Source organism: Oncorhynchus gorbuscha, linkage group LG20 (assembly GCF_021184085.1).
Source record: "Oncorhynchus gorbuscha isolate QuinsamMale2020 ecotype Even-year linkage group LG20, OgorEven_v1.0, whole genome shotgun sequence".
Taxonomy (NCBI): domain Eukaryota; kingdom Metazoa; phylum Chordata; class Actinopteri; order Salmoniformes; family Salmonidae; genus Oncorhynchus; species Oncorhynchus gorbuscha.
In genome coordinates, this window is record NC_060192.1 from 26,900,806 (window position 1) to 26,971,498 (window position 70,693).

At 41.5% G+C, this 70,693-nt stretch overlaps 9 protein-coding genes and 1 pseudogene across 9 annotated transcripts; all 10 read right to left on the minus strand.

Moving 5' to 3' along the window:
• Positions 1-23,927: 23,927 nt before the first annotated feature.
• Positions 23,928-24,994, minus strand: LOC124006870 (transcription factor HES-7.1-like). The gene is made up of 3 exons (XM_046317060.1): positions 24,950-24,994; positions 24,557-24,652; positions 23,928-24,440 (listed from the first exon to the last, which is right to left on the minus strand). Exons 1-3 carry the CDS (start codon positions 24,992-24,994, stop codon positions 23,928-23,930), a joined length of 654 nt encoding a protein of 217 aa, XP_046173016.1.
• A 2,555-nt stretch (positions 24,995-27,549) lies between these two features.
• Positions 27,550-28,613, minus strand: LOC124006871 (annotated as a pseudogene).
• A 1,924-nt stretch (positions 28,614-30,537) lies between these two features.
• Positions 30,538-34,305, minus strand: LOC124006872 (transcription factor HES-7.1-A-like). Its single transcript, XM_046317062.1, has 3 exons — positions 34,168-34,305; positions 31,167-31,262; positions 30,538-31,050 (listed from the first exon to the last, which is right to left on the minus strand). Exons 1-3 carry the CDS (start codon positions 34,303-34,305, stop codon positions 30,538-30,540), a joined length of 747 nt encoding a protein of 248 aa, XP_046173018.1.
• Positions 34,306-34,366: 61 nt separating this feature from the next.
• On the minus strand, positions 34,367-35,067 carry LOC124006873 (transcription factor HES-7.1-like). Its single transcript, XM_046317063.1, is given in 4 exon segments — positions 34,367-34,667; positions 34,669-34,712; positions 34,829-34,924; positions 35,062-35,067. Coding segments are annotated over 4 exon segments (447 nt in total).
• Positions 35,068-44,608: 9,541 nt separating this feature from the next.
• On the minus strand, positions 44,609-45,309 carry LOC124006874 (transcription factor HES-7.1-like). Its single transcript, XM_046317065.1, is given in 4 exon segments — positions 44,609-44,909; positions 44,911-44,954; positions 45,071-45,166; positions 45,304-45,309. Coding segments are annotated over 4 exon segments (447 nt in total).
• Positions 45,310-48,033: 2,724 nt separating this feature from the next.
• On the minus strand, positions 48,034-50,398 carry LOC124006875 (transcription factor HES-7.1-A-like; the record flags this gene model as incomplete). The annotated part of the gene is made up of 3 exons (XM_046317066.1): positions 48,034-48,546; positions 48,663-48,758; positions 50,390-50,398. Coding segments are annotated over 3 exons (618 nt in total), but the record flags the coding sequence as incomplete, so codon positions are not given.
• Positions 50,399-51,593: 1,195 nt separating this feature from the next.
• Positions 51,594-52,691, minus strand: LOC124006876 (transcription factor HES-7.1-like). Its single transcript, XM_046317067.1, has 4 exons — positions 52,647-52,691; positions 52,255-52,350; positions 51,883-52,138; positions 51,594-51,742 (listed from the first exon to the last, which is right to left on the minus strand). The coding sequence occupies exons 1-4, from the start codon at positions 52,689-52,691 to the stop codon at positions 51,594-51,596; spliced, it is 546 nt and encodes a 181-aa protein (XP_046173023.1).
• A 2,524-nt stretch (positions 52,692-55,215) lies between these two features.
• Positions 55,216-56,281, minus strand: LOC124006877 (transcription factor HES-7.1-like). The gene is made up of 3 exons (XM_046317068.1): positions 56,237-56,281; positions 55,845-55,940; positions 55,216-55,728 (listed from the first exon to the last, which is right to left on the minus strand). The coding sequence occupies exons 1-3, from the start codon at positions 56,279-56,281 to the stop codon at positions 55,216-55,218; spliced, it is 654 nt and encodes a 217-aa protein (XP_046173024.1).
• Positions 56,282-58,719: 2,438 nt separating this feature from the next.
• On the minus strand, positions 58,720-59,801 carry LOC124006878 (transcription factor HES-7.1-like). Its single transcript, XM_046317069.1, has 3 exons — positions 59,757-59,801; positions 59,349-59,444; positions 58,720-59,232 (listed from the first exon to the last, which is right to left on the minus strand). The coding sequence occupies exons 1-3, from the start codon at positions 59,799-59,801 to the stop codon at positions 58,720-58,722; spliced, it is 654 nt and encodes a 217-aa protein (XP_046173025.1).
• A 2,634-nt stretch (positions 59,802-62,435) lies between these two features.
• Positions 62,436-63,493, minus strand: LOC124006879 (transcription factor HES-7.1-like). The gene is made up of 3 exons (XM_046317070.1): positions 63,449-63,493; positions 63,065-63,160; positions 62,436-62,948 (listed from the first exon to the last, which is right to left on the minus strand). The coding sequence occupies exons 1-3, from the start codon at positions 63,491-63,493 to the stop codon at positions 62,436-62,438; spliced, it is 654 nt and encodes a 217-aa protein (XP_046173026.1).
• Between the last annotated feature and the right edge of the window lie 7,200 nt (positions 63,494-70,693).

Sequence of the window (70,693 nt, forward strand, 5' to 3'; positions counted from 1 at the left end):
GGAGATCGGGGAGGTGGGAAGGACTGCTGAGACCGGGTATTTGCAAGAGAGGGTGGCAGGTTGTATTTGAATGGATGGGAGGACTATTTTCCTCACATAATAAAGACTCTTCTATCTTTAGGTTGGAGTGGAGCTTTGTGTTTCCGCCATGGCCAGTTAGATGGATGGGTTGGTTAGATATCACTGAAACCCTTGATCATCTTTTAGCTCTCAGTGGAATGCTTTACACAGATAATACAGTGTTGGCTCACTCCCCTCTTCCTCATAGGATCCATGCCGGAGGCAGAATGACTGCGTTTACACAGGCAGACAAATTCTGATCTTTTTCACACTAATTGGTCTTTTGACCAATCAGAACAGCTCTAAAAAAGATCTGATGTGAAAAGAACTGATGTGATTGGTCAAAAGACCAAGTAGTGGAAAAAAGATCAGAATTGGGCTGCCTATGTAAAAGCAGCCTATTAGACCTAGATGGAAGTGTGATGTAGAAGTCAGGAAACCAACATATTGTCACGCCTGCTCCCGCTTCCGCTTTCTGGCGCTCGAGGGCGCCAAGCTGCCCTTCGCTACGAATACCTGTCGCCATCATTATATGCAGCTGCGCAATATTGGACTCACCTGGGCTCCATTACTTTGCTGATTGCCCTTCTATATCGGTCTGTTCTTCATTTTGTTCCCCCTGTCCAGACGCTGTTGTTGTTTTGGTTTGATGTCCGTTCTCCAGTAAATGTTCACTCCCTGTACTTGCTTCTCGTCTCCAGCATCGATCCTTACACATATACAGTATTTATAATTGTAATCTGGGTGGTTCAAGCCCTGAATGCTGATTGGCTGAACAGCCATGGTGTAACAGACAGTATACCATTGGTATGACTACACAATTATTTTTACTGCTCTAATTATGTTGGTAACCAGTTTATAATAGCAATAAGACACCTCTGGAGTTTGTGTTATATGGCCAATATACCACAGCTCAGGGCTGTATCCAGGCACTCTGTGCTGCACCTTGCCTAAGAACAGCTCTTAGCCGTGGTATATTGGCCATATACCACAAACTCCAGAGGTGTCTTATTGCTATTATAAACTGGTTACCAACATAATTAGAGCAGTAAAAATAATTGTTTAGTCATACCAATGGTATACGGTCTGCCGAAATTAGCCGAAATCCAGATAACTTTTGAAAAATTGGGCCCTGGCAATTATAGGGTCAATCGAGTGGGACAGGAAAATTCATACATTAAACGGTGTGATTTGACTCAATGTTTCACTGGTCTAACCCATGATGAGTATATGGGTGGTTTGGTGACAGCAATATGACATTCAGCTCCATCTCACAACCATTTTGGAGTTAATCATAGAGACACAACTGATAAAGGTACTTCTCCACTCACCCAAATATAAAGCTGACCGTAGCACAGATCTGAGAGGGGAGGTGGTTGGTGGGGTGGGAGAAAGACTGAATGTGAAATGTTTGGATCTATTCAATTGGTGTAGAAACTACAGTATAATAACTATAACAAAATGACTATAATAACTAAATATAAATAGTATTGACTATATCAATAATGGACATACTCTATATACAATCTACTCTATATACACACTGTATGCTATATCTAGAAGCTGTACTTTACAGGCCAGCTGGTCTGAGGGATGTGGTCAGTGGCAGTCAGTGCTGGAGCCATAAGTCTATAGTCTATACAGTGGATTATGGGGGATAACATTTTAGTATTTTGTCTTTAAAGCTTTAGCACTCTATTTTAACACTACATATTAAATCACCAAACTGTGGTCTGGGTTTACCCATCTACAGTAACAGACAATGTTGTCACGCTGACATGTGACTGATACCCATGCTGCAGCCATGGTCACTAGCAGGGAGACCAAAATATCCTCTGTCAGTGTGTATGGGTATTGAAGAGATTACACACAAAGCATCAAATGAGGTCAGCGGGCCTCTGTCTCAGACACTCAATGACACATATACAGTGCTTCAGAAAGTATTTCAACATTTTGCTGTGATAGAGCCTGAATTCAAATAGGATTAAATGTATTGTTTTTCTCACCCATCTACACACAATACCCCATAGTGAATGTGAAAACGTGTTTGTGGAAATGTATGCTAATTTCTTGAAAATGAAATACATAAATATTTCATTTACATAAGTAGTCACACCCCTGAGTCAATAGATATTAGAATCACCTTTGGCAGTGATTACAACTGTGAGTCTTTCTGGGTAAGTCCCTAAGAGCTTTGCACATCTGGGTTGTTCAATATTTGCACATTATTATTTTTAAAATTCTTCACACTCTGTCAAGTTGGTTGTTGATCATTGCAAGAGAGGCATTTTCAAGTCTTGTCCTAGATTTTCAAGTCGATATAAATCAAAACAGTAACTAGGCCACTCAGGAACATTTAGTGCCGTCTTGGTAAGCAACTCCAGTGTATATTTGGCCTTGTGTTTTGAAAAACTGAAAAACTCCCCAATCCTTAAAGATTACAAGCATACCCATAACATGATGTAGCCACCACTATGCTTAAAAATATATGTAGAGTCAGTAATCTGTTGTATTGGATTGGCCACAAACATAATACTTTGAATTCAGGACAAAAAGTCTGAAAATGTTTTTGCAGTATTAATTTAGTGCCTTGTTGAAAACAAGATGCATTTTCTGGAATACAGTGCAGTCGGATAGTATTCAGACCCCTTCACATTTTCTAAATGTTGTTATGTTACAGCCTAATTCTAAACTTGATTAAAGAAAGAAATCCTCATCAATCTACACACAATACCACATAATGACAAAGCAAAAGCAGGCACTTTTGCAAAAGTATATTAAAAAAACTGAAATATATTCAGACCCTTTGCTATGAGGCTCAAAAATGAGCTCAGGTGCATCCTATCTCCATTGATCATCCTTGAGATGTTTCTACAACTTGATTGGAGTTCACCTTTGGTAAATTCAATTGATTGGATATGATTTGGAAAGGCACACACCTGTCTATATAAGGTCCCACAGTTGACAGTCAGGGAGGAGACCATGAACCCGATCGTCACTCTGACAGAGCTCCAGAGTTCCTCTGTGGAGATTTTTTATTTTTTATTTTACCTTTATTTAACTAGGCACGTCAGTTAAGAACAAATTCTTATTTTCAATTTCGGCCTAGGAACAGTGGGTTAACTGCCTGTTCATGGGCAGAATGGCAGATTTGTACCATGTCAGCTCGGGGGTTTGAACTCCATCAATCAGGCCTTTATGGTATAGTGGCCAGATGGAAGCCACTCCTCAGTAAAAAGGCAACTAACAGCCCGCGTGGAGTTTGCCAAAATGCACCTAAAGGACTCTCAGACCATGAGAAATCAAATGAAACCAAGATGGGCTGAATGCCAAGTGTAACATCTGGAGGAAACCTAGCACCATCCCTATGGTGAAGCATGGCAGTGGCAGCATCATGCTGTGGGGATGTTTTGCAGGGGCAGGGACTGGGAGACTAGTCAGGATCGAGGGAAAGATGAACGGAGCAAAGTACAGAGGGATCCTTGATGAAAACCTGCTCCAGAGCACTCAGGACCTCAGAATGCGGCCAAGGTTCACCTTCCAACAGGACAGTGACGCTAATCACATAGCAAAGACAACGCAGGAGTGGCTTTGAGACAAGTCTCTGAGTGTCCTTGAGTGGCCAAACCAGAACACGGATTTGAACCCGATCGAACATCTCTGGAGAGACCTGAAAATAGCTGTGCAGCGACGCTCCCCATCCAACCTCACAGAGCTTGAGAGGATCTGCAGAGAAGAATGGGAGAAACTCCCCTAATAAAGGTGTGCCAAGCTTGTAGCGTCATACCCAAGAAAACTCAAGGCTGTAATCGCTGCCAAAGGTGTTTCAATAAACTACTGAGTAAAGGGTCTGAATAAGTATGTAAATGTGATCTTTCATTTGATTTATTTTTATAAATTTGAAGAAGAAAACATTAGAAACCTGTTTTCACTTGTCATTAAGGGGTATTGTGTGTAGATTGATGAGAAAAAAACATAACTTAATCCATTTCAGAATACGGGCTGTAAAGTAACAAAAAAAAAGGCCTGAATACTTTCAGGATGCACTGTATCTTTATTCTGTACAGGCTTCCTTATTTTCTATCTGCCATTTATGTTAGTATTTGATTAGGTTAGTATTGTGGAGTAAGTCAAATGTTGTTGATCCATCCTCAGTTTTCTCCTATTACAGCCATTAAACGCTTTCATTGTTTTAAACTCTTCATTGGCCCTTTTGTGAAATCCCTGAGCAGTTACCTTCATCACTGGCAATAGAGTTAAGAAAGGTGTCTGAGTCTTTGTGTCACGTTCTGACCTTAGTTGTTTTATTATGTCTTTGTTTTAGTATGGTCAGGGCGTGAGTTGGGTGGGTTGTCTATGTTCTTTTTTCTATTGATTTGGGATTGCTGTGTTCGGCCTGGTATGGTTCTCAATCAGAGGCAGCTGTCAATCGTTGTCCCTGATTGAGAATCATACTTAGGGAGCCTAGTTTCCACCACAGACGACCGCTACACTTTGTAGTGACTGGGTGTATTGATTCACCATCTAAAGCGTAATTAATAACTTCACCATGCTCAAAGGGATATTCAGTGTCTGCTTCATTTTTCTTTACCCATTTACCATTAGGTGCCCTTCTTGCGAAGCAATGGCAAACCGCCCTGGTCTTTGTGGTTGAATCTGTGTTTGAAATTCACTGCTCGACTGATGGACCTTACAGATAATTGTATGTGTGGGATACAGAGATGAGGTAGTCATTCAAAAATCCATGTTACACGCTATTATTGCACACAGAGTGAGTCCATGTAACTTATTATGTGACTTGTTAAGCCAATTTTAGTCCTGAACTTATGTAGGTTTCCCATACAAAGGGGTTATATACTTATTGACTCAAGACATTTCAACATTTCATTTTAAATTAATTTAAAGAAAATCTAAAAACATTATTCCACTTTGACATTGTGTCACGTCTGCTTCCGCTCTTCCCTCGCCCTGGCGCTTGAGGGCGCCAGGTTGCCCTGCATCACGCACTCCTGCCATCCATTACTAACACCTGCCTTCCCTCGCCCTGGCGCTTGAGGGCGCCAGGTTGCCCTGCATCATGCACTCCTGCCATCCATTACTCACACCTGCCTTCCCTCGTCACGCGCATCAGCGTTATTGGACTCACCTGGACTCACTCATCACCTGTTTATTTCCTCCCCTATATTTGTCAGATCCCTGCTCTGATCCCCACTGCTGTATTGTATTGTTTTTGTCTTTAGTATTCGTTTACTGACTCTGTTCCCGTCTCGTTCCATATCCGTTATTACATTAAATGTTTGACTCCCCGTACCTGCTTCGTCTCTCCAGTATCATTCCATGTGACAGAATGCAGCAGCCAACATACGAAGCATCGGGGAGTACTGGCGTTCCGGTTGGTATGGAGACACCGGCTCTGGGTCATCACCGATAGTCAGCTCGTCGGGCTTCCACACCCTAACTGGCTCGAGGTTTCCTTGCCCCAGATGACTACCATCCCACATCGGGCCTCAGCCAGATCGTCAGTTCTTGTTCACCCAGCCGGTCCAGGAGTTTTGTTTTTTTGTTTTGTTGGTGACGTCAGGGTGGATTCTGCCGCCGGGGGTGCCTAAGTCAGCCCGTTGAGCTTCCACACCCTGCCAGGCTCGAGAGGTTCCGTTGCCTCGGGTGGCTCGGTGGCTTCCCATCCCACGTCACACTCTACCGGATCATCGGGCTCCCTCTCTGCAGCGGGATCGACAGGCGTCTTGCCTCAGCCTGATCATCAGGGTTCCACGCCCCAACTGGCTTGCCCAGCGCCCATGTCTCGGGCCGGTTCGCCCAGGTGGCGCACCAAGGGGGGATAATGTCACATCTGCTCTTCCCTGGCGCTTGAGGGCGCCAGGTTGCCATCCATTACTCACACCTGCCATCCCTCGTCACGCGCATCAGCGTTATTGGACTCACCTGGACTCACTCATCACCTGTTTATTTCCTCCCCTATATTTGTCAGATCCCTGCTCTGATCCCCACTGCTGTATTGTATTGTTTTTGTCTTTAGTATTCGTTTACTGACGCTGTTCCCGTCTCGTTCCATGTCCGTTATTACATTAAATGTTTGACTCCCCGTACCTGCTTCGTCTCTCCAGCGTCATTCCTTGTGACATTATGGGGTATTGTGTGTGTAGGCCAGTGACACAACATCTCAATGTAATCCATTTTATATTCAGGCTGTAACACAACAAAATGTGGAAAAGGTCAAGGGGTGTGAATCCTTTCTGAAAGCACTGTCATCCCGAAATGATCCATAAACTATGTAATATTCTTTCTATATGGAAAACACCCACATTAAAGTGCACAAACTGAAAGGAATACATCTCATCTTCAATAGAGAACCTGATACTTCATAAGTTTTTAATTCACTTGGAGCTTCTACATCTGCATTGCTTGGTATTCTGAGTTTTGGGCTAAGTTTCTGTATAAGCACTTTGTGACATCTGCTGATGTAAAAAGGGCTTTATAAATACATTTGATTGATATATCCGAAGGCCTTTTGGAGTAATGTTTCACACAAGTTACTTTCATTAACTATTCACAACTGCAGAAAAACCCTTCCAAATGTGTATCCTCTCTTCCCACTTTGCATGTCTTACTCTCTCTGGGCAACAGGTGAGACCTTTACACGTGGGCAAAACCAGGCCTTTAGACATACAGTCAGAATATCTGAATAAAGGCGTAAGCTCAACAATATGGAGCAAAATGACATCTTAATGAGAGAGAAAATGGCTCCAGTTAATGAAGCACAGCCTTAGGCAATCTCCTACACAGAGTAGGCTGGAAGAGACAAACGTATCTGTGGGGAATGTCATGTGTGTGTTCTGTTCTCACACATCACATTATGTATCAACTGTATTGGTCTAGAGGAGCAGAGAACCCTGGAGCCTTGGATCTTCATCTTCATCACCAGGACTTCGAAAACACCACATAGCTACACTGGTCCTTTATTACTCCGAGTTAAAGTCGGATGTTTACATACACTTAGGTTGGAGTCAATTGAACTAGTTTTTCAACCACTCCACAAATAACTTGTGCACAAACTATAGTTTTGGCAAGTCAGTTAGGACATCTACTTTGTGCATGACACAAGTGATTTTTCCATTAATTGTTTACATAAAGATTACATTAAGATTATATTAAGTTCAAATAAGTGTTCATTCAGTATTGTTGTAATTGTCGTTATTACAAATAAACGTTTTTTTTTTATTAAATCGGTATCTGTTTTTTTTTGTGTCCTCCAATAAATCGGTATCGGCGTTGAAAAATCATAATCGATCGACCTCTAATCCTAACTGACCTAAGACATTGACTTTTTACTAGGATTAAATGTCAGAAATGGTGAAAAACTGAGTTTAAATGTATTTGGCTAAGGTGTATGTAAACTTCCGACTTCAACTGTACGTGTGCCTACAATGAGGCCTAGAGACTAGGAGAGGGATGAGCTTCTCCTGCATGGTCCTGGAGTTTAGTGATGGAGATAGCACCTGCTCTTCACAAGGCTGCACGCTGTGATGCCTGAATAATGCAGCCAGCCCAACGTTACCAGAGTCAACAGAGCTGTCCTTCTGCCTTCCGCACCAGGCCCTGGGGACTCACACCACCAGTCCTCTGTTCTGTCTTTTATGGAAGGCATAGAGGAGAATGCTAACTACAGCCTAGGCAGGACGCCTCATACGATTTTCCCCCAATTCTAATGTACCCTGGTCACTCGTTGCTGTTCCCTCTACTTGCGAAGGAAATTCTCAAGCCATAACTCTAGGCAATCGTCAACATCATAATCCACCTTGCAAACTGAATTCAGTGTAAATCCAGCTTTCGACTGAGACAATGTTTCTCATAAAACAATGGGGACCTTTAAATTTCATGTCATTCTATTCAAGGGGAATATTTCTTGAAAGGCCTTTGGTGACATAAGTAGACAAGATTCTAGTGCATATTACCTTTTCAAAGTCTAGCCAGGCAGCTTTGAACGTAGTATGTTGTCAGTAACAGACAAAGTCTACTGCATCAGCCAGAGCAGACACCAGTCAAGCCTAGTACCACACAATGTATTAGAAATGGATCACTTTTGTGGTGGGTAGCTGCATGTCCTACTGCAATATGGTTCGTTCAACAAGGAGATCTCAAGTGCTGCTCAGAGGGAGGTTATGAAACGCATCTTTGAATGTAAAGAGTTGGGGGAGTTGTTGAGTGGACACTTGGGACCCGGGGGGTGGGGTGTGTATGTATCTGTGTGTGAGTGTGTGTGTATGTATGTATGTGAGAGAGAGACAGAGAGAGAGAGAGAGAGAGAGAGAGAGAGAGAGAGAGAGAGAGAGAGAGAGAGAGAGAGAGAGAGAGAGAGAGAGAGAGAGAGAGAGAGAGAGAGAGAGAGAGAGGGACAGAGAGAGAGAGAGAGAGAGAGAGACAGAGAGAGACAGAGAGAGACAGAGAGAGACAGAGAGAGAGAGAGCGAGCACTATGTCACGTCAACACCATGTGGCATTATGAGAAGAACTGCAAACTGAAATCCCCTCTGACAAGTATGTGATTGGACATCCATCTCTAACAGAAAACATGAACTGCTTCTTGATCTGCTCTCTTGTACATCTGATTTCTATAGATGAAATACCCTCCAAACTGATTCAAATAAGATGGTTGAAAACATCCATTTTCATAATCCAGCTGCAGAATTACTGTTTAGAGAGACATTCTCCATACATATTAAACAGATGTTTAGGATTTGTCTGGCATTGTGACAGCAAACAAAATAGACAGTAATATAGACCAACTAAAAACAATTATCTCTGTCAAAAGACTATTGAGCACATATGCCACAATCGGACTGCTTAAATACAGTAGATGTATTACCTAGTATTTGACTGCACCACTATCATTATAGCATCCATAGTTTACATATTCAACAACTGAAATCAAACTATGTCAAAATACATTCTACTGGACCTCCAGAGTGGCGCAGTGGACTAACGCAATGCATCTCAATGCTTGAGACCACACTACAGACCCAGGTATGATCCCAGGCTGTGCCACAACTGGGAGTCCCAAAGGGCAGCGCATAATTAGCCCAATGCTGTCTGGGTTAGGTTTACTTGGCTCATTGTGCTCTAGTGACTCCTTGTGGTGGGCCGGGCGCCTGCAGGCTGACTTCAGTTGTCAGTTGAACAGTGTTTCCTCTGACACATTTGGGCAGTGGACTTCCGGGTTAAGCGGGCGGGTGTTAAGAGGTGTGGTTTGGTGGGTCATGTTTCGGAGGACACATGACTTGACCTTTACCTCTAATGAGCCCATTGTTGTAGTGATGAGGCAAGATTGTAATTGGATATCACAAAATTGGGGAAATACAACAAATGTATAATAATAAGAAAAATACATTCTACTGAAGAGCAAGTATGAATAATCTGTGAAATAAGTGTGATATTTTTGTTGTTGTTGCTGTGTTAATTTCTCTACTCTGAAAATGTAATATACTTTGGAGATACAGCGCCTTTGGAAAGTATTCAGACCCTTTGACTTCTTCCACATTGTGTTACATCACAGCCTTATGGTTTAATGGATTTTCAAAAATCCTCATCAATCTACACATAATACCCCATAATGACAAAAAAAAACAGGTTTGTAGACATTTTGCAAATTTATGAAAACACCAAAACAGAAATACATTATTTACATAAGTATTCAGCCCCTTTGCTATGAGACTCAAACTTGAGCTCAGGTGTATCCTGTTTCCATTGATCATCCTTGAAATGTTTCTACAACTTGATTGGAGTCCATCTTTCGTAAATTCAATTGATTGGACATGATTTTGAAAGGCACACACCTATCTATATAAATAAGGACCCACAGTTGACAGTGCATGTCAGGACAAAAACCAAGCCATGAGGTCGTAGGAATTGTCCTTTGAGCTCAGAGACAGGATTGTGTCGGGGCACAGATCTGGGGAAGGGTACCAAAACATTTCTGTGGCATTGAAGGTCCCCAAGAACACGGTGGCCTCCATCATTCTTAAATGGAAGAAGTTTGGAACCACCAAGACTCTTCCTAGAGCTGGCCGACTTGCAAAACTGAGCAATCGGAGGAGAAGGGCCTTGGTCAGGGAGGTGACCAAGAACCCGATGGTCACTCTGACAGAGTTCTAGAGTTCCTCTGTAGAGATGGGAGAACCTTCCAGAAGGACAACCATCTCTGCAGCACTCCCCCAATCAGGCCTCTATGGTAGAGTGGCCAGACGGAGAGTGGCCAGACGGAAGCCACTCCTCAGTAAAGGGAACATGACAGTTTGCCAAAAGGCCCCTAAAGACTCTCAGGCCATGAGAAACAAGATTCTCTGGTGTGATGAAACCAAGATTGAACTATTTGTCCTGAATGCCAAGCGTCACATCTGTAGGAAACCTGTTACCATCCCTACGGTGAAGCATGGTGGTGGCAGCATCAAGCTGTGGGGATGTTTTTCAGCAGCAGGGACTGGAAGACTAGTCAGGATCGAGGGAAAGATGAACAGAGTAAAATACAGAGAGATCCTTGATGAAAACCTGCTACAGAGCGCTCAGGACCTCAGACTGGAGCAAAAGATCACCTTCCAACAGGACAATGGCCCTAAGCACCCAGCCAAGAGGAGTGGCTTCGGGACAAATCTCGGAATGTCCATGAGTGGCCCAACCAGAGCCTGGACTTGAACCCGATCAAACATCTCTGGAGAGTCCTTAAAATAGCTGTGCAGCGACGCTCCTAATCCAACCTCCCCAAATACAGGTGTGCCAAGCATGTAGCGTCATACCCAAGAAGACTGAAGGCTGTAATCGCTGCCAAAGGTGTTTCAACAAAGTACTGAGTAAAGGGTCTGAATACTTATGTAAGTGTTATATTTCCTTTTTTATATAGAAATTAGCAACAATTTCTAGAAACCATGTTTTGCTTCGTCATTATGGGTATTGTGTGTCCTCCAACGAACCATCAAACAGGCAAAGCGTCAACACAGGACTAAGATTGAATCGTACTACACTGGCTCTGACGCTCGTCGGATGTGGCAGGGCTTGCAAACTATTACAGACTACAAAGGGAAGCACAGCCGAGAGCTGCCCAGTGACACGAGCCTACCAGATGAGCTAAATTACTTCTTTGCTCGCGTCGAGTTAAGTAACACTCAAACATGCATGAGAGCATCGGCAGTTCCGGACGACGCTCTCCGTGTGATCACACTCTCCGCAGCCGATGTGTTTAAGACCTTTAAACAGGTTAACATTCACAAGGCCGCCTGGCCAGATGAATTACCGGGATGTGTACTCTGAGCATAAGCTGACCAACTGGCAAGTGTCTTCACTGACATTTTCAACCTCTCCCTGTCTGAGTCTGTAATACCAACATGTTTCAAGCAGACCAAAATAGTCCCTGTGCCCAAGAACACTAAGGTAACCTGCCTAAATGACTACCGACCTGTAGCACTCTCGTCTGTAGCCATGAAGTGCTTTCAAAGGCTGGTTATGGCTCACATCAACACCATTATCCCAGAAACCTATTCCCCCTCAGGAGACTGAAAAGATTTGGCATCGGTCCTCAGATCCTCAAAAGGTTCTACAACTGCACCATCGAGAGCATCCTGACGGGTTGCATCACTGCCTGGCACTACAAGGGGAATGCATACGGCCCAGTAAATCACTGGAGCCAAGCTTCCTGCCATCCAGGACCTCTATACCAGGCAGTGTCAGAGGATGTCCATAGAATTTGTCAACGACTCCAGCCACCCTAGGCATAGACTGATCTCTCTGCTCCCGCACAGCAAGTAGTACCGGAGCGCCAAGTCTCGGTCCAAGAGGCTTCTAAACAGCTTCCGCCCCCAAGCCATAAGACTCCTGAACATCTAATCAAATGGCTACCCTGACTATTTGCATGGCTCCTCCCCTCCACCTCTACGCAGATGACACCATTCTGTATACATCTGGCCCTTCTTTGGACACATCTTGAAACTAGGGGGCACTATTTTCATTTTTGGAAAAATAACGCTCCCAAAGTAACCGGCTATTTCTCAGGATCAGATGCTAGAATATGCATATAATTGACAGCTTAGGATAGAATACACTCTAAAGTTTCCAAACTGTAAAAATATTGTCTGTGAGTATAACTGAACTGATATTGCAGGCGAAAGCCTGAGAAAAATCCAATCAGGAAGTGACTCTTATTTTGAAACCCCTGTATTCCTATGCATCCCTATTGCCCATTGAAAGGGATATCAACCAGATTCCTTTTTCTATGGCTTCCCTAATGTGTCTATAGCCACTAGACATAGTTTCAGGCCTTTATTTTTAAAAATGAGCGTGAACGATAACATTGCATCAGTGGTCAGGTGGTGGCTCTCAGAATGATTTGTGCGTAATAGACAAAGGCGGCCATTGTTCCTCTCGCTCTTACTGAAAAGCCAATTGTCCCGGTTGATATATTATCGAATAGATATTTGAAAAACACCTTGAGAATTGATTATAAAAAACTTTTGCCATGTTTCTGTCGATATTATGGATCTAATTTGGAGTTTTTTTCGGCGTTGTGGTGACCGCAATTTCTGGTGGATTTCTCAACAAAACGTGGACAAGAAACGGAGGTATTTCGGCTATAAAAATAATCTTTATGGAACAAAAGGAACATTTGCTGTCTAACTGGGAGTCTTGTGAGTGAAAACATCCGAAGCTCATCAAAGGTAAACGATTTAATTTGATTGCTTTTCTGATTTTCGTGACCAAGCTTCCTGCTGCTAGCTGGACATAATGTTATGCTAGGCTATCGATAAACTTACGCAAACGCTTGTCTTGCTTTGGCTGTAAAGCATAATTTCAAAATCTGAGATGACATTGTGATTAACAAAAGGCTAAGCTATGTTTCACTATATTTCACTTGTGATTTCATGAATATGAATATTTTCTAGAAATATTTTTTGACCGTTGCGCTATTCTAATTAGTGTAGTTGACGATAAATCTCCCGGATCCGGGATGGGTAGTTCTAAGAGGTTCAAACCTCCAAACGAGCTTCAACAACACTCCTTCCGTGGCCTCCAACTGCTCTTAAATACTAGTAAAACTAAATGCATGCTCTGCCAGCAACCCGCCCACCCGACTAGCATCACTACTCTGGACGGTTCTCACAAAGAATATGTGGACAACTCCAAATATCTAGGTGTCTGGCTAGACTTTAAACTCTCCTTCCAGACTCATATTAACCATCTCCGATCCAAAGTTCAATCTAGAATCGGTGTCCTATTTCGCAGCAAAGCCTCCTTCACTCATGCTGCCAAACATACCCTTGTAAAACTGACTATCCTACCGATCCTTGACTTCGGCGATGCCATTTACAAAATAGCCTCCAACACTCTACTCAACAAATTGGATGCAGTCCATCACAGTGCCATCCGTTTTGTCACCAAAGCCCCATATACTACCCACCACTGCGACCTGTATGCTCTCGTTGGCTGTTCCTCCCTACATATTCGTCGCCAAACCCACTGGTTCCAGGTCATCTATAAGTCTTTTCTCAGTAAAGCTCCGCCTTAGCTCAGCTCACTGGTCACCATAGCAACGCCCACCCTTAGCACGCGCTCCAGCAGGTATATTTCACTGGTCATCCCCAAAGCCAACACCTACTTTGGCCGTCTTTCTTTCCAGTTCTCTGCTGCCAATGACTGAAACGAATTGCAAAAATCACTGAAGTTGGAGCCTCATATCTCCCTCACTAACTTGATTCGTCAGCTGTCAGAGCAGCTTACCGATCGCTGCAGCTGTACACAGCCCATCTGTAAATAACCAACTACCTACCTCAATCCCATATTTGTTTTTGTTTTTCTGCTCTTTTGCACACCAGTATTTCTACTTGCACATCCTCATCTGCACATATTTCACTCCAGTGTAAATGGCTAAATGGTAATTTCTTTGCCACTATTGGCCTATGTATTGCCTTACCCCCTTACTTCATTTGCACACACTGTATACAGATTTTTCTATTGTGTTATAGACTGTACGTATGTTTATCCCATAATTATTTGTTACTTTCATTTCTTTTTTTCTTAAAACTGCATTTTTCTTAAAACTGCATTGTTGGTTTAAGGGCTTGTAAGTAAGCATTTCATTTTAAGCATTACACCTGATATGATTTGATTGATGATTTTCTTTTTTAAATGTAATCCATTTCAAAATAAGGCTGTAACCTAGCAAAATGTGGAAAAAGTCAAGGGGTCTGAATACTTTCCGAAGGTACTGTAGATGTCCAATACATAGGCCTATGCCATTATTTCATTACATCAGCAAACAGTACCATATCTCTAGAGGCAGTAACTATGAGAGGAGAGACATTCATCTCCTCATATTACAAACTCTCCTGAGTTGAAGACTAGACTTAAGAATGAAATACTACACTATAAGATGCTCCTCCCTGCCTCTTTTCTCAAGCCTTCATTTATGTGTTGAATGTACCCAGCTGCACCCCTCCACCCCACTGCTCACTTGCCTGCCCACAATCAAGCCGGGTGTCAATATTAATCAGCCCGTGGTGTACCTGCTAGGATAGAGGTGCATAAATTCATAGGGCGCACCTATCAGCACACAGGGCCCAACACCAAGGCCCTATCCATGATGGATCTGGCTTAAGGAAGCCCCTCCCCTTGACAGCTGGCCTATTGTGTGATGTCACTGAAGCTGCCTTGTTTCCTTAGGGTAAGCCAGTTCAATAACTAACTCTCAATGCATAAGCTGCTCGCCATAGAGCTGTGCATGAGTACAATAACAAGTTCACTGGTTCCATCTGGTCTAGAGGCCTGCTTAAACCAATACACAGGAGCTCCCTATGACAACGTACATCATCTAGATTGGTCATGATCTGTCATAATTCATTATAATTTATTCTAACATAATATATTTATATTTGTCTCTCAAGCACAATCCAACAGAACAGCATACAGAAAAACAAAAAATGTAGTCTAATGTTGTGCAGATTTTGTGTTGACACGTTCAAATCTTTTTTCCAAACAGCAAAAGCATGAGGACTCATAACACAGCACATAAGCTTGGGGAAGTTCAAAGTGAGACAGTGACAGAGTGTGACCAACATCCCCAATCAGAGGCTGATCAACAGAGGGGTGATTAATGTTGCCAGCTGGGACCTTTCTCTCAGAGAAGCTCTCTCTCTGCCGCACCTGCTGGAACACTGCCCTCACAGAGACGCTCTCTCTCTGCCGCACCTGCTGGAGCACTGCCCTCACAGAGACGCTCTCTCTCTGCCGCACCTGCTGGAACACTGCCCTCACAGAGACGCTCTCTCTCTGCCGCACCTGCTGGAACACTGCCCTCACAGAGACGCTCTCTCTCTGCCACACCTGCTGGAGCACTGCCCTCACAGAGACGCTCTCTCTCTGCCGCACCTGCTGGAACACTGCCCTCACAGAGACGCTCTCTCTCTGCCACACCTGCTGGAGCACTGCCCTCACAGAGACGCTCTCTCTCTGCCACACCTGCTGGAGCACTGCCCTCACAGAGACGCTCTCTCTCTGCCACACCTGCTGGAACACTGCCCTCACAGAGACGCTCTCTCTCTGCCACACCTGCTGGAGCACTGCCCTCACAGAGACGCTCTCTCTCTGCCACACCTGCTGGAGCACTGCCCTCACAGAGACGCTCTCTCTCTGCCGCACCTGCTGGAACACTGCCCTCACAGAGACGCTCTCTCTCTGCCGCACCTGCTGGAACACTGCCCTCACAGAGACGCTCTCTCTCTGCCACACCTGCTGGAGCACTGCCCTCACAGAGACGCTCTCTCTCTGCCGCACCTGCTGGAACACTGCCCTCACAGTGACGCTCTCTCTCTGCCGCACCTGCTGGAACACTGCCCTCACAGAAACGCTCTCTCTCTGCCGCACCTGCTGGAACACTGCCCTCACAGAGACGCTCTCTCTCTGCCGCACCTGCTGGAACACTGCCCTCACAGAGACGCTCTCTCTCTGCCGCACCTGCTGGAACACTGCCCTCACAGTGACGCTCTCTCTCTGCCGCACCTGCTGGAACACTGCCCTCACAGAGACGCTCTCTCTCTGCCGCACCTGCTGGAACACTGCCCTCACAGAGACGCTGTCTCTCTGCCGCACCTGCTGGAACACTGCCCTCACAGTGACGCTCTCTCTCTGCCGCACCTGCTGGAACACTGCCCTCACAGAGACGCTCTCTCTCTGCCGCACCTGCTGGAACACTGCCCTCACAGTGACGCTCTCTCTCTGCCGCACCTGCTGGAACACTGCCCTCACAGAGACGCTCTCTCTCTGCCGCACCTGCTGGAACACTGCCCTCACAGTGACGGGACAAGAGGTTGAGAGACAAACAAGACATGGAAGAGAGAGAAGCCAACTATACACACACCAACGAGACGTACCAACGACACGCACCAACGAGACGTACCAACGGCATGCACCAACGACACGCACCAACGACACGCACCAACGACACGCACCAACGAGACGCACCAACGAGACGCACCAACGAGACGCACCAACGAGACACACCAACGAGACACACCAACGAGACACACCGACGAGACACACCGACGAGACACACCAACGAGACACACCGACGAGACACACCAACGGCACGCACCGACGAGACACACCAACGGCACGCACCGACGAGACACACCAACGGCACGCACCGACGAGACACACCAACGGCACGCACCAACGGCACGCACCAACGAGACACACCAACGAGAGGAAAGGAAATAGAGGAGATGGGGAAAGTTAAGGTGATCACTTAAATAAATTGATTTGGACAAATTGGCCACGAAAGCTTTGAATGTCTTCTTTGAGTGGCTCCTTAGCAGCAAGCCATGACACTGGACATAGCTACGATATAGGGATAGAATAGCTAATTACAGCTCACCCATCCAAATGATAGTACTAACAGGATTTATCTATGAAACAAACCAAAAAGATTATTTCAACAATGCTGAGCATTTAGTGCTCTGCAACTAGATGCCACTCCAGTGTTTCCTAGTAGCTACTATACTACTTCACATAAAATGGATGAGGAAGGACAGTGAATGGCTCCCGCACGGCTCTGCACTACAAAATCATAAAGCAAAGCAGTGAATGAAAGGAAAACTGTTGCCCTTAGAACAGGGGCATGCACGCAAGTTGGCTGTCCTCTCTTCAGTTTTAGAGCGCCCCCCTGTCTCAGTCACCTGATGTATAATTCCCTGCAGGCAAGGTTAGGCTCCAGGTCTGTGCTCCTAATGGAGGAGCAGCTCCGCTCTAGTCTATTTGGCAACAGGAAGGGACGTGCATGGACCTCAGTGTTCTGCCTGGACTCACAGCAACAGAAAGGGCCCGTCTGGAGCGGTTGGGGCTCCAGCCCTCAGGGAGGGCAGATGGTGCCCCAGGTCTAGCAGTGCATTAGCATGAGAAAGAGAACCAGAGAGAGAGGGGACAGGTACCCTTTCCCCTCTATTTCACTCTGTTATAGACCGGGGGACCCTCTTCAAACCCAACAGACTCTGTTGTGCTGCAGTAAATTGGAGCACAAAGGAAGACATGGTGTCAAGCTGTTGACACGTGTGAGATACACGCCATTCATAACAAAACTCAAAGCAGTAGAAAGGGGAGCCAGAGAGTCCAGCCTCCTTCCTGATTGGAGCACAGCCCAATGCCAGATGCAACTGACATTTAACGCAATTACTAACTTCAATCATTTTCACTAAAATACATTTTTAAATTCCCTTATTTCACAAGAATAATTGACTTATCATGTGATTCTTCAAGCTCATAAGGCAAAGAGGTTACTGTACAAAGTGTGATGATGTCAATGGCTCATATCATATCAACAACGCCATACTGCAGAGCACAGCACAATCACACTATCAACATGTAGGCTCTATGACCTGACATGGTATCGGTATTAAAAGTGACCTCACCTTTCTCACAGAGATGCCCAGCTCTAACTGACTGTTAATGGGGTCATGCCAACAGGGGTCATGGCCTGGGGTGTTGACATCTTTTGCTGGGGATTACAACGTGTGCACCACCAATAAAGCTGAGCTGAAACCACTATGAAATACCAGCCTATGGCTGCGTTTACACAGGCAGCTCAATTCTGATCTTTTTTTCACAAATTGGTCTTTTGTCCAATCAGATCATCTCTTTTGCCAGTAATTATGCAAAAGATCCCAATTGGGTTGCCTGTGTAAACGCAGCCATACATACAGGCTCATTCAACCGTTGCACATTATTGAAGAAACAAAACTCAAAAAAATAATGTTTTTCTGATCCTTGTAGAGTTTTGTCTCCCCCCTGCGTTCATTTAGGATAACAACCAGTGTGTTGTCCCCATGGATGTTGATTTATAAACAACACTACTGTGAAGTTGTCTTGAAGTTCGATGTTCGCTTAACTTTCCCATCTAATAAATATAACAAACGAACACCAGCACATGGAATGGTGGGATCGTAGCTGCTTTTAGCAACGCCGGTGTATGTAATACACTAGTGTTGCTCCCTATTGTAGCCCATTTGAGTTGCACAAAAACAGTCAATGAGAAGCCAGAAGTTAAATCAAATGAAATATCAATTTAGTGTGTCCGTCGGCAGGACGTTTGGTGATTATAACGAGGGAATATGGATAAAAGTTATAAAAACAGAATGGGGTATTGTGTGTAGGCCAGTGACGCAACATCTATATTTAATCCGTTAAATTCAGGCTGTAACACAAGAAAATGTGAAAAAAAATCTAGGGTTGTGAATGCTTTCTGAAGAAACTGTGGAGGCCTGAGGGTGAGGGTGTTACTGGACTGACAGTGACAGGTTCAAATCCCATTTGGACTAACCACTGAATTCACTACACCGGTGTCACAAGTGGGCTTTTCTATCTGTTCATTTACAATTAGAGATCAGAATGCAATGACATCTATTATTTATCTATCCGGGTACTCAATAGAGGCTGTAGATATCTCTACACAATGGTCTCAGCTTGGGTAAGACTTTAGTTGTGAATGCAATTATATTTTTGTAAAAATGGTTATTCGTTTTTTTAAACATTCCCATGGGAATATAAACTTATTAGCAAATAAACAATTTCATGTTATGAAACCATTTAGACCTATATCCATGGACCATAGTCAAGTTTATACGTGGCATTTTTTTCAACCGGGTTGAAAAGCACTCGCCAAAGCAACTTCTACTCACCTACGTCGCAGTGGCCTTCTTCCGGAGATCAAAGCCGCTCATTGTAATGGAAACGCGAATCTCAGGCGAGAAACTATGATTTATTGAGGTCAGGTTCTGGTCAAAATTCCGACTGAAAAACATGTTGACTTTGCGATGCAAAGCTCACCCTTGGCTCAACCACCTGTTAGCTCTAGTCTACAGCAGCATGGAGTGGGACATCAAAGCAAATCCAATCCAGAGACACTTCTCACCTTTATGTCACAAGTGTGCGATTTGGCGACGTTAGTATTTCCATTTGTGCCCATATCGTTTTAGTCAATAGTATGCTCATCGATTTTCAAGGTTAGCCCTAAAACTAGGCTATAGGCTACCAATGACCTTATAGTCCTACCCACACAAATATTTGCGCGCACCTATAACAATAAACTGAGAGCAGAAAATCCGGAAAACATTTTTTGGGGCAAATATTTAAATTATTTCAACTTTTAAAATAAGACAGGTTAAGTTAAGTTCATTACGCGACGCGTCACCTATGTACCATGGGATCAGTTACCTATAACTCCATGTGAGATTGCCCCTACTGTGCCAAACAAGTTAAAACATCCCTTGACAGACAGCACATAAGAAGGCCAAATGCATCCTACATTACCTGTCGTTGTTTTATTGTCTTGGGACCATGATGAGGACAGGTCCGCCACTCCGCGTTACATGAGCTTGCAATTGATCCTTTCACATATAGGCCTAGGTGCAAAAAAAAATGCGTCTGCACCCTGAATCCTTTGAACTTACCTTTTGAATTTTCTCACAACAGCCAAATAAATGTCAGAGCGCGTGGCAATTATACACTTAACGTTTGTGGACGCGTGCCATTTGCCAGCAACTCCATGGACCTACAGTGCAATTTAAAATTGCCTAAAATGTTTCGAATATCTTATCTAAATCTAGTGCCAGCCTTCATTGTGAGTATGACTGAATTTAACTGTGAAAGCATCGGAGGCAAATCAACACAACTTAATGAGACTAAGTTAGGCCTTTCTTTCTTGTGGCTCCCGAGTGGCGGAGCGGTCTTGAGCACTGCATCTCATTTGCTAGTGGCGTCACTACAGACACCCTGGTTCGATTCCAGGCTGTATAATAACTGGACGATTGAGGCCAATAGGGCGTTTAGCCGGTGTCGGCCGTCATTGTAAATAACAATTTGTCCTTTAACTGACATGCAGTAATTAAATAAAGCATAAAAAATACAACGTGACTTACTTCTTCAACATATGTGACCATATGAAGATAATGTTGATAACAAGATAATAGCATTTTGTGCTCAAGTTTTTAAAGGCCTATAATAATCAAATCAAATGTATTTATATAGCCCTTCTTACATCAGCTGATATCTCAAAGTGCTGTACAGAAACCCAGCCTAAAACCCCAAACAGCAAGCAATGCAGGTGTAGAAGCACGGTGGCTAGGAAAAACTCCCTAGAAAGGCCAAAACCTAGGAAGAAACCTAGAGAGGAACCAGGCTATGAGGGGTAGACAGTCCTCTTCTGGCTGTGCCGGGTGGAGATTATAACAGAACATGGCCAAGATGTTCAAATGTTCATAAATGACCAATATGGTCAAATAATAATAATCACAGTAGTTGTCGAGGGTGCAGCAAGTCAGCACCTCAGGAGCAAATGTCAGTTGGCTTTTCATAGGCGATCATTAAGAGTATCTCTTCCACTCCTGCTGTCTCTAGAGAGTTGAAAACAGCAGGTCTGGGACAGGTAGCACGTCCGGTGAACGTGTCAGGGTTACTATCTTTTATTTGGCTGTTGAACATCAATAAAACAAACTGACATACTGGTAAATATTTAATCAAGGAATGTTTTTTATTTTCTAATAACATAGGAAAATACTCTAAGAATAAATTACTGTGCAAAATAGACTAGATAAATATGACAGAATAATATAACTTATGCATAGTACATATTGTGATGGTGGAGTCACAGTAATTGTGTAATATTTACAGAATGAACATTTGCTCCTCTGCTAGAGCAGAGAACGTAGAGTAGAGAAAGTAGAGTTCAGTGCTGCCTCCAGCTGCAGGCCCTCCTCTTCCTGCCCCAGGAAGTGTGCAGCTCTTTGCAGGCAGCCTGAGAAGCCATCCTGGAAGGGATGTTGCTTTTCTCCATCTTACCATTCTGTCAATTTCCCTGCTCTCTTTTTCCCCAAGTGGTTTCGTGTTTGTTAATCAACAAGCAGCTGTTGTCCTTCATCCAGAGGTCAGAGAAGGTCCAGATGTAAATCATCAAGCAGAACAGTAGTATTTCTCTGTTCTGTGTCACTGAATCTGGTATTCTGTCTCTGAACCACTTTTAAGTCCATAGGAATACGAGGTGACTTTGTACTCCTCCCATTGCCACCGGTAGCCGAACCCTGAGCTTCCCGGCACACGCCTTGTACTGTTGAAATACAGTAGAGTAGCCTGTATAAGTTATAAATGTCATACAAAGTGAATTCGTGGAAGTCAGGATAGTCATAAGAAGGATAAATAGCATAATGGGGTGTACCAATCTGTAGGCACATTGAAACAGGCTGATGTCCAATATAACCCAGTGAAGTGATGAAAGTAGTTGGTTTTAAGTTAGTTTGACACAGATCATTGCATGCTTTCTCACGGGGTCCCAGGTTTAACAACTTGTATATCAAATAGGACCTCATGGTGCTTCTGTAGAATCCATCACATCCGCAGTAAAAACCCCTGGGCACGTGTGTTAAAGCGCTAACAAAAGGCACGCGTATTGTCATGATAACAATGGAGGTGTAGGTGAGAGTCGACGAGTCTCCAGTGTGACACGGATTTACAAATGAATTAAGTGACACCTCAGCCTCTCAAACACAGACAGGCACACGCACAGCCACACGGTATTGCCCATTCCAATTGGCACAACCTTTTACGCACAGAACCAAGAGGCGCTTCTGACTTTGTAAGTGGATGAATATTGCTTTAATACAATTGACTCTTACACTATTATTTAGATTTAATTATATTGTTATATTAGCCTATGCTAATTAACATTTCAGAGGTCAATGTGTGCGCGTGAGAACTGGGAACCTGGGAATGCTCCACCAGGCAGTCGGTGGCGGTATTTGCCGAATGATGTACAATTTCTAACAGGTAATAAAGAACAAACTGTTGTCTATCCTACACCTTTTCCCAAGGGAACAATCTCAGGACAATTTCCCAGTGTATCACATCAGGGACCATATATGATTTTGGTCTCCTCATTTTCTTGGCTTGTCAATATAACTATTTCAGGTTAAAGGTTATATTTAAAAAATGCGGCCTATATTGAGCCACATGCTGTAAAAGGTACTTCGTCTGATAAAGGTAGTGAGAATTTATAATATTGTTGGAATTAGTTGAGATTCCATCACAGAACATTCTAATAACCGAATAATATGGTGATATAGATATATATCCTGTTTAAGAAATATGTATTCCGTCCCCGACGTAAATTAATCGGATCAAGTCAGACTATTTTTAATTGCCACACATTGTAATTGTACTGATGATGAACCACATTTGTTAAATATTATGAGCTCAGACTTACTAATATTAATTATTGTTAATTACGTTGGAATTCGCTTTCAGACTATAGGTTACTCTCAACATTTGAGAGTAAATCGTTCTATAGTTGTAAACGATCCTTACACCAAGGCTGTCTCACTGCTGTTTTAGGCATAATTTGTCATAAAGCCTATATAAAATATACTTCGGATAAAAAAATGCGTTTTCTTCAATTAAGGAAAAATAATATTTTACCATGAACCTCTGATCAAAATACTGTGAATGAATCATTCATTCCAAATTCCAAGAGGAAGAGGAGGACATCATTTTTGTATAATGGCGAGAGAAACCCCCTTTTTTTCCGTCATTCCGCATTCACTCGGTTTGTAAAAAAAGGCCCTAAAAACCTTCGTTTGAGTTTGAAGTGTGATTGGAGGTCGCTGTCTCTGAACCCTTTGCTCTTCTTGACCGGGAGGTAACAGGTGTTAAAGCGCGTGGTCTCTTCGCACCTTTGACTTAAACACACACTTGCCAGCTATCAATGAAATGAAAATCTTTGAAAACTTTGCAGTACTTTTAACTGGCATCAGAACTTGACACCTTGAGTTGGTTGAATGGTTAATAAGTCATTTAATTATTGAATGTCTGACTGAGAAAGCAGATGACAACAATAACCAGAAACACATTTGACATTTTAATACATTACGGATTAAGATACCATTGAGACAATGCTTTTAAAGGAATGTGTTTTATTTGTATTTCAACATACAGGCCTATATATCTGGAAAAACAAAGGAACAAGTCACAGAATAAATTAATGTGCAAAAATAGACAAGATATCAGAGTACTACAACTTATACATAGTACATGTTGTAATACTAAAGTATAGAGAAATTGTACAATATTTTGAATTGATATATTCTTTGCAGTACAACATTGCCATATCACTGCAAATCTATGGAGTCTCTGAGTCAGGTTTTCACAACACTGCATAAATTAATAACAACATAGCAACCTCAGCAGAAAAGGATGTGGCATCCTGGTTATCAGTTCATATGATATTAGAGTTGTTCTACAGTTCAATATCCCAATTCAGGCTCCTCTGCTAGATCAGGGCCAAGGCCTCCACACAGACTGGCTGCCTGGGAGGTTCTGGGATTGGGCTTCTTTGTCAGCGTGTCTGTGGGGCAGCTGGGGAGGTTCGGGATCTCCATGTCGGAGTGGAGCTCTGTGAGTATAAGACAGATGTCTCCTGTAGACTTCACAAAGCTGTTGTCTGTAGTGGGACTCCTGTATCTTCATCAGGTTTGAGGACTGGTGGCACGTTGTGCTGGGCAGAGAGTTGGAAGAGTGGGCTTTAGCCAGAACTTCGGTGTTCATACAGGCATGGCTGTTCAGCCGAGCAGAGAAAGTGGAGTTCAGTGCTGCCTCCAGCTGCAGGCCCTCCCCTTCCTGCCCCAGGAAGTGTGCAGCTCTTTGCAGGCAGCCTGAGAAGCCATCCTGGAAGGGATGTTGCTTTTCTCCATCTTCACCTTTCTTCCTGTCCCCATCTCCAGTGTTCTGGAGAAAGAGAACAGTGTGTTCCAGGATCTCAGCTTTCTCCACTCTACGCTGAGTCACACCCTGTTGGAGAGAAAGAGAGGGCAGATTAATGCACAGTCATGCTACACTTCTCAGAGGAGCTGACACCTGTATGAGCTGCATTTAGAGCAGAGTCAAGTTAGAAGTGAACTTCATACCTGATGTAGTGGTCCCTGCAGCAGCAGGGTTCTCAGGCTCTCCAGACTGTGGTTCATTCTCTCTCTCCGAAGTCTCTCCACCTGAGGCTTGAGGAGCTACAAGAGAAAGATGAAAGGAGATCAGACCAGGGAGATTAGACCAGTGTCTCTGGTAAACCAGTGTGTCTGAAACTGTCACTTTATACTACAGTAAATGCTCCTAAAACCTAAATATATTTACGTCATAGGACTAGTTACTTTGGTACATTTTAGGAACACATTGTTATTCCAATTTCAGTCAACAAGCTAACAACAAAATAGGCCTACATTTTTTAGGTAAAATCGATTTTGATTGACTAATATCTATTATAGATATACTGATGAATATAATCACTTCAAAGGATCAAATCTCACCGTTCTGTACATTTTCCTGTTCTCTTTTTCCCCAAGTGGTTTCATCTTTGTTAATCAACAAGCTGCTTTACGCTTAACGAGCATATTCATCCAGAGGTCAGAGAATTTCCAGATGTAAATTATCAAGAAGAACAGTAGTATTTCTCTGTGCTGTGTCTCTGAAGAAGAATCTCAATATGGCATTTCTGTCTCTGGACGACTTTTAAATCGTTAGGAATATGAGATGACTTTACACTCCTCCCATTGCCACCGGTAGCCAATCCTTGAGCTTCCTCGCGCCTTGTACTGTTGAAATACAGTTGAGTACCCTTTACAAGTTATAAATGTCATACAAAGTGAATTCATAGAAGACGTCTAGATAGTCATACGGAGGGTAAATAGTATGATGGGGTGTAAAAATATAGGCCTGTTGAAACGGACAGATGGCCAATGTTACCCAGTGAAGTGTAGAGAGCTGTTGGTTAAAATGATTTCGACACGGCTCATTGACGTGCTTTCCCGGGTTTAACAATCAGTATATCAAAGAGGACCACATGGCGCTTGGGTACAAGGCATCAAATCCGCAGTAACACCCGCGGGCATGTGTTTGAAAGCGCTAACAAAAGTTGTAATTATTACAAGTGAGGTGTAGGCGAGAGTCGACCAGTCTCCAGTGTGACACGGATTTACAAATGAATTAATTGACACCTCAGTCTCTTAAATACAGACAGAAACACGCACAGCCAAAATAAATTGCACATTCCGATTGTGACAACATTTTACGCACAGACCCAACACGCGTTTCTGACTTGTTAGTGGATCAATATTGCTTTAATACAATTGACTATTACATAGATACTATTATTTTCATTTAATTATATTGTAATATTAGCCTAAGTTAATTAATATTTCAGAGGTCAACATGTGCGCGTGAGAACTTGGGAGCCTGGGAATGCACTAGACGTTCGATGGCGGCTTTCATTAAATTATGTATGAATTCTAACAGGGAATGAAGAACAAACTGTTGTCTATCATATCCCTTTTCCCAAGATAAATTATCTCAGGACAATTTCCCAGTGTTTCTCATCAGGGACCAAAGATTAATTTGGTCTCCTCATTTTCTTGGCTTGTCAATATAACTATTTCAGGATCAATGTTGTAAAAAATGGGGACTATATTGAGCCACGTGCTGTAAATGGTACTTCGTCTTATAAAGTTAGAGTAAATTAACAATATTAAATTGATAGAGAATGGCATTTGCAATGCGAGGGTTGCTGGTTCGATTCTCACGGGGGACTTGTATTCAAAAATATGAAAATGTATTCACTCACTATTGTAAGGCGCTGTGGATATGTCAAGGTAAATTCCATCACAGAACATTTCTAATAACCGAATAATTTGGTGATCTAAATAACTAGCTATCCTGTCTAAGAAATGTGACTTCTGTTCCAGACTTAAATTAATAAGATCTGGTCAGATTACTTATTTAGTACCACTTTTAATAGGCACACATTGTTATTTACTGATGATGAACCACATTTGTTACATATTATTAGCGTAGTCTTACAAATATTAATGAATGTTAATTACATTGGAAGATGCTTCTAGATTGTAGGCTAGTCTCGATTTTTGACAGCAAATCGTTCAATATTTGTAAACTCTCCTTAAACCAAGGCTGTCCCCCTGCAGGTTTAGGAATCATTTGTTATAAAGCCTGCATATCATAGCCCTATGAAAGAAGACGACATCTGCTGAGAAACATCTCATTTTGTACCATGAACCTCTGAACCAATTACTGTGAATGAATGATCCGTTCCAATACCCCAAGGAGAAGACGAATGCATCATTTTTGTATATTTGAGAATGTCAAGAGAAGCTCCTTGTTTCAAGCAGATGGCATCCTCTCGGGTTATAGAAAGGCCCTAAAAATCTTCCTTTGAATTTGAGGTGTGATTGAAGGTTACTGTCACGTAGCACTTTGATGTTCACGCCCGAACAACTTGAGGTGTTAAAGCGCGTGGTCTCTACGCACCTTTGACCAGCTATCAATGAAATGCAGATCTATGATAACTTTGCAATACTTTTAACTTGCATAGGAACGTGCCAAGACACCTTGAGTTGGTTTAATGGTAAATAACTCATTTAATTATTGAATGTCTGACTGAGAAAGCAGATGACAACAATAACCAGAAACACATTTGACACTTTAATACATTAAGGATTAAGATACCATTGAGACAATGTTTTTAAAGGAATGTGTTTTATTTGTATTTCAACATACAGGCCAATATAACTGGAAAAACAAAGGAACAAGTCACAGAATAAATTAATGTGCAAAAATAGACAGGATATCAGAGTACTTCAACTTATACATAGTACATGTTGTAATACTAAAGTATAGAGAAATTGTACAATATTTCGAATTTATATATTCTTTGAAGTACAACATTGTCATATCACTGCAAATCTATGGAGTCCCTGAGTCCAGTGTTTACAACACTGTATGCATTTAAACACCATAGCAACCTCAGCAGCAAATGATGTGGCATCCTGGTTATCAGTTCATAGGATATTAGAGTTGTTTTACAGTTAAATATCCCAATTCAGGCTCCTCTGCTAGATCAGGGCCAAGGCCTCCACACAGACTGGCTGCCTGGGAGGTTCTGGGATTGGGCTTCTTTGTCAGCGTGTCTGTGGGGCAGCTGGGGAGGTTTGGGATCTCCATGTTGGAGTGGAGCTCTGTGAGCATGAGACAGATGTCTCCTGTAGACATCACAAAGCTGTTGTCTGTAGTGGGACTCCTGTATCTTCATCAGGTTTGAGGACTGGTGGCACGTTGTGCTGGGCAGAGAGTTGGAAGAGTGGGCTTTAGCCAGAACTTCGGTGTTCATACAGGCATGGCTGTTCAGCCGAGCAGAGAAAGTAGATTTCAGTGCTGCCTCTAGCTGCAGGCCCTCCCCTTCCTGCCCCAGGAAGTGTGCAGCTCTCTGCAGGCAGCCTGAGAAGCCATCCTGGAAGGAATATTGCTTTTCTCCAACTTCACCTTTCTTCATGTCCCCATCTCTAGTGTTCTGGAGAAAGAGAACAGTGTTCCAGGATCTCAGCTTTCTCCAACCTACGCTGAGTCACACCCTGTTGGAGAGAAAGAGAGGGCAGATTAATGCACAGTCATGCTACACTTCTCAGAGGAGCTGACACCTGTATGAGCTGCATTTAGAGCAGAGTCAAGTTAGAGGTGAACTTCATACCTGATGTAGTGGTCCCTGCAGCAGCAGGGTTCTCAGGCTCTCCAGACTGTGGTTCATTCTCTCTCTCCGACGTCTCTCCACCTGAGGCTTGAGGAGCTACAAGAGAAAGATGAAAGGAGATCAGACCAGGGAGATTAGACCAGTGTCTCTGGTAAACCAGTGTGTCTGAAACAGTCACTTTGCACAACAGTAAAGGTTCCTAAAACCTAAATCTATATACATGGTAGGACTAGGTCCATAGGTACATTTTAGGAACAAATTGTTATTCCAATTTCAATAAAAAGCTAACAACTAAATAGGCCTACATGTTTTAGTTCAAATCGATTTTGATTGACTAATATGTATTGCAGATATACTGATAAATATAATCACAACAAAGGTTAAATTCTTACCATTCTGTCAATTTCCCTGCTCTCTTTTTCCCCAAGTGGTTTCATCTTTGTTAATCAACAAGCGGCTGTTGTCCTTCATCCAGAGGTCAGAGAAGGTTCAGATGTAAATCATCAAGAAGAACAGTAGTATTTCTCTGTTCTGTGTCACTGAATCTGGCATTCTGTCTCTGAACCACTTTTAAGTCCATAGGAATACGAGGTGACTTTGTACTCCTCCCATTGCCACCGGTAGCCGAACCCTGAGCTTCCCGGCACACGCCTTGTACTGTTGAAATACAGTAGAGTAGCCTGTATAAGTTATAAATGTCATACAAAGTGAATTCGTGGAAGTCAGGATAGTCATAAGAAGGATAAATAGCATAATGGGGTGTACCAATCTGTAGGCACATTGAAACAGGCTGATGTCCAATATAACCCAGTGAAGTGATGAAAGTAGTTGGTTTTAAGTTAGTTTGACACAGATCATTGTCATGCTTTCTCACGGTGTCCCAGGTTTAACAACTTGTATATTTATTTTTACTAGGCAAGTCAGTAAAGAACAAATTATTATTTTCAATGACGGTCTAGGAACAGTGGGTTAACTGCCTGTTCAGAGGCAGAACGACAGTTTTGTACCTTGTCAGCTCGGGGGTTTGAACTTGCAACCTTCCACTTACTAGTCCAATGCTCTGAACACTAGGCTACCCTGCAGCCCAATAAAAAAGGACCTCATGGTGCCCTCCTGTAGAATCCATGACATCCGCAGTAAAACCCCTGGGCACGTGTGTTAAAGCGCCAACAAAAGGCACAGCGTATTGTAATTATAACAATGGAGGTGTAGGCGAGAGTCGACGAGTCTCCAGTGTGACACGGATTTACAAATGAATTAAGTGACACCTCAGCCTCTCAAACACAGACAGGCACACGCACAGCCACACGGTATTGCCCATTCCAATTGGCACAACCTTTTACGCACAGAACCAACAGGCGCTTCTGACTTTGTTAGTGGATGAATATTGCTTTAATACAATTGACTATTACACTATTATTTAGATGTAATTATATTGTTATATTATAAAATATACTTCGGATAAAAAAAACACGTTTTCTTCAATTAAGGAAAAATAATATTTTACCATGAACCTCTGATCAAAATACTGTGAATGAATAATCCATTCCAAATTCCAAGAGGAAGAGGAGGACATCATTTTTGTATAATGGCGAGAGAAACCCCCTTTTTTTCCGTCATTCCGCATTCACTCGGTGTGTAAAAAAGGCCCTAAAAACCTTCGTTTGAGTTTGAAGTGTGATTGGAGGTCGTTGTCTCTGAACCCTTTGCTCTTCTTGACCGGGAGGTAACAGGTGTTAAAGCGCGTGGTCTCTTCGCACCTTTGACTTAAACACACACATGCCAGCTATCAATGAAATGAAAATCTATGAAAACTATGGAGTACTTTTAACTGGCATCAGAACTTGACACCTTGAGTTGGTTTAATGGTAAATAAGTCATTTAATTATTGATTTTCTGGCTGAGAAAGCAGATGACAATAATAACCAGAAACACATTTGACACTTCAATATATTACGGATTAAGATACCATTGAGACAATGCTTTTAAAGGAATGTGTTTTATTTGTATTTCAACATACAGGCCTATATATCTGGAAGAACAAAGGAACAAGTCACAGAATAAATTAATGTGCAAAAATAGACAAGATATCAGAGTACTACAACTTATACATAGTACATGTTGTAATATTAAAGTATAGAGAAATTGTACAATATTTCGAATTGATATATGCTTTGCAGTACAACATTGTCATATAACTGCACATCTATGGAGTCTCTGAGTCAGGTGTTCACAACACTGCATAAATTAATAACAACATAGCAACCTCAGCAGAAAAGGATGTGGCATCCTGGTTATCAGTCCATATGATATTAGAGTTATTTTACAGTTCAATATCCCAATTCAGGCTCCTCTGCTAGATCAGGGCCAAGGCCTCCACACAGACTGGCTGCCTGGGAGGTTCTGGGATTGGGCTTCTTTGTCAGCGTGTCTGTGGGGCACCTGGGGAGGTTTGGGATCTCCATGTCGGAGTGGAGCTCTGTGAGCATGAGACAGATGTCTCCTGTAGACATCACAAAGCTGTTGTCTGTAGTGGGACTCCTGTATCTTCATCAGGTTTGAGGACTGGTGGCACGTTGTGCTGGGCAGAGAGTTTGAAGAGTGGGCTTTAGCCAGAACTTCGGAGTTCATACAGGCTTGGCTGTTCATCCGAGCAGAGAAAGTAGAGTTCAGTGCTGCCTCCAGCTGCAGACCCTCCTCTTCCTGCCCCAGGAAGTGTGCAGCTCTTTGCAGGCAGCCTGAGAAGCCATCCTGGAAGGGATGTTGCTTTTCACCATCTTCACCTTTCTTCCTGTCCCCATCTCCAGTGTTCTGAAGAAAGAGAACAGTGTGTTCCAGGATCTCAGCTTTCTCCACCCTACGCTGAGTCACACCCTGTTGGGGAGAAAGAGAGGGCAGATTAATGCACAGTCATGCTACACTTCTCGGAGGAGCTGACACCTGTATGAGCTGCATTTAGAGCAGAGTCAAGTTAGAGGTTAACTTCATACCTGAAGTAGTGGTCCCTGCAGCAGCAGGGTTCTCAGGCTCTCCAGACTGTGGTTCATTCTCTCTCTCCGACGTCTCTCCACCTGAGGCTTGAGGAGCTACAAGAGAAAGAGGAAAGGAGATCAGACCAGGGAGATTAGACCAGTGTCTCTGGTAAACCAGTGTGTCTGAAACAGTCACTTTATACTACAGTAAGGGCTCCTAAAACCTAAATATATTTACGTCATAGGACTAGTTACTTTGGTACATTTTAGGAACACATTGTTTTTCCAATTTCAGTCAACAAGCTAACAACAAAATAGGCCTACATGTTTTAGGTAAAAATCGATTTTGATTGACTAATATCTATTATAGATATACTGATGAATATAATCACTTCAAAGGATCAAATCTCACCGTTCTGTACATTTTCCTGTTCTCTTTTTCCCCAAGTGGTTTCATCTTTGTTAATCAACAAGCTGCTTTACGCTTAACGAGCATCTTCATCCAGAGGTCAGAGAATTTCCAGATGTAAATGATCAAGAAGAACAGTAGTATTTCTCTGTGCTGTGTCTCTGAAGAATAATCTCAATATGGCATTTCTGTCTCTGGACGACTTTTAAATCGTTAGGAATACGAGATTACTTTACACTCCTCCCATTGCTACCGGTAGCCAATCCTTGAGCTTCCTCGCGCCTTGTACTGTTGAAATACAGTTGAGTACCCTTTACAAGTTATAAATGTCATACAAAGTGAATTCATAGAAGACGTCTAGATAGTCATACGGAGGGTAAATAGTATGATGGGGTGTAAAAATATAGGCCTATTGAAACGGACAGATGGCCAGTGTTACCCAGTGAAGTGTCGAGAGCTGTTGGTTAAAATGATTTCGACACGGCTCATTGACGTGCTTTCCCGGGTTTAACAATCAGTATATCAAAAGGACCACATGGCGCTTGGGTACAAGGCATCAAATCCGCAGTAACACCCGCGGGTATGTGTTTGAAAGCGCTAACAAAAGTTGTAATTATTACAAGTGAGGTGTAGGCGAGAGTCGACCAGTCTCCAGTGTGACACGGTTTTACAAATGAATTAAGTGACACCTCAGTCTCTTAAATACAGACAGAAACACGCACAGCCAAAATAAATTGCACATTCCGATTGTGACAACATTTTACGCACAGACCGAACACGCGTTTCTGACTTGTTAGTGGACCAATATTGCTTTAATACAATTGACTATTACATAGATAATATTATTTTGATTTAATTATATTGTAATATTAGCCCAAGGTAATTAATATTTCAGAGGTCAACATGTGCGCGTGAGAACTTGGGAGCCTGGGAATGCACTAGACATTCGATGGCGGCTTTCATTAAATTATGTACGAATTCTAACAGGTAATGAAGAACAAACTGTTGTCTATCATATCCCTTTTCCCAAGATAAATTATCTCAGGACAATTTCCCAGTGTTTCTCATCAGGGACCAAAGATTAATTTGGTCTCCTCATTTTCTTGGCTTGTCAATATAACTATTTCAGGATCATAGTTATAAAAAATGGGGACTATATTGAGCCACGTGCTGTAAATGGTACTTCGTCTTATAAGGTTAGAGTAAATTAACAATATTAAATTGATAGAGAATGGCATTTGCAATGCGAGGGTTGCTGGTTCGATTCTCACGGGGGACTTGTATTAAAAAATATGAAAATATATTCACTCACTATTGTAAGGCGCTGTGGATATGACCGTTGGCAAAATGTCAAGGTAAATTCCATCACAGAACATTTCTAATAACCGAATAATTTGGTGATCTAAATAACTAGCTATCCTGTCTAAGAAATGTGACTTCTGTCCCAGACTTTGGAAGATGCTTCTAGATTGTAGGCTAGTCTCGATTTTTGACAGCAAATCGTTCAATATTTGTAAACTCTCCTTAAACCAAGGCTGTCCCCCTGCAGGTTTAGGAATCATTTGTTAAATATTATTAGCGTAGTCTTACAAATATTAATGAATGTTAATTACATTGGAAGATGCTTCTAGATTGTAGGCTAGTCTCGATTTTTGACAGCAAATCGTTCAATATTTGTAAACTCTCCTTAAACCAAGGCTGTCCCCCTGCAGGTTTAGGAATCATTTGTTATAAAGCCTGCATATCATAGCCCTATGAAAGAAGACGACATCTGCTGAGAAACATCTCATTTTGTACCATGAACCTCTGAACCAATTACTGTGAATGAATGATCCGTTCCAATACCCCAAGGAGAAGACGAATGCATCATTTTTGTATATTTGAGAATGTCAAGAGAAGCTCCTTGTTTCAAGCAGATGGCATCCTCTCGGGTTATAGAAAGGCCCTAAAAATCTTCCTTTGAATTTGAGGTGTGATTGAAGGTTACTGTCACGTAGCACTTTGATGTTCACGCCCGAACAACTTGAGGTGTTAAAGCGCGTGGTCTCTACGCACCTTTGACCAGCTATCAATGAAATGCAGATCTATGATAACTTTGCAATACTTTTAACTTGCATAGGAACGTGCCAAGACACCTTGAGTTGGTTTAATGGTAAATAAGTCATTTAATTATTGATTGTCTGGCTGAGAAAGCAGATGACAACAATAACAAAAAACTAATTTGACACTTTAATACATTAAGGATTAAGATACCATTGAGACAATGTTTTTAAAGGAATGTGTTTTATTTGTATTTCAACATACAGGCCAATATAACTGGAAAAACAAAGGAACAAGTCCCAGAATAAATTAATGTGCAAAAATAGACAAGATATCAGAGTACTACAACTTATACATAGTACATGTTGTAATACTAAAGTATAGAGAAATTGTACAATATTTCGAATGTATATATTTTTTGAAGTACAACATTGTCATATCACTGCAAATCTATGGAGTCCCTGAGTCCAGTGTTTACAACACTGTATGCATTTAAACACCATAGCAACCTCAGCAGCAAAGGATGTGGCATCCTGGTTATCAGTTCATAGGATATTAGAGTTGTTTTACAGTTAAATACCCCAATGCAGGCTCCTCTGCTAGATCAGGGCCAAGGCCTCCACACAGACTGTCTGTCTGGGAGGTTCTGGGATTGGGCTTCTTTGTCAGCGTGTCTGTGGGGCAGCTGTGGAGGTTTGGGATCTCCATGTTGGAGTGGAGCTCTGTGAGCATGAGACAGATGTCTCCTGTAGACTTCACAAAGCTGTTTTCAGTAGTGGGACTCCTGTATCTTCATTAGGTTTGAGGACTGGTGGCACGTTGTGCTGGGCAGAGAGTTGGAAGAGTGGGCTTTAGCCAGAACTTCGGTGTTCATACAGGCATGGCTGTTCAGCCGAGCAGAGAAAGTAGAGTTCAGTGCTGCCTCTAGCTGCAGGCCCTCCCCTTCCTGCCCCAGGAAGTGTGCAGCTCTCTGCAGGCAGCCTGAGAAGCCATCCTGGAAGGAATGTTGCTTTTCTCCATCTTCACCTTTCTTCCTGTCCCCATCTCCAGTGTTCTGGAGAAAGAGAACAGTGTTCCAGGATCTCAGCTTTCTCCACCCTACGCTGAGTCACACCCTGTTGGAGAGAAAGAGAGGGCAGATTAATGCACAGTCATGCTACACTTCTCAGAGGAGCTGACACCTGTATGAGCTGCATTTAGAGCAGAGTCAAGTTAGAATGGAACTTCATACCTGATGTAGTGGTCCCTGCAGCAGCAGGGTTCTCAGGCTCTCCAGACTGTGGTTCATTCTCTCTCTCCGACGTCTCTCCACCTGAGGCTTGAGGAGCTACAAGAGAAAGATGAAAGGAGATCAGACCAGGGAGATTAGACCAGTGTCTCTGGTAAACCAGTGTGTCTGAAACAGTCACTTTGTAATACAGTAAGGGCTCCTAAAACGTAAATCTATGTACATGGTAGGACTACGTCCATAGGTACATTTTAGGAACAAATTGTTATTCCAATTTCTATAAAAAGCTAACAACTAAATAAGCGTACATGTTTTAGTTCAAATCGATTTTGTTTGACTAATATGTATTGCAGATATACTGATAAATATAATCACAACAAAGGTTAAATTCTTACCATTCTGTCAATTTCCCTGCTCTCTTTTTCCCCAAGTGGTTTCGTGTTTGTTAATCAACAAGCGGCTGTTGTCCTTCATCCAGAGGTCAGAGAAGGTTCAGATGTAAATCATCAAGAAGAACAGTAGTATTTCTCTGTTCTGTGTCACTGAATCTGGCATTCTGTCTCTGAACCTCTTTTAAGTCCATAGGAATAAGAGGTGACTCAGTACTCCTCCCATTGCCACCGGTAGCCGAACCCTGAGCTTCCCGGCACACGCCTTGTACTGTTGAAATACAGTAGAGTAGCCTGTATAAGTTATAAATGTCATACAACGTGAATTCGTGGAAGTCAGGATAGTCATAAGAAGGATAAATAGCATAATGGGGAGTACCAATCTGTAGGCACATTGAAACAGGCTGATGTCCAATATAACCCAGTGAAGTGATGAAAGTAGTTGGTTTTAAGTTAGTTTGACACAGATCATTGTCATGCTTTCTCACGGGGTCCCAGGTTTAACAACTTGTATATCAAATAGGACCTCATGGTGCTTCTGTAGAATCCATCACATCCGCAGTAAAAACCCCTGGGCACGTGTGTTAAAGCGCTAAAAAAAAGGCACGCGTATTGTAATTATAACAATGGAGGTGTAGGGGAGAGTCGACGAGTCTCCAGTGTGGCACGGATTTACAAATGAATTAAGTGACACCTCAGCCTCTCAAACACAGACAGGCACACGCACAGCCACACGGTATTGCCCATTCCAATTGGCACAACCTTTTACGCACAGAACCAACACGCGCTTCTGACTTTGTTAGTGGATGAATATTGCTTTAATACAATTGACTCTTACACTATTATTTAGATTTAATTATATTGTTATATTAGCCTATGTTAATTAACATTTCAGAGGTCAATGTGTGCGCGTGAGAACTGGGAACCTGGGAATGCTCCACCAGGCAGTCGGTGGCGGTATTTGCCTAATGATGTACAATTTCTAACAGGTAATAAAGAACAAACTGTTGTCTATCCTACACCTTTTCCCAAGGGAACAATCTCAGGACAATTTCCCAGTGTATCACATCAGGGACCATATATGATTTTGGTCTCCTCATTTTCTTGGCTTGTCAATATAACTATTTCAGGTTAAAGGTTATATTTAAAAAATGCGGCCTTTACATGCTGTAAAAGGTACTTCGTCTGATAAAGGTAGTGTGATTTTTTAATATATTTTTTTACCTTTATTTAACCAGGCAAGTCAGTTAAAAACATATTCTTATTTTCAATGAAGGCCTAGGAAATGCCTGCAGAACGACAGATTTGTACCTTGTCAGCTCGGGGGTTTGAACTCGAAACCTTCCGGTTACTAGTCCAACGCTCTAAGCACTAGGCTACGCTGCCACCGTGTGAGTTTATAATATTGTTGGAATTAGTTGAGATTCCATCACAGAACATTCTAATAACCGAATAATATGGTGATACTGATGATGAACCACATTTGTTAAATATTATTAGCTCAGACTTACTAATATTAATGAATGTTAATTACGTTGGAATTCGCTTTCAGACTATAGGTTACTCTCAACATTTGAGAGTAAATCGTTCTATAGTTGTAAACGATCCTTACACCAAGGCTGTCTCACTGCTGTTTTAGGCATAATTTGTCATAAAGCCTATATAAAATATACTTTGGATAAAAATACGTTTTTTTCAATTAAGGAAAAATAAATATTTTACCATGATCCTCTGATCAAAATACTGTGAATGAATAATCAATTCCAAATTCCAAGAGGTAGAGGAAGACATCATTTTTGTATAATGTCGAGAGAAAACCCCTTGTTTCCGTCATTCCGCATTTACTAGGTTTGTAAAACAGGCCCTAAAAACCTTCGTTTGAGTTTGAAGTGTGATTGGAGGACGCTGTCTCTGAACCCTTTGCTCTTCTTGACCGGGAGGTAACAGGTGTTAAAGCGCGTGGTCTCTTCGCACCTTTGACTTAAACACACACATGCCAGCTATCAATGAAATTAAAATCTATGAAAACTTTGCAGTACTTTTAACTGGCATCAGAACTTGACACCTTGAGTTGGTTGATTGGTAAATAAGTCATTTAATTATTGAATGTCTGACTGAGAAAGCAGATGACAACAATAACCAGAAACACATTTGACACTTTAATACATTACGGATTAAGATACCATTGAGACAATGCTTTTAAAGGAATGTGTTTTATTTGTATTTCAACATATAGGCCTATATATCTGGAAAAACAAAGGAACAAGTCACAGAATAAATTAATGTGCAAAAATAGACAAGATATCAGAGTACTACAATTTATACATAGTACATGTTGTAATACTAAAGTATAGAGAAATTGTACAATATTTTGAATTGATATATTCTTTGCAGTACAACCGTGTCATATAACTGCAAATCTATGGAGTCTCTGAGTCAGGTTTTCACAACACTGCATAAATTAATAACAACATAGCAACCTCAGCAGAAAAGGATGTGGCATCCTGGTTATCAGTTCATATTATATTAGAGTTGTTTTACAGTTCAATATCCCAATTCAGGCTCCTCTGCTAGATCAGGGCCAAGGCCTCCACACAGACTGGCTGCCTGGGAGGTTCTGGGATTGGGCTTCTTTGTCAGCGTGTCTGTGGGGCAGCTGGGGAGGTTTGGGATCTCCATGTCGGAGTGGAGTTCTGTGAGCATGAGACAGATGTCTCCTGTAGACATCACAAAGCTGTTGTCTGTAGTGGGACTCCTGTATCTTCATCAGGTGTGAGGACTGGTGGCACGTTGTGCTGGGCAGAGAGTTGGAAGAGTGGGCTTTAGCCCGAACTTCGGGGTTCATACAGGCTTGGCTGTTCAGCCGAGCAGAGATAGTAGAGTTCAGTGCTGCCTCCAGCTGCAGACCCTCCTCTTCCTGCCCCAGGAAGTGTGCAGCTCTCTGCAGGCAGCCTGAGAAGCCATCCTGGAAGGGATGTTGCTTTTCTCTATCTTCACCTTTCTTTCTGTCCCCATCTCCAGTGTTCTGGAGAAAGAGAACAGTGTGTTTCAGGATCTCAGCTTTCTCCACCCTACGCTGAGTCACATCCTGTTGGAGTGAAAGAGAGGGCAGATTAATGCGCAGTCATGCTATACTTCTCAGAGGAGCTGACACCTGTATGAGCTTCATTTAGAGCAGAGTCAAGTTAGAATGGAACTTCATACCTGATGTAGTGGTCCCTGCAGCAGCAGGGTTCTCAGGCTCTCCAGACTGTGGTTCATTCTCTCTCTCCTACGTCTCTCCACCTGAGGCTTGAGGAGCTACAAGAGAAAGATGAAAGGAGATCAGACCAGGGAGATTAGACCAGTGTCTCTGGTAAACCAGTGTGTCTGAAACAGTCACTTTGCACAACAGTAAAGGTTCCTAAAACCTAAATCTATATACATGGTAGGACTAGGTCCATAGGTACATTTTAGGAACAAATTGTTATTCCAATTTCAATAAAAAGCTAACAACTAAATAGGCCTACATGTTTTAGTTCAAATCGATTTTGATTGACTAATATGTATTGCAGATATACTGATAAATATAATCACAACAAAGGTTAAATTCTTACCATTCTGTCAATTTCCCTGCTCTCTTTTTCCCCAAGTGGTTTCATCTTTGTTAATCAACAAGCGGCTGTTGTCCTTCATCCAGAGGTCAGAGAAGGTTCAGATGTAAATCATCAAGAAGAACAGTAGTATTTCTCTGTTCTGTGTCACTGAATCTGGCATTCTGTCTCTGAACCACTTTTAAGTCCATAGGAATACGAGGTGACTTTGTACTCCTCCCATTGCCACCGGTAGCCGAACCCTGAGCTTCCCGGCACACGCCTTGTACTGTTGAAATACAGTAGAGTAGCCTGTATAAGTTATAAATGTCATACAAAGTGAATTCGTGGAAGTCAGGATAGTCATAAGAAGGATAAATAGCATAATGGGGTGTACCAATCTGTAGGCACATTGAAACAGGCTGATGTCCAATATAACCCAGTGAAGTGATGAAAGTAGTTGGTTTTAAGTTAGTTTGACACAGATCATTGTCATGCTTTCTCACGGTGTCCCAGGTTTAACAACTTGTATATTTATTTTTACTAGGCAAGTCAGTAAAGAACAAATTATTATTTTCAATGACGGTCTAGGAACAGTGGGTTAACTGCCTGTTCAGAGGCAGAACGACAGTTTTGTACCTTGTCAGCTCGGGGGTTTGAACTTGCAACCTTCCACTTACTAGTCCAATGCTCTGAACACTAGGCTACCCTGCAGCCCAATAAAAAAGGACCTCATGGTGCCCTCCTGTAGAATCCATGACATCCGCAGTAAAACCCCTGGGCACGTGTGTTAAAGCGCCAACAAAAGGCACAGCGTATTGTAATTATAACAATGGAGGTGTAGGCGAGAGTCGACGAGTCTCCAGTGTGACACGGATTTACAAATGAATTAAGTGACACCTCAGCCTCTCAAACACAGACAGGCACACGCACAGCCACACGGTATTGCCCATTCCAATTGGCACAACCTTTTACGCACAGAACCAACAGGCGCTTCTGACTTTGTTAGTGGATGAATATTGCTTTAATACAATTGACTATTACACTATTATTTAGATGTAATTATATTGTTATATTATAAAATATACTTCGGATAAAAAAAACACGTTTTCTTCAATTAAGGAAAAATAATATTTTACCATGAACCTCTGATCAAAATACTGTGAATGAATAATCCATTCCAAATACCAAGAGGAAGAGGAGGACATCATTTTTGTATAATGGCGAGAGAAACCCCCTTTTTTTCCGTCATTCCGCATTCACTCGGTGTGTAAAAAAGGCCCTAAAAACCTTCGTTTGAGTTTGAAGTGTGATTGGAGGTCGTTGTCTCTGAACCCTTTGCTCTTCTTGACCGGGAGGTAACAGGTGTTAAAGCGCGTGGTCTCTTCGCACCTTTGACTTAAACACACACATGCCAGCTATCAATGAAATGAAAATCTATGAAAACTATGGAGTACTTTTAACTGGCATCAGAACTTGACACCTTGAGTTGGTTTAATGGTAAATAAGTCATTTAATTATTGATTTTCTGGCTGAGAAAGCAGATGACAATAATAACCAGAAACACATTTGACACTTCAATACATTACGGATTAAGATACCATTGAGACAATGCTTTTAAAGGAATGTGTTTTATTTGTATTTCAACATACAGGCCTATATATCTGGAACAACAAAGGAACAAGTCACAGAATAAATTAATGTGCAAAAATAGACAAGATATCAGAGTACTACAACTTATACATAGTACATGTTGTAATATTAAAGTATAGAGAAATTGTACAATATTTTGAATTGATATATGCTTTGCAGTACAACATTGTCATATAACTGCACATCTATGGAGTCTCTGAGTCAGGTGTTCACAACACTGCATAAATTAATAACAACATAGCAACCTCAGCAGAAAAGGATGTGGCATCCTGGTTATCAGTCCATATGATATTAGAGTTATTTTACAGTTCAATATCCCAATTCAGGCTCCTCTGCTAGATCAGGGCCAAGGCCTCCACACAGACTGGCTGCCTGGGAGGTTCTGGGATTGGGCTTCTTTGTCAGCGTGTCTGTGGGGCACCTGGGGAGGTTTGGGATCTCCATGTCGGAGTGGAGCTCTGTGAGCATGAGACAGATGTCTCCTGTAGACATCACAAAGCTGTTGTCTGTAGTGGGACTCCTGTATCTTCATCAGGTTTGAGGACTGGTGGCACGTTGTGCTGGGCAGAGAGTTTGAAGAGTGGGCTTTAGCCAGAACTTCGGAGTTCATACAGGCTTGGCTGTTCATCCGAGCAGAGAAAGTAGAGTTCAGTGCTGCCTCCAGCTGCAGACCCTCCTCTTCCTGCTCCAGGAAGTGTGCAGCTCTTTGCAGGCAGCCTGAGAAGCCATCCTGGAAGGGATGTTGCTTTTCACCATCTTCACCTTTCTTCCTGTCCCCATCTCCAGTGTTCTGAAGAAAGAGAACAGTGTGTTCCAGGATCTCAGCTTTCTCCACCCTACGCTGAGTCACACCCTGTTGGGGAGAAAGAGAGGGCAGATTAATGCACAGTCATGCTACACTTCTCGGAGGAGCTGACACCTGTATGAGCTGCATTTAGAGCAGAGTCAAGTTAGAGGTTAACTTCATACCTGAAGTAGTGGTCCCTGCAGCAGCAGGGTTCTCAGGCTCTCCAGACTGTGGTTCATTCTCTCTCTCCGACGTCTCTCCACCTGAGGCTTGAGGAGCTACAAGAGAAAGATGAAAGGAGATCAGACCAGGGAGATTAGACCAGTGTCTCTGGTAAACCAGTGTGTCTGAAACAGTCACTTTATACTACAGTAAGGGCTCCTAAAACCTAAATATATTTACGTCATAGGACTAGTTACTTTGGTACATTTTAGGAACACATTGTTTTTCCAATTTCAGTCAACAAGCTAACAACAAAATAGGCCTACATGTTTTAGGTAAAAATCGATTTTGATTGACTAATATCTATTATAGATATACTGATGAATATAATCACTTCAAAGGATCAAATCTCACCGTTCTGTACATTTTCCTGTTCTCTTTTTCCCCAAGTGGTTTCATCTTTGTTAATCAACAAGCTGCTTTACGCTTAACGAGCATCTTCATCCAGAGGTCAGAGAATTTCCAGATGTAAATGATCAAGAAGAACAGTAGTATTTCTCTGTGCTGTGTCTCTGAAGAATAATCTCAATATGGCATTTCTGTCTCTGGACGACTTTTAAATCGTTAGGAATACGAGATTACTTTACACTCCTCCCATTGCCACCGGTAGCCAATCCTTGAGCTTCCTCGCGCCTTGTACTGTTGAAATACAGTTGAGTACCCTTTACAAGTTATAAATGTCATACAAAGTGAATTCATAGAAGACGTCTAGATAGTCATACGGAGGGTAAATAGTATGATGGGGTGTAAAAATATAGGCCTATTGAAACGGACAGATGGCCAGTGTTACCCAGTGAAGTGTCGAGAGCTGTTGGTTAAAATGATTTCGACACGGCTCATTGACGTGCTTTCCCGGGTTTAACAATCAGTATATCAAAAGGACCACATGGCGCTTGGGTACAAGGCATCAAATCCGCAGTAACACCCGCGGGTATGTGTTTGAAAGCGCTAACAAAAGTTGTAATTATTACAAGTGAGGTGTAGGCGAGAGTCGACCAGTCTCCAGTGTGACACGGTTTTACAAATGAATTAAGTGACACCTCAGTCTCTTAAATACAGACAGAAACACGCACAGCCAAAATAAATTGCACATTCCGATTGTGACAACATTTTACGCACAGACCGAACACGCGTTTCTGACTTGTTAGTGGACCAATATTGCTTTAATACAATTGACTATTACATAGATAATATTATTTTGATTTAATTATATTGTAATATTAGCCCAAGGTAATTAATATTTCAGAGGTCAACATGTGCGCGTGAGAACTTGGGAGCCTGGGAATGCACTAGACATTCGATGGCGGCTTTCATTAAATTATGTACGAATTCTAACAGGTAATGAAGAACAAACTGTTGTCTATCATATCCCTTTTCCCAAGATAAATTATCTCAGGACAATTTCCCAGTGTTTCTCATCAGGGACCAAAGATTAATTTGGTCTCCTCATTTTCTTGGCTTGTCAATATAACTATTTCAGGATCATAGTTGTAAAAAATGGGGACTATATTGAGCCACGTGCTGTAAATGGTACTTCGTCTTATAAGGTTAGAGTAAATTAACAATATTAAATTGATAGAGAATGGCATTTGCAATGCGAGGGTTGCTGGTTCGATTCTCACGGGGGACTTGTATTAAAAAATATGAAAATATATTCACTCACTATTGTAAGGCGCTGTGGATATGACCGTTGGCAAAATGTCAAGGTAAATTCCATCACAGAACATTTCTAATAACCGAATAATTTGGTGATCTAAATAACTAGCTATCCTGTCTAAGAAATGTGACTTCTGTCCCAGACTTTGGAAGATGCTTCTAGATTGTAGGCTAGTCTCGATTTTTGACAGCAAATCGTTCAATATTTGTAAACTCTCCTTAAACCAAGGCTGTCCCCCTGCAGGTTTAGGAATCATTTGTTAAATATTATTAGCGTAGTCTTACAAATATTAATGAATGTTAATTACATTGGAAGATGCTTCTAGATTGTAGGCTAGTCTCGATTTTTGACAGCAAATCGTTCAATATTTGTAAACTCTCCTTAAACCAAGGCTGTCCCCCTGCAGGTTTAGGAATCATTTGTTATAAAGCCTGCATATCATAGCCCTATGAAAGAAGACGACATCTGCTGAGAAACATCTCATTTTGTACCATGAACCTCTGAACCAATTACTGTGAATGAATGATCCGTTCCAATACCCCAAGGAGAAGACGAATGCATCATTTTTGTATATTTGAGAATGTCAAGAGAAGCTCCTTATTTCAAGCAGATGGCATCCTCTCGGGTTATAGAAAGGCCCTAAAAATCTTCCTTTGAATTTGAGGTGTGATTGAAGGTTACTGTCACGTAGCACTTTGATGTTCACGCCCGAACAACTTGAGGTGTTAAAGCGCGTGGTCTCTACGCACCTTTGACCAGCTATCAATGAAATGCAGATCTATGATAACTTTGCAATACTTTTAACTTGCATAGGAACGTGCCAAGACACCTTGAGTTGGTTTAATGGTAAATAACTCATTTAATTATTGATTGTCTGGCTGAGAAAGCAGATGACAACAATAACAAAAAACTAATTTGACACTTTAATACATTAAGGATTAAGATACCATTGAGACAATGTTTTTAAAGGAATGTGTTTTATTTGTATTTCAACATACAGGCCTATATATCTGGAAAAACAAAGGAACAAGTCCCAGAATAAATTAATGTGCAAAAATAGACAAGATATCAGAGTACTACAACTTATACATAGTACATGTTGTAATACTAAAGTATAGAGAAATTGTACAATATTTCGAATTTATATATTTTTTGAAGTACAACATTGTCATATCACTGCAAATCTATGGAGTCCCTGAGTCCAGTGTTTACAACACTGTATGCATTTAAACACCATAGCAACCTCAGCAGCAAAGGATGTGGCATCCTGGTTATCAGTTCATAGGATATTAGAGTTGTTTTACAGTTAAATACCCCAATGCAGGCTCCTCTGCTAGATCAGGGCCAAGGCCTCCACACAGACTGTCTGTCTGGGAGGTTCTGGGATTGGGCTTCTTTGTCAGCGTGTCTGTGGGGCAGCTGTGGAGGTTTGGGATCTCCATGTTGGAGTGGAGCTCTGTGAGCATGAGACAGATGTCTCCTGTAGACTTCACAAAGCTGTTTTCAGTAGTGGGACTCCTGTATCTTCATTAGGTTTGAGGACTGGTGGCACGTTGTGCTGGGCAGAGAGTTGGAAGAGTGGGCTTTAGCCAGAACTTCGGTGTTCATACAGGCATGGCTGTTCAGCCGAGCAGAGAAAGTAGAGTTCAGTGCTGCCTCTAGCTGCAGGCCCTCCCCTTCCTGCCCCAGGAAGTGTGCAGCTCTCTGCAGGCAGCCTGAGAAGCCATCCTGGAAGGAATGTTGCTTTTCTCCATCTTCACCTTTCTTCCTGTCCCCATCTCCAGTGTTCTGGAGAAAGAGAACAGTGTTCCAGGATCTCAGCTTTCTCCACCCTACGCTGAGTCACACCCTGTTGGAGAGAAAGAGAGGGCAGATTAATGCACAGTCATGCTACACTTCTCAGAGGAGCTGACACCTGTATGAGCTGCATTTAGAGCAGAGTCAAGTTAGAATGGAACTTCATACCTGATGTAGTGGTCCCTGCAGCAGCAGGGTTCTCAGGCTCTCCAGACTGTGGTTCATTCTCTCTCTCCGACGTCTCTCCACCTGAGGCTTGAGGAGCTACAAGAGAAAGATGAAAGGAGATCAGACCAGGGAGATTAGACCAGTGTCTCTGGTAAACCAGTGTGTCTGAAACAGTCACTTTGTAATACAGTAAGGGCTCCTAAAACGTAAATCTATGTACATGGTAGGACTACGTCCATAGGTACATTTTAGGAACAAATTGTTATTCCAATTTCTATAAAAAGCTAACAACTAAATAAGCGTACATGTTTTAGTTCAAATCGATTTTGTTTGACTAATATGTATTGCAGATATACTGATAAATATAATCACAACAAAGGTTAAATTCTTACCATTCTGTCAATTTCCCTGCTCTCTTTTTCCCCAAGTGGTTTCGTGTTTGTTAATCAACAAGCGGCTGTTGTCCTTCATCCAGAGGTCAGAGAAGGTTCAGATGTAAATCATCAAGAAGAACAGTAGTATTTCTCTATTCTGTGTCACTGAATCTGGCATTCTGTCTCTGAACCTCTTTTAAGTCCATAGGAATAAGAGGTGACTCAGTACTCCTCCCATTGCCACCGGTAGCCGAACCCTGAGCTTCCCGGCACACGCCTTGTACTGTTGAAATACAGTAGAGAAGCCTGTATAAGTTATAAATGTCATACAACGTGAATTCGTGGAAGTCAGGATAGTCATAAGAAGGATAAATAGCATAATGGGGAGTACCAATCTGTAGGCACATTGAAACAGGCTGATGTCCAATATAACCCAGTGAAGTGATGAAAGTAGTTGGTTTTAAGTTAGTTTGACACAGATCATTGTCATGCTTTCTCACGGGGTCCCAGGTTTAACAACTTGTATATCAAATAGGACCTCATGGTGCTTCTGTAGAATCCATCACATCCGCAGTAAAAACCCCTGGGCACGTGTGTTAAAGCGCTAAAAAAAGGCACGCGTATTGTAATTATAACAATGGAGGTGTAGGGGAGAGTCGACGAGTCTCCAGTGTGACACGGATTTACAAATGAATTAAGTGACACCTCAGCCTCTCAAACACAGACAGGCACACGCACAGCCACACGGTATTGCCCATTCCAATTGGCACAACCTTTTACGCACAGAACCAACACGCGCTTCTGACTTTGTTAGTGGATGAATATTGCTTTAATACAATTGACTCTTACACTATTATTTAGATTTAATTATATTGTTATATTAGCCTATGTTAATTAACATTTCAGAGGTCAATGTGTGCGCGTGAGAACTGGGAACCTGGGAATGCTCCACCAGGCAGTCGGTGGCGGTATTTGCCTAATGATGTACAATTTCTAACAGGTAATAAAGAACAAACTGTTGTCTATCCTACACCTTTTCCCAAGGGAACAATCTCAGGACAATTTCCCAGTGTATCACATCAGGGACCATATATGATTTTGGTCTCCTCATTTTCTTGGCTTGTCAATATAACTATTTCAGGTTAAAGGTTATATTTAAAAAATGCGGCCTTTACATGCTGTAAAAGGTACTTCGTCTGATAAAGGTAGTGTGATTTTTTAATATATTTTTTTACCTTTATTTAACCAGGCAAGTCAGTTAAAAACATATTCTTATTTTCAATGAAGGCCTAGGAACTGCCTGCAGAACGACAGATTTGTACCTTGTCAGCTCGGGGGTTTGAACTCGAAACCTTCCGGTTACTAGTCCAACGCTCTAAGCACTAGGCTACGCTGCCACCGTGTGAGTTTATAATATTGTTGGAATTAGTTGAGATTCCATCACAGAACATTCTAATAACCGAATAATATGGTGATACTGATGATGAACCACATTTGTTAAATATTATTAGCTCAGACTTACTAATATTAATGAATGTTAATTACGTTGGAATTCGCTTTCAGACTATAGGTTACTCTCAACATTTGAGAGTAAATCGTTCTATAGTTGTAAACGATCCTTACACCAAGGCTGTCTCACTGCTGTTTTAGGCATAATTTGTCATAAAGCCTATATAAAATATACTTTGGATAAAAAATACGTTTTTTTTTCAATTAAGGAAAAATAAATATTTTACCATGATCCTCTGATCAAAATACTGTGAATGAATAATCAATTCCAAATTCCAAGAGGAAGAGGAAGACATCATTTTTGTATAATGTCGAGAGAAAACCCCTTGTTTCCGTCATTCCGCATTTACTAGGTTTGTAAAACAGGCCCTAAAAACCTTCGTTTGAGTTTGAAGTGTGATTGGAGGACGCTGTCTCTGAACCCTTTGCTCTTCTTGACCGGGAGGTAACAGGTGTTAAAGCGCGTGGTCTCTTCGCACCTTTGACTTAAACACACACATGCCAGCTATCAATGAAATTAAAATCTATGAAAACTTTGCAGTACTTTTAACTGGCATCAGAACTTGACACCTTGAGTTGGTTGAATGGTAAATAAGTCATTTAATTATTGAATGTCTGACTGAGAAAGCAGATGACAACAATAACCAGAAACACATTTGACACTTTAATACATTACGGATTAAGATACCATTGAGACAATGCTTTTAAAGGAATGTGTTTTATTTGTATTTCAACATACAGGCCTATATATCTGGAAAAACAAAGGAACAAGTCACAGAATAAATTAATGTGCAAAAATAGACAAGATATCAGAGTACTACAACTTATACATAGTACATGTTGTAATACTAAAGTATAGAGAAATTGTACAATATTTTGAATTGATATATTCTTTGCAGTACAACCGTGTCATATAACTGCAAATCTATGGAGTCTCTGAGTCAGGTTTTCACAACACTGCATAAATTAATAACAACATAGCAACCTCAGCAGAAAAGGATGTGGCATCCTGGTTATCAGTTCATATTATATTAGAGTTGTTTTACAGTTCAATATCCCAATTCAGGCTCCTCTGCTAGATCAGGGCCAAGGCCTCCACACAGACTGGCTGCCTGGGAGGTTCTGGGATTGGGCTTCTTTGTCAGCGTGTCTGTGGGGCAGCTGGGGAGGTTTGGGATCTCCATGTCGGAGTGGAGCTCTGTGAGCATGAGACAGATTTCTCCTGTAGACTTCACAAAGCTGTTGTCTGTAGTGGGACTCCTGTATCTTCATCAGGTGTGAGGACTGGTGGCACGTTGTGCTGGGCAGAGAGTTGGAAGAGTGGGCTTTAGCCCGAACTTCGGGGTTCATACAGGCTTGGCTGTTCAGCCGAGCAGAGATAGTAGAGTTCAGTGCTGCCTCCAGCTGCAGACCCTCCTCTTCCTGCCCCAGGAAGTGTGCAGCTCTCTGCAGGCAGCCTGAGAAGCCATCCTGGAAGGGATGTTGCTTTTCTCTATCTTCACCTTTCTTTCTGTCCCCATCTCCAGTGTTCTGGAGAAAGAGAACAGTGTGTTTCAGGATCTCAGCTTTCTCCACCCTACGCTGAGTCACATCCTGTTGGAGAGAAAGAGAGGGCAGATTAATGCGCAGTCATGCTATACTTCTCAGAGGAGCTGACACCTGTATGAGCTTCATTTAGAGCAGAGTCAAGTTAGAATGGAACTTCATACCTGATGTAGTGGTCCCTGCAGCAGCAGGGTTCTCAGGCTCTCCAGACTGTGGTTCATTCTCTCTCTCCTACGTCTCTCCACCTGAGGCTTGAGGAGCTACAAGAGAAAGATGAAAGGAGATCAGACCAGGGAGATTAGACCAGTGTCTCTGGTAAACCAGTGTGTCTGAAACAGTCACTTTGTACAACAGTAAGGGCTCCTAAAACCTAAATCTATGTACATGGTAGGACTAGGTCCATAGGTACATTTTAGGAACAAATTGTTATTCCAATTTCTATAAAAAGCTAACAACTAAATAGGCGTACATGTTTTAGTTCAAATCGATTTTGTTTGACTAATATGTATTGCAGATATACTGATAAATATAATCACAACAAAGGTTAAATTCTTACCATTCTGTCAATTTCCCTGCTCTCTTTTTCCCCAAGTGGTTTCATCTTTGTTAATCAACAAGCGGCTGTTGTCCTTCATCCAGAGGTCAGAGAAGGTTCAGATGTAAATCATCAAGAAGAACAGTAGTATTTCTCTATTCTGTGTCACTGAATCTGGCATTCTGTCTCTGAACCTCTTTTAAGTCCATAGGAATAAGAGGTGACTCAGTACTCCTCCCATTGCCACCGGTAGCCGAACCCTGAGCTTCCCGGCACAAGCCTTGTACTGTTGAAATACAGTAGAGTAGCCTGTATAAGTTATAAATGTCATACAAAGTGAATTCGTGGAAGTCAGGATAGTCATAAGAAGGATAAATAGCATAATGGGGAGTACCAATCTGTAGGCACATTGAAACAGGCTGATGTCCAATATAACCCAGTGAAGTGATGAAAGTAGTTGGTTTTAAGTTAGTTTGACACAGATCATTGTCATGCTTTCTCACGGGGTCCCAGGTTTAACAACTTGTATATCAAATAGGACCTCATGGTGCTTCTGTAGAATCCATCACATCCGCAGTAAAAACCCCTGGGCACGTGTGTTAAAGCGCTAAAAAAAAGGCACGCGTATTGTAATTATAACAATGGAGGTGTAGGGGAGAGTCGACGAGTCTCCAGTGTGGCACGGATTTACAAATGAATTAAGTGACACCTCAGCCTCTCAAACACAGACAGGCACACGCACAGCCACACGGTATTGCCCATTCCAATTGGCACAACCTTTTACGCACAGAACCAACACGCGCTTCTGACTTTGTTAGTGGATGAATATTGCTTTAATACAATTGACTCTTACACTATTATTTAGATTTAATTATATTGTTATATTATCCTATGTTAATTAACATTTCAGAGGTCAATGTGTGCGCGTGAGAACTGGGAACCTGGGAATGCTCCACCAGGCAGTCGGTGGCGGTATTTGCCTAATGATGTACAATTTCTAACAGGTAATAAAGAACAAACTGTTGTCTATCCTACACCTTTTCCCAAGGGAACAATCTCAGGACAATTTCCCAGTGTATCACATCAGGGACCATATATGATTTTGGTCTCCTCATTTTCTTGGCTTGTCAATATAACTATTTCAGGTTAAAGGTTATATTTAAAAAATGCGGCCTTTACATGCTGTAAAAGGTACTTCGTCTGATAAAGGTAGTGTGATTTTTTAATATATTTTTTTACCTTTATTTAACCAGGCAAGTCAGTTAAAAACATATTCTTATTTTCAATGAAGGCCTAGGAACTGCCTGCAGAACGACAGATTTGTACCTTGTCAGCTCGGGGGTTTGAACTCGAAACCTTCCGGTTACTAGTCCAACGCTCTAAGCACTAGGCTACGCTGCCACCGTGTGAGTTTATAATATTGTTGGAATTAGTTGAGATTCCATCACAGAACATTCTAATAACCGAATAATATGGTGATACTGATGATGAACCACATTTGTTAAATATTATTAGCTCAGACTTACTAATATTAATGAATGTTAATTACGTTGGAATTCGCTTTCAGACTATAGGTTACTCTCAACATTTGAGAGTAAATCGTTCTATAGTTGTAAACGATCCTTACACCAAGGCTGTCTCACTGCTGTTTTAGGCATAATTTGTCATAAAGCCTATATAAAATATACTTTGGATAAAAAATACGTTTTTTTCAATTAAGGAAAAATAAATATTTTACCATGATCCTCTGATCAAAATACTGTGAATGAATAATCAATTCCAAATTCCAAGAGGAAGAGGAAGACATCATTTTTGTATAATGTCGAGAGAAAACCCCTTGTTTCCGTCATTCCGCATTTACTAGGTTTGTAAAACAGGCCCTAAAAACCTTCGTTTGAGTTTGAAGTGTGATTGGAGGACGCTGTCTCTGAACCCTTTGCTCTTCTTGACCGGGAGGTAACAGGTGTTAAAGCGCGTGGTCTCTTCGCACCTTTGACTTAAACACACACATGCCAGCTATCAATGAAATTAAAATCTATGAAAACTTTGCAGTACTTTTAACTGGCATCAGAACTTGACACCTTGAGTTGGTTGAATGGTAAATAAGTCATTTAATTATTGAATGTCTGACTGAGAAAGCAGATGACAACAATAACCAGAAACACATTTGACACTTTAATACATTACGGATTAAGATACCATTGAGACAATGCTTTTAAAGGAATGTGTTTTATTTGTATTTCAACATACAGGCCTATATATCTGGAAAAACAAAGGAACAAGTCACAGAATAAATTAATGTGCAAAAATAGACAAGATATCAGAGTACTACAACTTATACATAGTACATGTTGTAATACTAAAGTATAGAGAAATTGTACAATATTTTGAATTGATATATTCTTTGCAGTACAACCGTGTCATATAACTGCAAATCTATGGAGTCTCTGAGTCAGGTTTTCACAACACTGCATAAATTAATAACAACATAGCAACCTCAGCAGAAAAGGATGTGGCATCCTGGTTATCAGTTCATATTATATTAGAGTTGTTTTACAGTTCAATATCCCAATTCAGGCTCCTCTGCTAGATCAGGGCCAAGGCCTCCACACAGACTGGCTGCCTGGGAGGTTCTGGGATTGGGCTTCTTTGTCAGCGTGTCTGTGGGGCAGCTGGGGAGGTTTGGGATCTCCATGTCGGAGTGGAGCTCTGTGAGCATGAGACAGATTTCTCCTGTAGACTTCACAAAGCTGTTGTCTGTAGTGGGACTCCTGTATCTTCATCAGGTGTGAGGACTGGTGGCACGTTGTGCTGGGCAGAGAGTTGGAAGAGTGGGCTTTAGCCCGAACTTCCGGGGTTCATACAGGCTTGGCTGTTCAGCCGAGCAGAGATAGTAGAGTTCAGTGCTGCCTCCAGCTGCAGACCCTCCTCTTCCTGCCCCAGGAAGTGTGCAGCTCTCTGCAGGCAGCCTGAGAAGCCATCCTGGAAGGGATGTTGCTTTTCTCTATCTTCACCTTTCTTTCTGTCCCCATCTCCAGTGTTCTGGAGAAAGAGAACAGTGTGTTTCAGGATCTCAGCTTTCTCCACCCTACGCTGAGTCACATCCTGTTGGAGAGAAAGAGAGGGCAGATTAATGCGCAGTCATGCTATACTTCTCAGAGGAGCTGACACCTGTATGAGCTTCATTTAGAGCAGAGTCAAGTTAGAATGGAACTTCATACCTGATGTAGTGGTCCCTGCAGCAGCAGGGTTCTCAGGCTCTCCAGACTGTGGTTCATTCTCTCTCTCCTACGTCTCTCCACCTGAGGCTTGAGGAGCTACAAGAGAAAGATGAAAGGAGATCAGACCAGGGAGATTAGACCAGTGTCTCTGGTAAACCAGTGTGTCTGAAACAGTCACTTTGTACAACAGTAAGGGCTCCTAAAACCTAAATCTATGTACATGGTAGGACTAGGTCCATAGGTACATTTTAGGAACAAATTGTTATTCCAATTTCTATAAAAAGCTAACAACTAAATAGGCGTACATGTTTTAGTTCAAATCGATTTTGTTTGACTAATATGTATTGCAGATATACTGATAAATATAATCACAACAAAGGTTAAATTCTTACCATTCTGTCAATTTCCCTGCTCTCTTTTTCCCCAAGTGGTTTCATCTTTGTTAATCAACAAGCGGCTGTTGTCCTTCATCCAGAGGTCAGAGAAGGTTCAGATGTAAATCATCAAGAAGAACAGTAGTATTTCTCTATTCTGTGTCACTGAATCTGGCATTCTGTCTCTGAACCTCTTTTAAGTCCATAGGAATAAGAGGTGACTCAGTACTCCTCCCATTGCCACCGGTAGCCGAACCCTGAGCTTCCCGGCACAAGCCTTGTACTGTTGAAATACAGTAGAGTAGCCTGTATAAGTTATAAATGTCATACAAAGTGAATTCGTGGAAGTCAGGATAGTCATAAGAAGGATAAATAGCATAATGGGGAGTACCAATCTGTAGGCACATTGAAACAGGCTGATGTCCAATATAACCCAGTGAAGTGATGAAAGTAGTTGGTTTTAAGTTAGTTTGACACAGATCATTGTCATGCTTTCTCACGGGGTCCCAGGTTTAACAACTTGTATATCAAATAGGACCTCATGGTGCTTCTGTAGAATCCATCACATCCGCAGTAAAAACCCCTGGGCACGTGTGTTAAAGCGCTAAAAAAAAGGCACGCGTATTGTAATTATAACAATGGAGGTGTAGGGGAGAGTCGACGAGTCTCCAGTGTGGCACGGATTTACAAATGAATTAAGTGACACCTCAGCCTCTCAAACACAGACAGGCACACGCACAGCCACACGGTATTGCCCATTCCAATTGGCACAACCTTTTACGCACAGAACCAACACGCGCTTCTGACTTTGTTAGTGGATGAATATTGCTTTAATACAATTGACTCTTACACTATTATTTAGATTTAATTATATTGTTATATTATCCTATGTTAATTAACATTTCAGAGGTCAATGTGTGCGCGTGAGAACTGGGAACCTGGGAATGCTCCACCAGGCAGTCGGTGGCGGTATTTGCCTAATGATGTACAATTTCTAACAGGTAATAAAGAACAAACTGTTGTCTATCCTACACCTTTTCCCAAGGGAACAATCTCAGGACAATTTCCCAGTGTATCACATCAGGGACCATATATGATTTTGGTCTCCTCATTTTCTTGGCTTGTCAATATAACTATTTCAGGTTAAAGGTTATATTTAAAAAATGCGGCCTTTACATGCTGTAAAAGGTACTTCGTCTGATAAAGGTAGTGTGATTTTTTAATATATTTTTTTACCTTTATTTAACCAGGCAAGTCAGTTAAAAACATATTCTTATTTTCAATGAAGGCCTAGGAAATGCCTGCAGAACGACAGATTTGCACCTTGTCAGCTCGGGGTTTGAACTCGAAACCTTCCGGTTACTAGTCCAACGCTCTAAGCACTAGGCTACGCTGCCACCGTGTGAGTTTATAATATTGTTGGAATTAGTTGAGATTCCATCACAGAACATTCTAATAACCGAATAATATGGTGATACTGATGATGAACCACATTTGTTAAATATTATTAGCTCAGACTTACTAATATTAATGAATGTTAATTACGTTGGAATTCGCTTTCAGACTATAGGTTACTCTCAACATTTGAGAGTAAATCGTTCTATAGTTGTAAACGATCCTTACACCAAGGCTGTCTCACTGCTGTTTTAGGCATAATTTGTCATAAAGCCTATATAAAATATACTTTGGATAAAAAATACGTTTTTTTCAATTAAGGAAAAATAAATATTTTACCATGATCCTCTGATCAAAATACTGTGAATGAATAATCAATTCCAAATTCCAAGAGGAAGAGGAAGACATCATTTTTGTATAATGTCGAGAGAAAACCCCTTGTTTCCGTCATTCCGCATTTACTAGGTTTGTAAAACAGGCCCTAAAAACCTTCGTTTGAGTTTGAAGTGTGATTGGAGGACGCTGTCTCTGAACCCTTTGCTCTTCTTGACCGGGAGGTAACAGGTGTTAAAGCGCGTGGTCTCTTCGCACCTTTGACTTAAACACACACATGCCAGCTATCAATGAAATTAAAATCTATGAAAACTTTGCAGTACTTTTAACTGGCATCAGAACTTGACACCTTGAGTTGGTTGAATGGTAAATAAGTCATTTAATTATTGAATGTCTGACTGAGAAAGCAGATGACAACAATAACCAGAAACACATTTGACACTTTAATACATTAAGGATTAAGATACCATTGAGACAATGCTTTTAAAGGAATGTGTTTTATTTGTATTTCAACATACAGGCCTATATATCTGGAAAAACAAAGGAACAAGTCACAGAATAAATTAATGTGCAAAAATAGACAAGATATCAGAGTACTACAACTTATACATAGTACATGTTGTAATACTAAAGTATAGAGAAATTGTACAATATTTTGAATTGATATATTCTTTGCAGTACAACCGTGTCATATAACTGCAAATCTATGGAGTCTCTGAGTCAGGTTTTCACAACACTGCATAAATTAATAACAACATAGCAACCTCAGCAGAAAAGGATGTGGCATCCTGGTTATCAGTTCATATTATATTAGAGTTGTTTTACAGTTCAATATCCCAATTCAGGCTCCTCTGCTAGATCAGGGCCAAGGCCTCCACACAGACTGGCTGCCTGGGAGGTTCTGGGATTGGGCTTCTTTGTCAGCGTGTCTGTGGGGCAGCTGGGGAGGTTTGGGATCTCCATGTCGGAGTGGAGCTCTGTGAGCATGAGACAGATTTCTCCTGTAGACTTCACAAAGCTGTTGTCTGTAGTGGGACTCCTGTATCTTCATCAGGTGTGAGGACTGGTGGCACGTTGTGCTGGGCAGAGAGTTGGAAGAGTGGGCTTTAGCCCGAACTTCGGGGTTCATACAGGCTTGGCTGTTCAGCCGAGCAGAGATAGTAGAGTTCAGTGCTGCCTCCAGCTGCAGACCCTCCTCTTCCTGCCCCAGGAAGTGTGCAGCTCTCTGCAGGCAGCCTGAGAAGCCATCCTGGAAGGGATGTTGCTTTTCTCTATCTTCACCTTTCTTTCTGTCCCCATCTCCAGTGTTCTGGAGAAAGAGAACAGTGTGTTTCAGGATCTCAGCTTTCTCCACCCTACGCTGAGTCACATCCTGTTGGAGAGAAAGAGAGGGCAGATTAATGCGCAGTCATGCTATACTTCTCAGAGGAGCTGACACCTGTATGAGCTTCATTTAGAGCAGAGTCAAGTTAGAATGGAACTTCATACCTGATGTAGTGGTCCCTGCAGCAGCAGGGTTCTCAGGCTCTCCAGACTGTGGTTCATTCTCTCTCTCCTACGTCTCTCCACCTGAGGCTTGAGGAGCTACAAGAGAAAGATGAAAGGAGATCAGACCAGGGAGATTAGACCAGTGTCTCTGGTAAACCAGTGTGTCTGAAACAGTCACTTTGTACAACAGTAAGGGCTCCTAAAACCTAAATCTATGTACATGGTAGGACTAGGTCCATAGGTACATTTTAGGAACAAATTGTTATTCCAATTTCTATAAAAAGCTAACAACTAAATAGGCGTACATGTTTTAGTTCAAATCGATTTTGTTTGACTAATATGTATTGCAGATATACTGATAAATATAATCACAACAAAGGTTAAATTCTTACCATTCTGTCAATTTCCCTGCTCTCTTTTTCCCCAAGTGGTTTCATCTTTGTTAATCAACAAGCGGCTGTTGTCCTTCATCCAGAGGTCAGAGAAGGTTCAGATGTAAATCATCAAGAAGAACAGTAGTATTTCTCTATTCTGTGTCACTGAATCTGGCATTCTGTCTCTGAACCTCTTTTAAGTCCATAGGAATAAGAGGTGACTCAGTACTCCTCCCATTGCCACCGGTAGCCGAACCCTGAGCTTCCCGGCACAAGCCTTGTACTGTTGAAATACAGTAGAGTAGCCTGTATAAGTTATAAATGTCATACAAAGTGAATTCGTGGAAGTCAGGATAGTCATAAGAAGGATAAATAGCATAATGGGGAGTACCAATCTGTAGGCACATTGAAACAGGCTGATGTCCAATATAACCCAGTGAAGTGATGAAAGTAGTTGGTTTTAAGTTAGTTTGACACAGATCATTGTCATGCTTTCTCACGGGGTCCCAGGTTTAACAACTTGTATATCAAATAGGACCTCATGGTGCTTCTGTAGAATCCATCACATCCGCAGTAAAAACCCCTGGGCACGTGTGTTAAAGCGCTAAAAAAAGGCACGCGTATTGTAATTATAACAATGGAGGTGTAGGGGAGAGTCGACGAGTCTCCAGTGTGACACGGATTTACAAATGAATTAAGTGACACCTCAGCCTCTCAAACACAGACAGGCACACGCACAGCCACACGGTATTGCCCATTCCAATTGGCACAAACTTTTACGCACAGAACCAACAGGCGCTTCTGACTTTGTTAGTGGATGAATATTGCTTTAATACAATTGACTCTTACACTATTATTTAGATTGAATTATATTGTTATATTAGCCTATGTTAATTAACATTTCAGAGGTCAATGTGTGCGCGTGAGAACTGGGAACCTGGGAATGCTCCACCAGGCAGTCGGTGGCGGTATTTGCCGAATGATGTACAATTTCTAACAGGTAATAAAGAACAAACTGTTGTCTATCCTACACCTTTTCCCAAGGGAACAATCTCAGGACAATTTCCCAGTGTATCACATCAGGGACCATATATGATTTTGGTCTCCTCATCTTGTTGGCTTGTCAATATAACTATTTCAGGTTAAAGGTTATATTTAAAAAATGCGGCCTATATTGAGCCACATGCTGTAAAATGTACTTCGTCTGATAAAGGTAGTGTGCATTTATAATATTGTTGGAATTAGTTGAGATTCCATCACAGAACATTCTAATAACCGAATAATATGGTGATATAGATAAATATATATACTGTTTAAGAAATATGTATTCCGTCCCCGACTTAAATCAATCGGATCGAGTCAGACTATTTTTAATATACACACATTGTAATTGTACTGATGATGAACCACATTTGTTAAATATTATTAGCTCAGACTTACTAATATTAATTAATGTTAATTACGTTGGAATTCTCTTTCAGACTATAGGATACTCTCAACATTTGAGAGTAAATCGTTCTATAGTTGTAAACCTTCCTTACACCAAGGCTGTCTCACTGCTGTTTTAGGCATAATTTGTCATAAAGCCTATATAAAATATACTTCGGATAAAAAATACGTTTTTTCAATTAAGGAAAAATAAATATTTTACCATGAACTACTGAATAAAATGCTGTGAATTAATGATTAATTCCTATATTCCAAGAAGTAGAGGAGGACATCATTATTCTAAGTCGAGAGAAACCGCCTGTTTCCGCCATTCCGCATTCTCTGGGGTTGTAAAAAAGTCCCTAAAAACCTTCGTTTGAGTTTGAAGTGTGATTGGAGGTCGTTGTCTCTGAACCCTTTGCTCTTCTTGACCGGGAGGTAACAGGTGTTAAAGCGCGTGGTCTCTTCGCACCTTTGACTTAAACACACACATGCCAGCTATCAATGAAATGAAAATCTATGAAAACTTTGCAGTACTTTTAACTGGCATCAGAACTTGACACTTTGAGTTGGTTTAATGGTAAATAAGTCATTTAATTATTGAATGTCTGACTGAGAAAGCAGATGACAACAATAACCAGAAACACATTTGACACTTTAATACATTACGGATTAAGATACCATTGAGACAATGATTTTAAAGGAATGTGTTTTATTTGTATTTCAACATACAGGCCTATATATCTGGAACAACAAAGGAACAAGTCACAGAATAAATTAATGTGCAAAAATAGACAAGATATCAGAGTACTACAACTTATACATAGTACATGTTGTAATACTAAAGTATAGAGAAATTGTACAATATTTTGAATTGATATATTCTTTGCAGTACAACATTGTCATATAACTGCACATCTATGGAGTCTCTGAGTCAGGTGTTCACAACACTGCATAAATTAATAACAACATAGCAACCTCAGCAGAAAAGGATGTGGCATCCTGGTTATCAGTTCATAGGATATTAGAGTTGTTTTACAGTTCAATATCCCAATTCAGGCTCCTCTGCTAGATCAGGGCCAAGGCCTCCACACAGACTGGCTGCCTGGGAGGTTCTGGGATTGGGCTTCTTTGTCAGCGTGTCTGTGGGGCAGCTGGGGAGGTTTGGGATCTCCATGTCGGAGTGGAGCTCTGTGAGCATGAGACAGATGTCTCCTGTAGACATCACAAAGCTGTTGTCTGTAGTGGGACTCCTGTATCTTCATCAGGTTTGAGGACTGGTGGCACGTTGTGCTGGGCAGAGAGTTGGAAGAGTGGACTTTAGCCCGAACTTCGGGGTTCATACAGGCTTGGCTGTTCAGCCGAGCAGAGAAAGTAGAGTTCAGTGCTGCCTCCAGCTGCAGACCCTCCTCTTCCTGCCCCAGGAAGTGTGCAGCTCTCTGCAGGCAGCCGGAGAAGCCATCCTGGAAGGGATGTTGCTTTTCTCCATCTTCACCTTTCTTCCTGTCCCCATCTCCAGTGTTCTGGAGAAAGAGAACAGTGTGTTCCAGGATCTCAGCTTTCTCCACTCTACGCTGAGTCACACCCTGTTGGAGAGAAAGAGAGGGCAGATTAATATACAGTCATGCTATACTTCTCAGAGGAGCTGACACCTGTATGAGCTGCATTTAGAGCAGAGTCAAGTTAGAGGTGAACATCATACATGATGTAGTGGTCCCTGCAGCAGCAGGGTTCTCAGGCTCTCCAGACTGTGATTTATTCTCTCTCTCCGACGTCTCTCCACCTGTAGCTTGAGGAGCTACAAGAGAAAGATGAAAGGAGATCAGACCAGGTAGATTAGACCAGTGTCTCTTGTAATCCAGTGTGTCTGAAACAGTCACTTTGTACAACAGTAAGGGCTCCTAAAATCTACATCTATGTACGTGGTAGGACTAGCTCCATAGGTGCATTTTAGGAACACACTGTTATTCCAATATCTGTTAACAAGCTGAGATCAGACAAGCTATGAACAAAATAGGCCTACATCTTTTAGTGAAAATCGATTGTTATTGACTAATAGGTATTACAGATATGCTGATGAATATAATCACTTCAAAGGTTCAAATTTTACCTTTCTGTCAGTTTTCCTGTTCTCTGTTCCCCCAAGTGGTTTCATCTTTGCTCATTAACAAGCTACTAATATCCTTAAATTGTGTATTTTTAAAGAGGTCAAAGAATGTCCACATGTAAATAATCAAGAAGAATAGTAGTATTTCTATGTGCTGTGTCTCTGAAGTTGAGCCTCGATATGGCATTTCTGTCTCTGGGCGACTTTTAAATTCATAGGAATAGGAGATGACTTTGGACTCCTCCCATTGCCACCGGTAGCCAATCCCTGAGCTTCCCCGCGCCTTGTACTGTTGAAGTACAGAAGAGTACCCTTTACAAGTTATACATGTCATACAAAGTGAATTCGTGGAAGAAGTCAGGATATTCATAAGCAGGATAAATAGCATAATTGGGTTTAAAAATCTTTAGGCCTATTGAAACGGACTGATAGCCAATGTAACACAGTGAAGCAAAGAGAGCAGTTGGTTGAAATTATTTCGACATTGCTCATTGTCTTCCTTTCGGACGCTGTCCCACGTTTAGCAACTTGTGTATCAAAGAGGACCTCATGGTGCTTCTGTAGAATCCATCACATCCGCAGTAACACCCGTGGGCATGTTTTCGAAAGCGCTAACAAATGGCACGCGTATTGTAATTACGAGAGAGGTGTTGGCGAGAGTGGACGAGTCTCCAGTGTGACACGGATTTACAACTTAATTAAGTGACACCTCAGCCTCTCAAACACACTGTCACACGCACAGCCAAAAGGTATTGCCCATTCCAGTTGCCACAGAATTTTACGCACAGACCCAACACGTGTTTTTGACTTCGTTTATTTTTTTTAACCCTTTATTTAACTAGGCAAGTCAGTTAAAAAAAACAAGTTCTTATTTACAATGACAAACTCCATCAACTGCCATGTTCAGAACGACGTATCATTTGACCAAGTCAATGAGCCAGCAACATTCCGGTTGTCAGTCCAACGCTCTAACCACTAGGCTACCTGTCGCTAGTAGATGAATATTGCTTTAATACAATTGACTATTAAATATATACTATTATTTAGATTGAATTATATTGTTATATTAGCCTATGTTAATTGACATTTCAGATGTCGATGTGTACCGGTGAGAATTGGGAACCTGGGAATGCTCCATCAGACAGTCAGTGGTGGCTTTTGCTAAATGATGTACAATTTCTAACAGGTAATAAAGAACAAACTGTTGTCTATCCTACACCTTTTCCCAAGGGAACAATCTCAGGATAATTTCCCAGTGTATCACATCAGGGACCATATATGATTTTGGTCTCCTCATTTTCTTGGCTTGTCAATATAACTACTTCAGGATAATCATTATGAAAAATGCGGCCTATATTGAGCCACATGCTGTAAAAGGTACTTCGTCTGATAAAGGTAGTGGGAATTTATAATATTGTTGGAGTTAGTTGAGATTCCATCACAGAACATTCTAATAACCGAATAATATGGTGATATAGATAAATATATATCCTGTTTAAGAAATATGTATTGCGTCCCCGACGTAAATTAATCGGATCAAGTCAGACTATTTTTAATATACACACATTGTAATTGTACTGATGATGAACAACATTTGTTAAATATTATTAGCTCAGACTTACTAATATTAATTATTGTTAATTACGTTGGAATTCGCTTTCAGACTATAGTTTACTCTCGATTTTTGAGAGTAAATCGTTCTATAGTTGTAAACGTTCCTTACACCAAGGCTGTCCCACTGCTGTTTTAGGCATAATTTGTTATAAAGCCTATATAAAATATACTTCGAATAAAACAATACGTTTTTTTAAATTAAGGAAAAATAAATATTTTACCATGAACCTCTGAATAAAATGCTTGGGAATGAATGATTCACTCCTATATTCCAAGAGGTAGAGGAGGACATCATTTTTCTAAGTCGAGAGAAACCCCTTGTTTCCGTCCTACCGCATTCTCTCGGGTTGTAAAAAAAAGGCCCTAAAAACTTTCGTTTGAGTTTGAAGTGTGATTGGAGGTCGCTGTCTCTGAACCCTTTGCTCTTCTTGACCGGGAGGTAACAGGTGTTAAAGCGCGTGGTCTCTTCGCACCTTTGACTTAAACACACACATGCCAGCTATCAATGACATGAAAATCTATGAAAACTTTGCAGTACTTTTAACTGGCATCAGAACTTGACACCTTGAGTTGGTTGAATGGTAAATAAGTCATTTAATTATTGAATGTCTGGCTGAGAAAGCAGATGACAACAATAACCAAAAACACATTTGACACTTTAATACATTAAGGATTAAGATACCATTGAGACAATGATTTTAAAGGAATGTGTTTTATTTGTATTTCAACATACAGGCCTATATATCTGGAAAAACAAAGGAACAAGTCACAGAATAAATTAATGTGCAAAAATAGACAAGATATCAGAGTACTTCAACTTAGTACATGTTGTAATACTAAAGTATAGAGAAATTGTACAATATTTCGAATTGATATTTTCTTTGCAGTAAAACATTGTCATATAACTGCAAATCTATGGAGTCTCTGAGTCCGGTGTTCACAACACTGCATAAATTAATAACAACATAGCAACCTCAGCAGAAAAGGATGTGGCATCCTGGTTATCAGTTCATAGGATATTAGAGTTGTTTTACAGTTCAATATCCCAATTCAGGCTCCTCTGCTAGATCAGGGCCAAGGCCTCCACACAGACTGGCTGCCTGGGAGGTTCTGGGATTGGGCTTCTTTGTCAGCGTGTCTGTGGGGCAGCTGTGGAGGTTTGGGATCTCCATGTCGGAGTGGAGCTCTGTGAGCATAAGAAAGATGTCTCCTGTAGACTTCACAAAGCTGTTGTCTGTAGTGGGACTCCTGTATCTTCATCAGGTTTGAGGACTGGTGGCACGTTGTGCTGGGCAGAGAGTTGGAAGAGTGGGCTTTAGCCAGAACTTCGGTGTTCATACAGGCATGGCTGTTCAGCCGAGCAGAGAAAGTAGAGTTCAGTGCTGCCTCCAGCTGCAGACCCTCCTCTTCCTGCCCCAGGAAGTGTGCAGCTCTCTGCAGGCAGCCTGAGAAGCCATCCTTGAAGGGATGTTGCTTTTCTCCATCTTCACCTTTCTTCCTGTCCCCATCTCCAGTGTTCTGGAGAAAGAGAACAGTGTGTTCCAGGATCTCAGCTTTCTCCACTCTACGCTGAGTCACACCCTGTTGGAGAGAAAGAGAGGTTAGATTAATGCACAGTCATGCTGTACTTCCCAGAGGAGCTGACACCTGTATGAGCTGCATTTAGAGCAGAGTCAAGTTAGAGGTGAACTTCATACCTGAAGTAGTGGTCCCTGCAGCAGCAGGGTTCTCAGGCTCTCCAGACTGTGGTTCATTCTCTCTCTCCGACGTCTCTCCACCTGAGGCTTGAGGAGCTACAAGAGAAAGATGAAAGGAGATCAGACCAGGGAGATTAGACCAGTGTCTCTGGTAAACCAGTGTGTCTGAAACAGTCACTTTATACTACAGTAAGGGCTCCTAAAACCTAAATATATTTACATCATAGGACTAGTTACTTTGGTACATTTTAGGAACACATTGTTATTCCAATTTCAGTCAACAAGCTAACAACAAAATAGGCCTACATTTTTTGTTAAAATCGATTTTGATTGACTAATATGTATTACAGATATACTGATGAATGTTGTCGTTTCAAATTTTACCTTTCTGTCAATTTTCCTGTTCTCTTTTTCTTCAAGTGGTTTCATCTTTCTTAACGAACAAGCTGCTCTTTTCCTTAAAAAGTGTATTTCCAGAGTTCAGAGAATGTCCAGATGTAAATAATCAAGAAGAACAGTAGTATTTCTCTGTGCTGTGTCTCTGAAGAAGAATCACAATATGGCATTTCTGTCTCTGGACGACTTTTAAATTCATAGGAATAGGAGATTACTTTGGACTCCTCCCATTGTCACCGGTAGCCAATCCATGAGCTTCCCCGCGCCTTGTACTGTTGAAATACAGTAGAGTACCCTTTACAAGTTATACATGTCATACAAAGTGAATTCATAGAAGACGTCAAGATAGTCATACGGAGGGTAAATAGCATAATGTTGTGTAAAAATGTAGGCCTATTGAAACGGACTGATGGCCAATGTTACCCAGTGAAGTGTTGAGAGCTGTTGGTTTAAATTATTTCGACACAGATCATTGTCGCGCTTTCTCACGCTGTCCCACGTTTAACAACTTGTGTTAGAGGCCCAAAGAGGACCTCGTGGCACTTCTGTACAAGCCATCACATCCGTGGTAACACCAGTGGGCACGTGTATGAAAGCACTAAGAAATGGCACGCGTATTGTAATTACAAGAGAGGTGTAGGCGAGAGTTGACGAGTCTCCAGTGTGACACGGATTTACAAATGAATTAAGTGACACCTCAGTCTCTTAAATACAGACAGGCACACGCACAGCCACAATGGCCTATTCCATTTGGCAAAACATTTTATGCACAGACCTTTTTTGACGTATTTATACAGACAAGCTGAGGATGTTACGTAGCTAACTACACTCCCCTACGTATTTATTTGGAAAGTGAAGCTAAAACTTTTTATTTGGCTCTATTCTTTTGGATTTCACATCAAATGTTTAATATGAGGCGACAATAGAGCCTGTAGAATGTCATCTTTTATTTGAGGATATTTTCATACATATCTGTTTTACCGTTTACAAATTAAAGCACTTTATGTATCTGGTCCCCTCATTTGAAGGTGTCATAAGTATTTGGACAAATTATCTTATATTTATTACATTTAATCAAACGTTTAGTATTTTGTCCCATATGTTACAGCTCACAATGACGACATCAAGCTTTTGACTCTACAAACTTGTCTTGTTGCATGCAATGAATGGTAAATAATGTATTGTGTAATTTTGGAGTCACTTTTTTATTTAAAATAAGAATAGAATATGTTTCTGAACAGTTGTACATGAATGGGTGCTACCATGGTTACGGATACTCATGAATGAATCATGAATAATGATGAGTGAGAAAGTTACAGAGGCATGAATAGCATAACCCCCCCCCCCCCCAAAAAAAGAAATACTAAACTCCCCTTTTATTGGTAATGGTGGGCAGTGGCATATCCAGGAGGTGACACAGGGTGGCCACCGCTCCACTTATATCTGTGACCCCCCAGAAATTCAGAGATCTGATAGGTCGTCTCTGAATATAGCCTGTAGATCATTTTGACCAAGACACTCGCCGACAGCATCAATCATGTCATCTTTGTTGGCCAAACAGCATCAACTACATGGGCTACAGATACTAAGACAGAGAAGTGTTTGCCTTGCTCGGATGCTTTTTCTTGTGAAATAGATTCAGCCTCTTGCGAATTGAAGGAAAGTTATTAAACACTGATAGACATGAACGAGAAATAATTGTATAAGTTTGTTTCTTTTTTATGGTCATTTTATGGGGGGAAGCCTGGCATCCCATGAATACAAGCCACTTTGTAGGCTGAATGTCATTACACTAATGGTGTTGACAATATATGTCCTTTTCCACTAAAATGGGATGCTAAACTTATTTTGGAATACATTTTATTGACAATCAAATTAAAACATCATGACTGGTTGTGTTCAGGACACATTAGAAGGTATTACATTTTTACATTTAATTGACATGCCTTTACTATAATGCCCATATAAAGCGACAGTAGATCGTGCACGTGCATACATAAATAGAGAACCCCGAATGTCACAGTATAATTCGCACTCCGGATAGCACTTTCAGGTAATTTTACTGATACCCTTATTTAAATATCTGCCCTGGAATGCATACACGGTAACATTTAATTTTATTTAACTAGTCAGTTAAGAACACATTCTTATTTACAATGAGAGCATAGCAAAAGGCCTCCCGCGGAGATGGGGGCTGGGATTAAAAATAAAATACAAATATAGGATAAAACACACATCACGAAATGAGAGACAACACAACATTACATAAGGAGAGACCTAAGACAATAACATAACAAGGCAGCAACAAATGACAACACAGCATGGTAGCAACACAACATGACAACAACATGGTAGCAACACTTCATGGCAGCAGCACAACATGGTAGCAGCACAACATGGTACAAACATTATTGGGCACAGACAACAGCACAAAGGGCAATAAGGTAGAGACAACAATACATAACGCAAAGCAGCCACAACTGTCAGTAACAGTGTCCATGATTGAGTCTTTGAACAAAGAGATGGAGAAAAAACTGTCCAGTTTGAGTGTTTGTTGCAGCTCGTTCCAGTCGCTAGCTGCAGCGAACTGTAAAGAGGAGCGACCCTGGGATGTTTGTTTTGGGGACCTTTAACAGAACGTGACTGGCAGAACGGGTGTTGTATGTGGAGGATGAGGGCTGCAGTATATATCTCAGATAGAGGGGAATGAGACCTAAGAGGGTTTTATAAATAAGCATCAACCAGTGGTTATTGCGACAGGTATACAGAGATGACCAGTTTATAGAGGAGTACAGAGTGCAGTGATGTGTCCTATGAGGAGCATCGGTGGCAAATCTGTTGGCCGAATGGTAAAGAACATCTAGCCAGTCGAGAGCACCCTTACCTGCCGATTACATTTTTAAATTGGAATCTTAACTTATTTAACTAGGCAAATTCTTATTCGAAATGAGAGCCTAGGTACAGTGGATTAACTGCCTGTTCAGGGGGAGAAAGACAGACTTGTACCTTATCAGCTCGGGGATTTGAACTTGCAACCTTCCGGTTACTAGGCCAACGCTCTAAACACTAGGTTACCCTGCCGCCCTTACCCTGACGATCTATAAATTATATCTCCGTAATCTAGCATGGGTAGGGTGGTCATCTGAATCAGGGTTAGTTTGGCAGCAGGGGTGAAAGAGGAGCAATTACGATAGAGGAAACCTAGTCTAGATTTAAATTTAGCCTGCAGCTTTGATATGTGCTGAGAGAAGGACAGTGTATGTCTAGCCATTCTCCCAAGTACTTGTATGAGGTGACTACCTCTAAACCCTCAGAGGTAGTAGTCACACCTGTGGGTAGAGGGGCATTCTTCTTACCAAACCACATTACCTTTGTTTTGGAGTGTTGAACACTAAGCAAGCTTTGTTGTAGAGCCTTTAACACAAAATCCGGGGAGGGGTCAGCGGAGTATAAGACTGTATCATCTGCATATAAATGAATGAGAGAGCTTCCTACGGCCTGAGCTTGTTGTTGATGTAAATTGAGCGTGGGGCCTAGGATCGAGTCTTGGGTTACAGGCAGTGGCTGTGACAGCAGATGTTCTGACTTTATACACTGCACTCTTTGAGAGAGGTAGTTAGCAAACCAGACCAAAGGCCCCTCAGAAACCAGTCAGTTGATTGTTGACAGGTTTTCCCAACACTTTTGATAAACAGGGCAAAATAGAAATAGGCCTATAACAGTTAGTATCAGCTTGATCTCCCCCTATTAATAACGACTATTAACGAGTAATAATGATCCACAATCATGGTAGAATCCACATGAATGTAGAAGTGTTCAGAAACATATTATATTCTTATTTACAATAAAAGTGACTTCAAAATGACACAATACATCCTTTACCATTCATTTCTATTGGTCACAACATCATTTGAAACACAACCAAGACAAACTGAAAATGCATGCAAGAAGTTTGTGGAGTCACAAGTTTGGTAGTCATTGCATGCTATGAATATGGGACCAAATACTAAACTTTAGACTACTTTAATACACATCGCCTATATTAATACAAATAAGTGAATTTGTCCAAATATTTATGACACCTTCAAATGGGGGGGGGGTGAGATTATTTAATTTCTAAATTGTGAAAATGACATTCTGTACTGTTCTAAAATCTCAAATCTGGAGTACAGAATGTTTTACCTTCACTGTCCAAATAAATACGTAGAGGAGTGTATGTGGTAAATAATTGTATTCAGGTGTAATTATATTTCAACTGAATTTACATTTAAAGGGAAACGTGTGCTGTGGGAACCATCGCACTTCCAGTGGCAACACGTCGTCGCTAAATGATGTACAAATTCTAGCAGGTAATGTGTTAAACGTAAAACTTTCCCAAGGGAAAGGGCTGAGTGACATCTTCCCAGACTGTCACATCTGCGAACAGCAAAGTGAATTTGGTCAAAGTTCTAAAGTATAGGCCTAACATAGCAATTGAATGCATTAAACCACCACAGAAAAACGCGCGAAACATACAGTGAATGCTGTGAAGAGTGCCATGCTTAACAATCTGGATCTAAAAACCAAACAAATATGAATTCATCTAATTTCAAGAGTTTTACGTTTGCCTATAATATTGAGAAAAACGAATATTGCAATTGTTCACATGAATCTACTTTTGTGCTATAAGATCTTGTTGAGGGATCACCATTGGTCTCTCAAGTGTTCATACCGCCCTCTTGCGCTGTCGCTAATAACTTGAGGATCAAAGTAACCTCATGCATCTGAGGCACACGCTGTCCTAAACAAACCAACCATGGCACGTGTGTGTGATAGACAAATGTCGTGCGTACGGGAGAGGTGTTGGTGACAGTTGAGAAGTGAGATTATTGGCGAGAGTCGACCATCAGTCTCCACGGCACACGCAGCACCAAATGGTATTACGCATTCCAATTACGCTCAGATTCAATAGCTTAAAGCTTTTCGATGTTGATCAATTCAGACAGGATGAATATTGACATAATATGTAACTTTGTGATAGGCTACATGTTGTATGTAATAATAGTCTAACGTTATGTTTAGCCTACATTTATTAAGAGGACAGTGTGTGCTATGGGAAACATCGCACCTCAGTCATTGGCGACACTTGTCTTCTAAATTATGTACAAATTCTAACAGGTAGGCTCATAAACAAATGTGTAAATCCTATAGTTTTTCCCAAGGGAATGGGCCGAGGGACATTTTCCCAGTCTGTGACATTAGAACAGCTAAATGAATTTGGTCCACTCACCTTAGAAAGTACGGGCCAATCTCGTTGCTCCCGAGTCGCGGAGCAGTTTTAGGCACTGCACCTCAGTGCCTTCGGGGTCCAAACAGATTTGATTGGCTTCCAGGCTGTATCACAACCGGCGGTGATTGGGAGTCCCATAGGGCGAAGAACAATTGGCCCAGCGTCGATAGTGTTTGTCCCGGGCAGGCCGTCATTTTAAATAAGAATTTGTTCTGAACTGACTTGCCAGTTAAATAAATATACAAACACAACAACCCAGGCACGTGTGTGTGAAAAACAACTTCAACTTCTGAGTTTGACATTAAATGTGACCCCCAGACTGACAAGGCAGAACGATATTATGGCATTCTGCGCAGAATTCAATAAGCTATTCCAACCATATGCTGAATGGGTGTTAATTGAACTGATTGTGTGAGTTGTGTCAGGACATTTGATTCCAGGGTCAGAGGGTCGACATGTGCGTGTGGGAACAAACACACCTATCAGAACGTTAGCCGCAGCACTTTGATATCATATTATTTGACTTTTTATTAAATGTATTTAACTAGGCAAGTCAGTTAAGAACACATTCTTATTTACAAATGACGGCCTACCCAGCCAAACCGAACCTGGGCAAATTGTCCGCTGTCCTATGGGACTCGTGATCACGGCCGGTTGTGATACAGCCCGCCTGAGTGTCGCCGCGCCTCTCACTGAATAATATACATATTCTAACAGTTAATAAACCACAACTCCTGCCCTTTCCCGTGAGAGAGTGAGCGGCAGGTATCCTAGTGGTTAGAGCATTGGGCCAGTAACCTGAAAGGTTGCTATATCGAATCCAAAGTAAAAGTCTGTCGTGCTCTGTTAACCCACTAGGCCGTCATTGTAAATAAGAATTTGTTCTTAAACCGAGTTAAATAAATAAAAATAGGGAGATTGTTAACATTATCCCAGCATGTCACCACAGGCATGGTCATTTGTGCGAAATGTTCCGATGAAGCCTCGACACAAACAATTAACGGGATATCATCAAGAAGATATTTGACGTCCCATCTTGTAACCTTTCCTTTAAAAAGTTTTAGCATGTATGTTATACTGTTATTTAAAACCTACTGTGCTATTTTCTGGATATTTTTGAGAGTATCAATTTGGTGCTTGTCCCATTTGGTCATTTCTTGGTTGGTGAGCGGACCCCAGACCTCAGGACCGTAACCATAGATGGTAGTGCTATTCTCAAATCTCGTGTATATCAAATTTCCCACGGCTCATATGTGTCTATCATGTTGATTAATAGCGCAACCTCACCTGTAGCAGATGGTTAGTATGGCACGCTCACACCAGGTGTGGCTATTGTAATGCGTAAATTGGCACTTACATGGAATGTATACATCATAAAGGCGAGTGTGTTCGAGTTGGTGTGATTGTGTTCATTCTGACACTTTTTCAGCCACAGTATTTCTCTGTTCCCACGAGAAAACCAACGTTCCCAGGGCACTCTTGTCTAAAAGGACAATTTGGCACATACGTATGAATTTATGCTACACTGCTATGGATAGTCAAAATACCCCCTATGATGCATTGAGTGTGAAGACACTCCCACCAACTCAATATAGTATTCCAGCTATTCCAACATTTTGTTCCAAATTGGTCCTATATTTACATAAAACAATCACTGCTTTACTGGTCAATTGCGCCAATAATGTCATAAACATATTATAGTCAATGCCAAATAAAGGTAAAAAAAGTCTAACCCTGGCATTTATACGTCATAACATAATACTGTATAGCATATGGCTGCGTCTTATGGTGGGGGGTCATTTTATATACATTTTTGTAAAAACAAAATATATATATAATAATAATAATGCACCGAATCACACAGCCTACGCTTCTTCGTCAGCCATATCTACAAGTTAGGATGAAGATATGGGCTATATGGACTCTACTCTCATTATAAATGTTTATGCTGTGTATATATATAT

Coding starts and splice junctions, on each gene's coding strand:
- LOC124006879 (XM_046317070.1), bottom strand. CDS start 63,493: ATGAAACCACTTGAAGAAAAAGAGAACAGGAAAATTGACAGAAAG. Junction 63,161..63,448: donor ACAGGAAAATTGACAGAAAG/GTAAAATTTGAA, acceptor TTTCTCTTGTAG/CTCCTCAAGCCTCAGGTGGA. Junction 62,949..63,064: donor TGCAGGGACCACTACTTCAG/GTATGAAGTTCA, acceptor TCTCTCCAACAG/GGTGTGACTCAGCGTAGAGT.
- LOC124006877 (XM_046317068.1), bottom strand. CDS start 56,281: ATGAAACCACTTGGGGAAAAAGAGAGCAGGGAAATTGACAGAATG. Junction 55,941..56,236: donor GCAGGGAAATTGACAGAATG/GTAAGAATTTAA, acceptor TTTCTCTTGTAG/CTCCTCAAGCCTCAGGTGGA. Junction 55,729..55,844: donor TGCAGGGACCACTACATCAG/GTATGAAGTTCC, acceptor TCTCTCCAACAG/GATGTGACTCAGCGTAGGGT.
- LOC124006872 (XM_046317062.1), bottom strand. CDS start 34,305: ATGGAGATCCCAAACCTCCACAGCTGCCCCACAGACACGCTGACAAAG. Junction 31,263..34,167: donor CTGCATTGGGGTATTTAACT/GTAAAACAACTC, acceptor TTTCTCTTGTAG/CTCCTCAAGCCTCAGGTGGA. Junction 31,051..31,166: donor TGCAGGGACCACTACTTCAG/GTATGAAGTTAA, acceptor TCTCCCCAACAG/GGTGTGACTCAGCGTAGGGT.
- LOC124006876 (XM_046317067.1), bottom strand. CDS start 52,691: ATGAAACCACTTGGGGAAAAAGAGAGCAGGGAAATTGACAGAATG. Junction 52,351..52,646: donor GCAGGGAAATTGACAGAATG/GTAAGAATTTAA, acceptor TTTCTCTTGTAG/CTCCTCAAGCCTCAGGTGGA. Junction 52,139..52,254: donor TGCAGGGACCACTACATCAG/GTATGAAGTTCC, acceptor TCTCTCCAACAG/GATGTGACTCAGCGTAGGGT.
- LOC124006878 (XM_046317069.1), bottom strand. CDS start 59,801: ATGAAACCACTTGGGGGAACAGAGAACAGGAAAACTGACAGAAAG. Junction 59,445..59,756: donor ACAGGAAAACTGACAGAAAG/GTAAAATTTGAA, acceptor TTTCTCTTGTAG/CTCCTCAAGCTACAGGTGGA. Junction 59,233..59,348: donor TGCAGGGACCACTACATCAT/GTATGATGTTCA, acceptor TCTCTCCAACAG/GGTGTGACTCAGCGTAGAGT.
- LOC124006870 (XM_046317060.1), bottom strand. CDS start 24,994: ATGAAACCACTTGGGGAAAAAGAGAACAGGAAAATGTACAGAACG. Junction 24,653..24,949: donor ACAGGAAAATGTACAGAACG/GTGAGATTTGAT, acceptor TTTCTCTTGTAG/CTCCTCAAGCCTCAGGTGGA. Junction 24,441..24,556: donor TGCAGGGACCACTACATCAG/GTATGAAGTTCA, acceptor TCTCTCCAACAG/GGTGTGACTCAGCGTAGAGT.